Here is a 60,948-nt window from a genome sequence, read left to right as displayed (position 1 = left end):
TTTAGATTCCTTCTAAATAAAATCTTTGAAATCATTTTAACCGTTTACTGTATAATATACAACTTCAAATTGAAGCAAGTTTTAATTTAAAAATAAAAATTTTTTTAAATCACTTGAGTTTTGAGACATCTAAAACAACAACCACAAGTAGTCTAAAATACATTTATAGCACTTGAGCTCTTTCACTATATTTCTGTGACAAAAAGCACTAATTTCTGAGAATTTAAACCAGACAGTAAACGGTTAAAAAATATTAACATTTTATAAATTAAAATAACATAATATCTTTTATATATATATACATATATATATATACCTTTTTTTAAATAAAGCAATTACATTAAAAAATATGGAAAATAAATAAAATCCCTTAAGGCACAGCAAAACTTTGTCATGTAAATATTTGAGTGACTAGAATTAAGCATGTTGCATAATATAAAAAAAAAAGACAAATGGGAAGGACTGAAAATTCTATAGAATATCTAACATTTGAGAGTTTTAAGCAAGACTTTAGTATATATATATATATTTATAATAAAAGAAATAAAAAACATTTGATGGGCAGGTGAGCAAGAGAAAAAAAAGCAATAAACAAAATATGTAATGAATATTTCAAGTTAGCAATAGGATAAAAATATCATTAAGATAAATTTTTAAATTTAAGAAAAATAATTTATTACTGATGAAAACAACAATTTAGCACAAAGACTAATGAGAATTATGTAGATTGAGGAAACTTGTTAGTATTTTTTTTTTCTTTTAAGTCTGCTAAGGAGTACCAAGCCAGTTGTTTCAAGACTTAAAATAAACTAGTAACTCCTTTTAAACAATCACAGACATCAGCTTAGTGAAGGAGAGAATAAATATAAAATAGCTTTGAAAGGTTTCACCATGTTTTCAGTAGCATTAGCCTAAAGATATTTAAAAAAAAAAAAAAATGGATGATTGACACTGATCTACTTCTAAAATCTATACATCAAGTTACTTGGAGACAACAACCTTTTGGAATAGATTAAAATTCACATAAGGGTGGAAAAGCTGTGCAGTGCACAGATGGCAGGATTTAAATAAAAGAATCCTAACAAATACTTGGTTGATTAATCTGCACCAACATTTAACATTGTAGTCCATCTGCACAACCTCACATCAATTTTGGAAGAATGTAAAAACCTAATGTAGAGTTTAAAATCCATTTATATGTAGAGTACACAGAACAGATGAAAAAAAAAACAATTTGCCATTCTCTAAACAGTTTGAAATGTAAATCTATATCGGGAGTAGAGACAAGTTAGAAAAAGGAGGCAAAGAGACAGAGAGAGAGAGGGGGGAAGTGGGGAGAAGGACAGAATAATAATAATTAGGAAAGAAGAGGTGTGATGAACATTAAAAGTTTAAAAAGATTCACTATATATATACATATACATATACATATATATATATATATACATACACATACACACACACATATATATATATATATATATATATATATATATATATACACGAGGTGGTATCAGAAAGTCACAGACTAGTTCTGTAGTGCACCAATAGATGGCAGCACATGGTTGTGTGCACCTTGAGAGCTAGCAGCGACCTTCAGGAGGAAGTGTGCAGGGTGACATCGCTGTGTTTACTTCGCAAGTTGTGAAATGTTTTTGTGATCACGCGTAAGCTGTAGTCTGCAATTTTGTCGTGGACAGAAACCCATTGCCTCATTGCTGTAAGCTTGCCCAAGCATGCTCAATGTGTCTGTAGCAGACTTCCAAAGTTTCACGTTGGCTCATTCAATGGGTTGTACACTATGCTTTGAGTGGCATGGGCACTTCAAAAGTGGAAGAACGTCCCTGGAAGACGAGGAGCAATCTGGAAGACCTGCCACGAGCATCACCCCCAGAAATGTGGTACTGTGCATCGAGAATTTGTCCCCCAGGACCAGACTGTCAATTGAGAGTTCTACTGCAATGTTTTGAAGTATTTGAGGGAGGACATTCGGCGAAAGTGACCGGATCTCTGGAGCGCGAAGGGTTGGATTCTTCACTAAGCTCTCCTCACACATGAGTTTCTTGCCAAAAACAACACGGTATCGCTTCCACACTCGCCCTATTCACCAGATTTAGCACCTGCGGACTTCCATCTCTTCCCCCAAGACAAAAATGCAGCTCAAAGGTCACCGTCCTAACACCATTGTCGAGACCCAGAGTGAATCACTGAAAGTCTTCGACTTACTTACAGAAAATGACTTCCAGGCCAAATTCCAAAAGTGGCAGGAACGCTGGGACCAGTGTATTACTTGCAAAAGGTGACTATTTCAAAGGAGATGATATTAAAACTTAACTAAAAAAGTTATTTTATTAAACATACTAGTCCAGGAACGTTTTGATACCACCTTATATATATATATATATATATATATATATATATGTATGTATGTATATATATAACTTGGTCCCACCAGTAATTTTTAAACACCAAGTAATTTAAACTATAGATTTTTTTTCATCTTCATACACAAATATTTTCGTAAATGAAGAAAAATATATTCTTTGTGAAGCTTTATTGAAAAAAATTCAACATAATTGGTTAACATTTTATCAAGGATATATGTATGTATATATGTAAAAAGTGAGGAAAACCAGATGGAAACAAACACTAAACTACAGCTATTTAAATTTTTTTTAAACATATATTTTTAAATTCTGATTTTAGTAATAGCATAACATTTCTTTTGGCATAGTAGTTTTAGTAGCCAACAAATACTCAATTTCTATTAATATGAAAAATCAAAAAAGAAAAAAACCTTTGAGAACAAGAACCACTTGTGATTCTTAGTGAAAGAGCTTGATCTTGTCAAGCTAATATATATAAGTTGAAGGGAATAGATCAGAACTGATATTCAATACATATACACCAACAAAGTGTGTGGTAAGTAAGTAGCTTGCTCACCAACAACATGGTTCCTGGTTCAGTCTCACTGCATGACACCTTGGGTAAGTGTCTTCTACTATAGCCTCGGGCCGACCAAAGCCTTGTGAGTGGATTTGGTAGACGGAAACTGAAAGAAGCCTATCGTATTGTATGTGTGTGTATATGTTTATTTGTCTGTGTTTGTCCCCCCAACATTGCTTGACAACTGATGCTGGTGTGTTTACATCCCCGTAACTTAGTGGTTCAGCAAAAGAGACCGACAGAATAAGTCCTAGGGTCGATTTGCTCGACTAAAGGCGGTGATCCAGCATGGCCACAGTCAAATGACTGAAACAAGTAAAAGAGTATCTTTTATCAACAGCAATTAGTTTCCATAACATCAACTGTCTGTTTCAGTGTGCATATGCACATGTGTATAACTATGTTTGGGCTGAATTTATCCCAAGTTACTCTGTAGGTAGTCATAACAAATAACTCCATCTCAATGTTTCACAACTCAATTATATCATACACAATACATGCACACAAAACTTAGTGCTAGAAGAATATTCCTTTAGTTAGCTACAGAATATTCAGATATAATAACCAGACAATTCTCTTAAACTTGTTAAAAGCATGATGAAAAAGAGAGGAAGATTAGGTTAATAGTAATCTCTCCACAAGTACCATCAAATTTGCTTGCTTTAGTAGCAGCTCCTTAGGTGGAATATCCAAGTTGGCAAAAACAACACTAATAATTTGAGATAGACAATTACAAAGGGAGGGGTGGGAATAATTTAATTTTTAAACTTGAAAAATAAAGAAATATTCTTTTTAGATATATCCTTTCAGATCTGGCAGTAGAACAAAAAGGACTAGTATATATTATAGATCACTAGCTTTTTTTTAATATATATTTATAAAGGCTACACAGTCAAAAAATAAACATTTAAAATTTTCTCATGTATTTCAAATAAATTTATTTACATTTAATATCAAGAGGTAAAAAGATGTAACACAATTTCTAAATATATATAGCTAAACCAAATTTGCAAAAATCTATATGGATTCAAAATACAGAGTAACATTAAATACACCGATTAAAAATAAATTCAAAAATGTCTAAAATGGAGGGAAACAGATACAAGCAAAAATAAGGGAAGAAAAAGTAAAATACAAATAAGTCAATACTGGGAGGAAAATATATTTTCTTCGAAATGTACAAATTTAATGTGATCTTTCAAGTTAACTTTGGTACTGCCTTTAAGAGCAAAAAGCCACCACAGAACAATTTAAATAGTGACAGCATTAATTCAGAGGCAAAAATACATAACACTGATTTGACAGTTCTCAAAACAGCGCTTGAAAACAAAATACTAGTGCTGAAGATCAGCAGTACCAAGGTTAATTAGCATAACTGAAATCTGTAAATAAACATGGAAAAAAGTAACGAAATATAGATCTATGTAATATATAAAGTGTCTAGAACAAGAACATGATGGTTGTTTTTAGCAAGTGTAACTATATAACCTTCAGATGTTATATTGAGACCACAACAACGACTAACTTTGACATAAGGACACTCAAATTCTCCTATAAGAGACCCATCAGATTGGAATACAGCAACATGAAAGCGGTTACCATGACTGTCTCCAACCAAAACATCTCCAGCATCACTGATGTCAATTCCATTCGGGTAATTTGTGATACTTTCACATCCAATACGTCTCAGAAACTGCCCTTCCTCATTGAATACAACAACACAGTGTCCCTAAAAATAGAACATAAATTGCAATTTAGATTAAAATACCATCCCAGTACAACAATTTGTATGAAGACAAGGTTTAATAAAAATCTATACTATCATTCAAATTAGTCAACTTAGCTCTTAGAAATAAACCATTATAAAAATTACATTAATTAATGCTAAAATTTTAAGAAACTATAGTAACAACATATAATTACCTTGAAATCACAGACAAAATATTCTTTTCCACTAATAGCAATGTCAGATGGTTCACGCATATAATCACTGCAGTCAAACCATTTAATCAGGTCTCCAGTTTCAGCAATACAAAACACTGTTGGCGAGACACTGTCCACAGCAACAATGTGACCTAAATAAAATATCAAACATATCAATAGAATAGTAACATAGAAATCTAAATTTCAGAATCATTCTCATATGTGAATGATGGGAAGCAATAGCAAACACTTATTAATAAAGGAAATGTAACCTATCTTTCAAAATTAAAATATTTTCAACTACTTCCCTCTCATTTTTTTCCAACCAAAGCCAAGTTAATATAGGCATAAAGAAATGTGCTCATCTAAGGAGGAAGCACAACTTTGGGTCTTGTTTTTATTGAAATTTGACCGCATTTTTACTGCACCAATTTTTGAAGAGGTTTACAAAATTAGCTTCATTTTATTGACACTAAAATATAAAAATAAAGAAACTATACTGCTTAAAAGTAGCAGTTATGTGTTATTCTACAGTTAAATACATTTTATTGAAGCTTTTTTTCCCAACCAATTTTCTATTATTATATAAAAATGTAGGGAAGCACTGGTCCTTTACAGTGAACTTTACATTTAATTTGGTCAAAACTAAGGAATATAGTAGTGGCTGTAAAAATATTGAATTCAGACTAAGATTCTGTGTGTGTGTGTGTGTGAAAATTAATACACATGCATATACCATGACCCCTTATTTCTCTTCCTCTCTTGATGCTTCTCTAATTCTTTCCTTTTTCTTTTCCTTATAATCATATTTAATCACTCCTTACTTTACCTACTGGTCAAGTATCTCCTCTATAGTAAGACACCTATCTTTATTCTTCTACTCTAACCCCTCACCTGGCACACAGCCACTTCCCTCAGTTACACTCCCTCTCCCAGTTGGGCACATCACCACCATCTCTATCTCTCCAACTGGGGTAACCACGTATTTCCTCTACAGCAAGACACCTATTTCTGTCCGTCTATCATAGTTTAACCTCTCATCACTCGACACAAAACCATCTCACTCACTACTACTCTCCCTCTCAGTTGAGGGATCTTTGTCTTGCAAGTTATTTAGTGACCTAACTGGTGCTGGTGCCACATAAAAAGCACCCAGCACACTCTGTAAAGTGGTTGGTGTTAGAAAGGGCATCCAGCTGCAAAAACCAAGCCAAAGCAGACAATGAAGCTTGTGCAACTTGCCAGCTCCTGTCAAATTGTATGACTCGTGACAACATGGAAGACAGACATTATTAGATGATGTTCTCCAAATTTTTGGTATTTCTTTACAAATCCAACTATTTTCTGTATTTCTATAATGGTCAGTTTTTTTAATAATTTGTATGATTTTTCAAATACAGTAAATAAAATATAAAATGCATCATACATAAGAGATGGTGAAGTTTGAACAGGGTGTTTCAAATTCTAATAGTTTAAGTAATATGTAATAATGAAAGTAATGATATCTAGAAGAGTGAAATTTTTAAAGCTAATTCTCTTCTAAAGTTTTCAGAAGAAATCCAATCAGTTATCCTCATGACTCAAAACCCATTGAATATTTGCTTCTCTTTATTCCAATTCAAGAGTTCAGCATAATAACAGCAACTGCAGAAAATAATCATTACGTAAAAGGAAAGTAAGAGGACAATCAGGACAAAATTAGGGCATTTTTCCATAGATATAATAACGGACATTTAATAAGCACCTCGTTAAATGATGATATTTAAATAAAATTTATAAATAAATATATTATATAATTTTATTCATTACAAATAAAATTATATAAATTTTATCTGCAACCAAAGTAGTTCTGAGGTAAAGATTCCATATCTCACTAAAAAATTTAGTTAAAAAAAACAAGTTGCTTACAAAAGCGGTCTAAATTCAAGATTATTTTAGATTAAATTGAAAGACACACAGTGCTTCATTTAGTTAGAAATACAAAAATAAAATTTAAACAGTAAATACTAAATCCTTCTGACGAATTTTTACCAAAATTCTTATCTTAAACTTATATATAAAAAAGATTAGATTATCAACTGCTTAACCATCACCTACTCAGTGTCTTTCAATGATTTATAGTGTTCAACATAAAACAATTTCATCATCATAGCCCAAATAGTAGGTATAATCTCCTCCATTCTCAATTTAAATAAACATGTCAAATTAATTTCAATTAATAACAGCGCCTTTTTCTGATGTATGTAATTAACTGAATCAACTGAATATATTGCAGATACTTTTTAATAAGCAACCGTAATTTTATACTCAATAAACATAAAAGAAAAATGTATAGATATATACAAAATATAAAAACAAGAGAATAGCAAAAGTTTTACCTTGTTGAGTAATTGCTAAACCAGCAACAATGTCAATGTAACGGATGGCAATTTTCCTGATAAAGTGTCCATTTTTAGTGAAAATTTGCATACGGGATCTTTCATTTCCTCTGTCACAAACAACATATTTTCCAGTATTTCTCATGACAGCAACTTTCCTTGGGTACCAAAGCTGACCTTCATCTCTTCCTGGAAGCATTGAAGAAAAATAAATCATAGAATGGCATCTATATGTCAAGAAACTTAATCATATTGAACTGATAAAAAGTATTAAGCTATACCTGGTATTCCAAACTGGTATTTAAATTCTCCATTTTTTTCAAAAACTTGTATACGATGATTGTTAGTATCAGCAACAATAATGTCTTCTTCAAGACCCAAACAGAAACCATGAGGAGAATTAAACTGTCCTTTGCCAGGCCCCAACTGCCCAAATTTGCACCTACAGAAAAAAAAAAAGAAAATATAAGAAACCATGTCATTATCATCTCCAGCATAAAGTACTGGACTTATTAGAAATGTGAATAGCATAACACAAAAGCAACAGAATTCTAGAACTTCTTAAAATGTTTTGCTTCGAAAGTTGGAGAGTTTCTCCCACAATGCAGATCACTGGAGATGCTCTCATTAAATTCCCTCAGAGCTGCATAGGCAGCAACATGCTTGTTCTTGTGAAAGTTGTCACGAGTTTCACCTTTGGACATGCGTAATTTTAATTAATGCCTCTCTATGTACACATCAAGTGCAACTTAGCTGAATCATAATTCATTTCAGTATTCCAAGTGAAACTAAAACTGAGGTGTCAGACTACTTTCTCTCTCTGGCCCTTGTTACCGTTGATTTAAAAGCAAAGGTGTCTTCACTTTCATCTTTGGAAGCAACTGCAGTGCTGTGTGTCCATTGACTGTAATTTGAGTGTCATATGCAGCACTGCAATATTTGTCTTCAAGCCTGTCACAGAGTATGATGAACCTGTTTTGTACTACAACTGTAAACTCCTCACATAGTTGAGCAACACTGATATTATTCCCCACTCAATTTGTTTCATAGGAACTGGTGTTCTTGCAGCAACATATCTAGCATTTGCATAAAACAATTCCATGCTAAGATATAATGCCCTTGAAGTTGTTCTATTCACATGTATTTTTATGTTGTTAATCCATTTTTTTTCTAGCTAAGATATAATCCATTTGAGCACAGCTGTTATAGTGATGACTATGTCTAGAGTTTACCTGTATGGTTCTAAAAGCTGTATCACTAAAATGTATCCTGCAGAAATGGCTCATCATGTTTTGGTAATCTTGCAGATTTATGGTGCCAAATGCTATACACACAAGTTCTTCCTTCTTGGTCAGCATCCTCATATTGGAAATGCTGACAATAAAGTACAATTTACGCTAGAAGACAATGACTGCAGCATCTATATCTACATCAGGTTTGGGCAGTCTTTGAAGATTTAAAAATATTGTATCATAATCATCAGGAACCAATGCTGACTCAAAGGCTGATGATGTTAATTCAGGAACTGATTCTGGTGTCATCACATTGTGAATTCATCTTTTTCATTTGCTGATAGTTATATTGAGGATGCAACAACTTCAGCAACCCTGCTCTGTTGGAGCTGATCCTTTGGCCTTTAATGTCCATCATCTACAGGCAGCAGCTTCTATTGTCTTTATGTTTATCCTGTAGCTTTTAGACTCTAAGGTTCCTCCTGTAACAGCAATTACTAGCTAACCCTAGCTAGTTATAGAGTACTGCCTAATCAAGGACTATACTGAATTGAAATCATTTTGTAATACAGTTTATTCTGCAACTGTTGCAGAAACTTCTGATCCTCATCCAAAAAGTTCTGAGAATCATGTTTGTTAAAAAGTAACTGCATTTTTTTTCAATATCTAGGATTTCTCAACCTTAGACCCTGGCACGTGATGCTATTTAAAATCATACCCAGGATATTAACTTTCATCATCATTAAGCCAAAGCTGGAATACAGATAAAGGTCAAGAAAGAAATTAGTAATTAAAATTATTGAAGGTTCCTTAAACTGAATGTTGAGTAATTAAGATAATTTGTCTAAACTGCCATCATCATTTTAATGTTCTCTTTTCCATGTTGCAATGTAATATATAAAACAAAAATGTCAAGCTGATGTTAAATTACTAAAATCTTATATACACCTATTCTTTCAAATTTTTTCTTTTCTTTTTTTGTAAGTAAAAAAAAATTCAATATATGCACATTCTCCAAGGAATTAAAAAAAAAAAGACTTACCTTATTTGCATAGGGCTCATTTTGTTACTTCTGCGAATAGGAGGATATGGTGGAGATATATTTGTAGGAAAATTATTACTAGATGCACTAGAAGTATTTGATATTGATCCTAGAAAGAGAAAACATTTCAGGAAAATTTTCCTTTAAATTGTTGCTAAATATATTTTGAATGGAAATTTAAACAAAAATGGTTTCAAATCTTAGCACAAGGCCACCAATTTTGTGGAAGGGTACAAGTCAATTATATTGACCTAGTCTTCAGCTGGTACTTATTTTATCAACCACAAAAGGACAAAGAGCATAGTTGATCCTATCAGAATTTGAACTCAGAATGTCAAGTCAGAAGAAGCATATTTTCCAGCACAATGACAATTCTGTCAGCTCACTACCTTAGAATTGATAATATTAACACAAATAATACCAATGAATGTACAAATGCTGAGTGCTAGATGAACTTGTAATATTAAAGTATAATGGTCAAGGCAGTGAGCTGGCAGACTCATTAGCATGCTGGGCACAACACTTGGCAGCATTTAACCTGTCTCTATGTTCTGAACTCAAATGCTGTTGAGATCAACTTTGCGTTTCATCCTTCTATGGTCAATAAAAGAAGTACCAGTTAACCACAGGAGTCAATGTAATCAACTTACCCACTGCCATGAAATTGCTGGCCTTGTATCAAAATTTGAAACCAATATTAAAGTATAATGGTTGCATGTTGCAATGAGAAATAGTACGAGGAAGTGATTTCACATAAAAGGGCTTATAATTATCATATGATCTTAACTACACAGCAAGCATACTTCATTTTGTTTCTTAAATTTTTCAAGTGAAACCACTTCATATAAATACATTACAACTAAGCAAAATTTTTTCGGTCTTTTTTTAACCAACAAAAAAGTGTTATCTATGTAACAAAATAATAAATAAAAAAAACTGAAACTGAATGTCATGCATTCAAGATAAAAGCAATTATTCTATGCATGCTCATTATGTTTCGTGCTTTCTTTGGTCAGTTTTTGTAGTAGACCATACGATATTAGCCTCTCACTCAACCAACCTACCAAGTTCCATTTCTTGAAGATGGTCCTCTACAATCCTCTCACTTTTTACCTTAATGATACAATCATTTGATTCACATATTTACATAATACATTTTCACATATTACATAATATCAGAACTGGAGTGAAACTACCGTTTTTGGCCTAAAGAATGCAAACCAAATGTCTCAAATGATAAAAATTGTGCCAGACAAATTAGATAATAAAAAAAAACAAAATTCTAATTCTTCAAAATCAATTCTGATAAGGCTGTCAAACTCCTTGTTTTCTCACACTAACAATCTGATATTCACTTTATTCTAACATTTAACTCCTATTTTTATCTTCATTGCTCTGCTTTTATAAAGAAAACTACCTCAATTAGAAAACTTCAAATCATAAATAAACTGGTTCAATCTATTTGAACAATTCAGAAATAGCCAAGAGACACCAATGTTAAATTTAAACTCATGAAATAGTTTTAGGATTCTACTTAAACCTATCTTGTAAAATTTTGAATTTAGTGAAAGCTACACTGTACAATTGGGTTTTAATTTTCATATGATTTGTGACCTTTAGAAATAAAACAAAACAATAAAGAATTTAATTACAAAATATAGAAAAAAGTTAGCAACAGACCTGATGTAGAAGTTGAATTTATATTGGTGAGTGAATTCATTATCCCCATGTTACCAAGTCCACTTAAGCTTCCTAAATTTCCCAAGTTGTTGATCATATTTGTTGATGGTGTCTGATTTAAAAATCCCACTAGTGTATCTATATTTGATAAATTTGTGGTTGGAAGAGGAGAAGTTGTAGCAGTTGGACTAAGTATATTGGCAAGAGTGGAATCAGTTTGAGAAACTGGCGTTTCAGTCCTACTTCCAGAAGTAGTTAGTCCATTTACAGTTATGTTCAATCCAGAAACAATGTGTTCATTCAAAGAGAGTTGTCCTAGACATAAAGAAAAAAAAATTTTTTTAATCAATTTTAAGATTTAAAAAAATTCTTTAAAAATAACCTGTTACAAGATGAAAAGAAATTAGTTGTGTACAGCCAACCCTAAAAAGGCTGTGTACTCCAAAGTGATTACGAAGAGTTATTGTATAGATGAAAATATAGAAATATGAACTCCACAGTAATTATGAATAGCTTCATGTAGCCATCCGTAAAAAGATGTGTGTGCTCCAGAGTAATTATGACTAGTTTGTAATTAAACCAGCACTGGAGAATGCTCTAAAGCTATTACTTATGCCAATATATGACTAAGCACAAACAGGTATGAAGATGGACAGGTATGATACAAAACATTAGCAATTTAGTTTTGACATTTTTCCATGGGTGAGATATTTTTTGTACATTTAGAAATTTACAATATTAAAATTGATGGTACATAATTTCAAATAACACAAGAAGCTGGAAATAATAGGTCACACAAAGAGGTACAGGCAAAATAGCTGAATACTTTTGTGTTACATTATTAGATACATTTTTGTTAATTTTGAAGATATGTTCTATGACTCTATAGTAAAATTAGAGCAGTTAGGTGACATAAAGAGCACCTACAAGAGCCAGCCTATTTATCTTTCAATCTACTGAAGTCTAATGTAGTTATATATACTAGAGCATATTCACACATCAATACTTCAATGCAAAAATTAGTATTTTACCAAAGTAAAGCATTCACTTTTTAATCTTCACATTTCAGTAAATCAAACAAAAAATTTAATTATAAAAAACACCAATGCTTACCTCGTCCTAGTTTTGTCATATCATGGTAAAGTGGGGCACTTGGTGCACTATTAGTACTAGCAGCATCAACTGAAATGCCGCTATCGGACATAGCAGGACTGTGAGAGCTACGCGACAGGCTGTTTTCAGGAATGTTGTGTGCACCAGTGATTGCAACTCCCATTGGGGAAGAATCAGATGATGACATGTGCAATGAATTAAAATGAGATCCCCCAGTAATAGGTACTGGTGTAACTGCATGCATATTGGGAAATTCTGAAGTAGATACTTGAGGCAACTCCGGACTCAGTACACCAGTGGGTAGACTGAAGCCTTCATTTTCAAATGATGAATGAAGAGATGATATTGGATTTTCAATCTGTAAAGAAATTGAAACAAAATAACATCATTAATGTTGATTTGATATATAGAGAAAATATATGCTTACACATGGCTGTACAGTTAAGAAGTTGGCTTCATGACCACATGGTTTTGGGCTCAGTCCCCACTGCATGAAACATTAGGCAAGTCTCTTCTATTATAGCTCTGTGCTAATCAATGCCTTGTAAGTAAATCTGGTAGATGGAAACTGCACATATTATGCACAAGCATCATGTTGCTTGATAAAGATTAGTGTGTCTGCATCACTGTTCAACAAAGGAACTGGAGTAAGTACTAGGCTTCCTTAACACTCAAACTAACCAAATAGAGTCACCATAAAAAAGTTATCAGTTTCAACTAGTTTCTCCTAAAATCGGTGGTCAGTCAGGCAAAAAGAGTCAGTAGGGCTCACTCTGTAGAGGCAGACAGTTTATTCATTTGTTCACTTTTACATCCGTTTTTCTATGCTGGATGTGCTAGATGAATATATTACCTGAGTGTTGTTTTACTATCAGTTGGTTTCCCTATTGCTAACCCTTACCTGTTTCTCAAGTAAGGTAATATATTTCATGTTGTTGAAGGTGCCAAGCAAGCATATATATTTTGATCTCCAAGAAATGACACTAACATTGCCACAAGTAGCTTGTAATTTTCAGAAGTGCAAATGTAAAGACAGACAACTTATACATATATATTATTATTATTATTATTATTATTATTATTCACACAAACAATACAGGCTTTCAGTCTGTGTACCAAATCCTTTTAAGGCTTTGGTCAGTCAAGAGCTACAGTAAAAAGAAACACTTGCCCCAAGTATTTAATCCTACACAGTGGGACTAAACCTAAAAACCATACAGTTGAAAGCGAAGTTCTTATGGTCATGCCTATTTATTTTTATTTATGCATGTGATAGCATTAACTTTCAATTTCATAAATACACATATACATGTTATATATATATATTTCAAGTGGGAGTTGGAAAATCTGAAGATTTTAACAGAAAGCAAAATACCTCTATATCCCACAGAGTAGAGGAGTGATTTATTAATTTTGAAAGAGTTCAATATTAAAAAAGAAAATTGACAAGTTTTTGTGTCAATAGTAATCATCACAGGAGACTACAAAAAGGCTTATAATTGTATAGGATAGAGTCTACTGTGACACCATCAGACAATACCTGCATGGAATTAAAAGTACAACACTAATTAAATTAAATTTTTCTATCCAGTTTTTAAAAATGTAATCAGTATTTCCTCACCACTAAGTTTTCTGAAATGAATCAGCTCAACTTAAAAGTTAAATCAACTTTTTTCACATTTCTGATTCCACTGTGAGCTCTAATAGTTTTCAAAATTCTGAATTGCTGAAGGAAACCTTTAAATTATATTGGGTATATCTGAATGAGCTGCACAGAAATGTGTCAGATTTTCTTTTCTTACAATAGCAGACTGGCTATTCAACCCCACTCCAAGATACAAGGAATGAGAAAGCAGAAATAGACATAAAATCATACTCCTTATACTCCCAAATGACAATAAGTGTAGACCAAAGTTTTAAAGTAATCTTGGATTTTTGGTTACAAAAATACCTTTCTCGTCAGTAACCTACCCTCTGGAACTAAGTTGAGATGCACTTAATTACCTTCCCAACATCATATTTAGTAAACTGAATTTCAGTGTTTTCCAAGCAGAGAAAGAAACTGATAATTATTTAACCTAGAGATTCAAGACAACTTATTAGTTAGTGCCTTCCCACTTCATACTAAAAAGCCTATATCCCTCACTTAGTACACCCATTTCATTAAAAGTGTAAATAATGCAGATACAAATAAAATGTAAATATTTCCTTTCATATTGCTAAATAAATTGGTTTGCTATATATATATTGTTTTAAATTTGCAGCATACTTAATAAGGAAGATGGGTGTATACATCCTATGTATAATTACAGAGTGGAATATGGTATTGGGAACATGGCCTGGGAGCTAAGAGCCAAGAAGTTGGGGAACTATTTGGCTGGGGGTGGGGCCGGATATTAAATCAAAGTTTTACTTTTGTTATTACAATATTAAAAAATTAACCCATGTATTTATTAATATTATGAATGCTAGAGTTAGTTCTGCTCGTAAAAACTGTTTCATGCACATTTAAAACTGAATTATTACCTGCAATACTTATTTCTAACTTAAATACTGAAAACAAAATCATAATACACATTATAATAAGCCAATTTAAAAACAAATAATATAGGACCTTTGGGTCATTTGCATTCACCAGCTGAATGGAACCAAATGTTTTTCGGATGGCTTCAGTAAATACAACGTCATCTGTCTTGAACTCAATACTTCTATTCAAATCTGGCTTAGGATTGTTGTTAAAAAGATATAGCATCTGATTGACAATGACTTTATGTAACATGAGTATTTGATAGCTGTTCCCATTTTTCATAACACGTTCTGCAAATTTACTTCCATCTTCTATCTTCTCAATTTTCTTCCCAACATTATGACACATTTCTATTATAGACATTTCTTGAGCAGCATGGATTTCTTCTAAATCCTTTAATAATTCATCCTAAAAAATATTAGAAATATGAAATTAAATATAATCAAAGGATATATTTCACTTTCAAATTTAAAACTAGACAAGAGAAATGGTGTAAGTTTTCAAAATTAATATCACATAGGCCTTCAATCCATAACACAGGTCTACGACCAAAACATTATTTTACATTTATTAGGTGAAATTGATCAATTTTTATCTGCTGATTTCAAAAATTGCAAAGAAATTACCCTATCACAGAGTTTCTTCACAAAATCGATCATTGCATTTTACCATTATGTCAGAATTTGACTATTGTCTTTTATCATTACTATTAATTACCATAATAGACTATAACTGTATATCTAAAAGGTGTAATTTGGAAATATAAATATCTAGCAATGTTCAGGCCATTTCAGCTACACAAAAGTACCTGCATCACTGTAGCTACAGTCACTTACAAGCAGTGAGGAGAGAGACATGCTTTAAAAGGTCCTGTTGCTTAGGTTAAAGCGTTTTTTTTTTTTTTTTATCAGTTATTTCCTCATGCCTTTTTTTCAATTTATATATATACTACAAACATTGTTTCATTGTATATGTTACATTTCAATGCTTCTTTAATATTATGTAAGCATTTAGATGGTAAATCAACATATACTGTAAAAAATGTCCACTTCCTTACAGATCTCCATATCATTTGAAGCAAGGATGTCTTGTAGAAATGTGCAAGCAAGCCTGGGCAACTTTTGTTACATTCGTAGCAAGATAATGATTTAAAAAGCATCTGAGAAATATTACCAAATTTGTCAAAAAATCTTGCTATGCCAACTTTGGTATAAAGGACCAAGATAAGAAGTGGGCTCCTCATAAAGCTTGTTCAATTTATGTTGAAGAAGACAATGAACAAAATATACAAAGTTTTTTTCATTTTAGGATTCCAATGATTTATCCAGATCTCCCTTCTGCATTGCAACTTGTTGCCAATGGACCATACATTCCAGTCACATCACCACTAAGGAACCATGAAGACATACACTTGAGTTCTGAGTCAGAAGGCAGAAACAGCAATGATCATGAAGACTTCAATAGCAGTGAAGGTGAAGAACCTCAACTATTCAAGCAGTATGAATTAAATTGGGGGGGGGGGGGCTTGGAGCTTGCAATATAGTCAACAGAGCTTTTAGGCTCCAGATATATAGACACACACACACATAAGTAGTTTAACTGAACAGGAAAAAAAAATTAGCCTGGATGAGATACAGTTTAGTTTTGTACCATGAAGAAGTATTATTGATGCCAATTTCCTTAGCCAGGTTTAACTTTGCACTTACTCTTTTACTTGTTTCAGTCTTATGACTGTGGCCATGCTGGAGCACCGCCTTTAGTCAAGCAAATCGACCCCAGGACTTATTCTATCGGTCTCTTTTTGCCGAACCGCTAAGTGACGGGGACGTAAACACACCAGCATCAGTTGTCAAGCGATGGGGGGGGGGGGGGGGCAAACACAGACATAGAAACATACACACACACACATATATATATATATATATATATATATATATATATGCGACGGCTTCTTTAAGTTTCCGTCTACCAAATCCACTCACAAGGCTTTGGTCGGCCCGAGGCTATAGTAGAAGACACTTGCCCAAAGTGCCACCCAGTGAGAATCAACCCAGAACCATGTGGTTGGTAAGCAAGCTACTTTCCACACAGCCACTCCTGTGCCTATATATATATATATATATATATATATATATATATATATATATATATATATATATATATATATATATATATATATATATATGTATAAACATACACATATATAGCTATCCAAATTGACAGTACCTTAGTATACAAAGCTATTAAGAGTATGAAAACAGGGAAAGCCCCTGGCCCATCAAAATCACTGCAGAGATGCTTAAAATATCTGGCAGTGTCAGCTATAGCCTAGTCACCCGTATAGTTAACCAGGTGATACACGAAGGAGTCATACCCAATGACTGGTGTAGCAGCATCATAGTCAACTGCTACAAAGGTAAAGGTAACACTTTAGATACAAATAATTAGAGGTATCGAGTTGTTTGATCAGGTAATGAAGGTCATGGAGAGGGTCATAGCCCAACTAATTAGGGAGAGTCAGTTTAGATGAGATGCAGTTTGGGTTTGTGCCAGGGAAAAGCACCATTGATGCTATATTTCTGGTAAGACAGCTGCAGGAGAAATACCTAGCCAAAGATAAACCTCTGTACTTGGCTTTACTGACATGGAGAAAGCCTTTGACAGGGCCCCCCGATCCCTTATCTGGTGGTCAATGAGGAAACTAGGGATAGATGAATAGTTAGTGAGAGCTGTGCGAGCCATGTACAGAGACGCTGTCAGTAAGGTGAGGGTTGGCAATGAGTACAGTGAAGAATTCCAGGTGGAGGTAGGGGTCCACCAAGGTTCGGTCCTCAGCCCACTCCTATTTATCAAAGTCCTCCAGGCGATAACAGAGGAATTCAAGACAGGATACCTCTGGGAGCTCCTCTATGCTGATGATCTTGCTCTAATTGCTGAGTCACTATCAGAACTCAAGAAGTTTCTTCAGGTGTGGAAGCAAGGATTAGAATCAAAGGGCCTTAGAATCAACCTAGCTAAAACCAAAGCCCTAATAAGTAGGAAGGTAGACAAAACACAAATCCCTTCAGGTAGATGGCCCTGCTCAATCTGTAGAAAAGGCGTAGGTAGAAACTCAATAAGATGTACCCAGTGTAAGCTATGGACACCTAGGAAGGCTAACTAGGAAGTTAGTCTTTGTATGTGGCAGATGCTCAGGAGCAATAAACACTGAAAATGTGCAGAAAACAACTTCTGCCACATTCCAGGGAGAAAAACTAGAAGTAATTGATAGCTTCCGTTACCTAGGTGACCAAGACAGTAGTGGGGGACAGTGAGCTGAAAGTGTAGTGGCTAGAATAAGAATAGCCTGGGCAAAGTTCAGAGTGCTCTTACCTCAGCTGGTGACAAAGGGTCTCCCTCTCAGAGTAAAAGGCAGACTGTATGACGCATGTGTACGAACAGCCATGCTACATGGCAGTGAAACATGGACCATGACAGCTGAGAACATGCGTATGCTAGCAAGGAATGAAGCCAGTATGCTCCGATGGATGTGTAATGTCAGTGTGCATACTAGACAGAGTGTAAGTACCTTGAGAGAAAAGTTGGACCTAAGAAGCATCAGTTGTGGTGTGCAAGAGAGACGATTGCACTGGTATGGTCATGTGGCGAGAATGAATGAGGATAGCTGTGTGAAAAAGTGCCACACCCTAGCGGTTGAGGGAACCTGTGGAAGAGGTAGTCCCAGGAAGGCCTGGGATGAGGTGATGAAGCATGACCTTCGAACATTAGGCCTCACCGAGGCAATGACTTCTGACCGAGACCTTTGGAAATATGCTGTGCGTGAGAAGACCCGGCAAGACAAGTGAGACCATAACCCGTGGCCTTTACCAGGGGTGTAGCCAACCCACTTATGCGTACCTTTCCTTCTTTGGACACAAAACTCTGCTTGCGAAGACCCATTGAGGCAAGTGAAATCGAAATCGAATCAAACCAAATTCGACGACTGGCACCCATGCCAACCTTCCTTCATTGAACACTAAACTCGGCTTGCGAAGACCTGTTGGGACAAGTGAGATTGAAACTGAACCAAATTCGATGACTGGTACCCATGCCAGTGGAGCACTAACAGCACTATCAGAGCGGGATCACTGCCAGAGCAGCTATCTTGGCTTCCGTGCCGGTGGCACAGAAAACGTACCATTTGAGCGTGATCGTCACCAGCATCGCCTTATTGGCACATGAACAAAACATTCGAGTGAGGTTATTGCCAGTGCCGCTGGACTGACTCGTGTGCAGGTGGCACGTAAAAAACACCATTTGAGCGTGACCGTTGCCAGTCAAAGCATCCAACCCATGCTAGCATGGAAAGCGGACGTTCAACGATGATGATGATTATATATATATACATATATACTTTTATTCTTTTGTGCATTTCAGCCCAAATGGTGTGGCCATGCTGTGGCACCCATTGTAATTATTTTTTTAATAGCCATTCTTATGTGATTGGCCTTTGGTGAAAGTGGGAGTTTACTATTACTGCCCTCCCTTGAGTTGCTTGCTGTGATGTACTTTCATCTGGGACCTTGGACAGCTAAAGGTCAAATTGTTTCTTGAAAACATCTACCCTTATTCTATGTAGATCCCACAGATGTTCTGGCAAGATAGTAAATAGCCGTGGGCCTTTGAACAGTGCAGTGATATCCAGTTCATGAGCTGGCTAGCTCCCAATACCAAAGTTTGGTGCCAACCCCTCCAAGATCTTCCATATGCATATCACTGCATACCTCTCCCATCTTCGATCCAGTGAGTAGAGTTGTAGCCTTTTCATTCTCTTCCAAACAGCTCTGCTGCTCTATTGATGCAATCTTCCTAGTGTAGCACCACTGAACTGCCTCAACTCCTGCTATTAATTTGTTAATGTGTCTGCAGACCATACATTGTTAGTTCTATTAAGTTATGGTACAAGAGAATCACTGGTGTCACTTTAACATTATGAATGAGCGTTGTATCAGTTGTAAAGTAGAGGTTCAGAGCATTTTTACCTCTTGTTGAGTGGAGCATTATTTGCTGGGTGGCACATAAAAGACACCATTTTCGAGCATGGCCGTTGCCAGTACCACCTGACTGGCCTTCGTGCGGGTGACACGTAAAAGCACCCACTACACTCTGAGTGGTTGGCGTTAGGAAGGGCATCCAGCTGTAGAAACTCTGCCAAATTAGATTGGAGCCTGGTGTTGCCATCCGGTTTCACCAGTCCTCAGTCAAATCGTCCAACCCATGCTAGCATGGAAAGCAGACGTTAAACGATGATGATGATGATGATGATTAGGGAGGTTGAAGTCCCCTAGACATATATGATGGCTGTCATCTAGGTTGGTTAATATTTGAGTCCCCATAATCTGGAGTATCTGGTGGACAATATGTAGCACACATTACCTCTTCATCTGATTAATGTGTGCCACCAGAGTATCATCGACTGAGTTTGAGTGTCACAGCATTGGTGGGACATTACAAGGCCCGATATTCAGCAGGAATACCGATGTGACATTCAAGATGAGAGGTGACCACCCTGTTGTTTGCAACGGTCTTGAGTGCTGATACATGTTTCTCAGATTTAATGTCTTATAAAACAAGGTCTGCTACCTCTGTGCTATTTTCCAAAAAAGATAATGGTTCAGCAGCTGCTGTCTACACTGCATCTATATTCTTTTTCCTCTTAGGAGCATTGTGTGCACCATCCACATATCTTCATGGTGGAGACATCGTATTTTGTAACCTGGTCATGTCCTTGGGGACAGGTCTTCCAAGCCGTGACATTAGCAAAATGAATACCACCCACACTGGATTTGGGATGAGCAAATCTACAGCTTGTCACAAAATCTCCATGCCAATAAGTAACCTTTGCATAAACTTGCAGACTTTGTTTTTTTGTTTTTTTTTTAAAGAACCTTTATCTTCTCAAGTTCCATTTCTTTTTCCACCTTGGGCCCACAGCCATCCTCAGCTTGCTTGTGCCTGCATCTTCATGTTTGGCTTCTTTGTTTCTCTTGATGAACTTTTGGTTTGCTGCTGTTCTCTTAGGGCACAAAGTTGGCCAGAGTGGTGATGTTTGTTGTGTTCCTACTGCACAGCAAGCCATATATGTATATATCTATATATACACACACACACACACACACACGATGGACTTTCTTGTAGAAGACGACATGCGAGTGCTCAGCTTTTTTGCTAAACCTGCACAAATTTGTTTTATAGTGATCAAATGTTCATACCACACATTAGCTCTCTCTCTCTCTCTCTCAATCAAATCGACGTTGTCTGAACAAGTGCACTATTTACCGTGCATCAGTGTCAAAGTGACCATACACACACATGCATATAGCATTTTTTGTTTCAATGATTAGACTGTGGCTATGCAGGGGCTCTGCCTTGAAGAATTTTAATCAAATGAATCAACTCCAGTACTTATTCTTTGAAGCCTGTTACTTATTCCATTGGTCTTTTGCTGAACCACAAAGTTACAAAGACATAAACACAATACTGGTTGTCAAGTGGCAGTGGAGAACAAACACGAACATAAAGACACACACACACATACATACATGTACACATAATTATACATACATATATGTATACATGCAAACAAATTAAATAGAGAAATACAATTGACAATCTAACAAGAGCACACGGGACTTAGATTGTCTCAAATGCCCAGGAGGCTCTCTTGAGGTTGTAGATAGTTTCTGTTACCTAGGTGACCAAATTAGCAATGGTGGAGGATGCTCTGAAAGTATTGTTTCCAGAATAAGAATTGGGTGGTGGAAGTTCAGAGAGCTATTGCCTCTGTTGGCAACAAAAGGACTCTCTCTCAGAGTGAAAGGTAGACTATATGATGCTTGTGTACAAACAGTTATACTCCATGGTAGTGAGACAGGGCTCTGAATGCTGAGGACATGTAGACTGGAAAGAAACAAAGGTAGTATGCTCCGTTGGATGTGCAACATCAGTGCACATATTAGACAAAGTGCAAATGTATTGAAAGAAAAGTTGGGCATAAGAGGAATCAAATGTAGCAGGTAAGAGAGAAGACTATGTTGGTTTGGACATGTGATGCATATGAATGAAGTCAGCTGCATAAAGAAGTGCCAATCACTGAAAGTGGATGGTACCCATGGAAGAGGGAAACCCAGGAAGACATGGGATGAAGTGGTAAGGACTGATCTCAGAAAGTTGGACCTCACAAAGGAAATGACCATGGACCGAGATGTCTAGTGACATGAAGTTCTGGGCTCTAGAAGTGCTGTGCGCCCCACCCACACTTAAGAAAACTTCTCACACTATCTCAACGAACCAAACTACATCTCTTTTCTTCCTCACATTCCGCTTCATGTACTGTGAATACCTCCTACTCCCCAATCTTGTCCTCTTGGCCCAGTGCCACTGTATCATTGCTCTCTGCTTGCCCCTAACCTGTGTTCTACCCACATTCCGTCTCATTCTATTATTGCCATCCTAACCCCCGACCTGTGTGTTCCACCCACATATAACAAGAAAACTTTTCCTTCACCCTACCCCAACAAACCAATCAACATCTCTTCTTTCTCGCATTTCCTCCTTCATTCACGATGCCTAGCTTTCACTCCCCAATCATGTCTTCACAGCCCTGTTCCTCTGTATCATTGCTATCTGGTAGCCCCTCCAACTCTATATATACCCAGGTCTTTTGCGACTCATTCGCACTCCCTTTGCAATATCCTGTCACTTATATTATGGCATTTGAACTTCAAGGGTATGCCCTGGCACTTGCCACCATCTATATCTCTCTCTTCTTTTACTCAAACATCCCATTTATATTCTGATCCCAGTCTCTTGTGAGTATGCCTAGCATTCTGCCACCATCTCCATCCTGCAGCCTCCTACTCTCTCTCTCTCTCCTGCACTTCCGTCAGGTTGGGCAACTGTGTATTTTCTTTGTGGTAGCACACCTGTTTCTATCTTCATTCCTGATCTTTTTCTCTCCAGCAAGGTAACCTTGTACTTCCTCTACAGCAAGACACCTGTATCTGCCAAACTATAACCTTTTCATCATCACCTCCTGCCCTCTTAAGTGTTTTCGTTTTGCAAGTACTTGGTGACCCTGTCAGTGCAGGTGCCACTTAAAAGCACCCAGTCCACACTGTAAAGTGGTAGGTGTTAGGAAGGACATCCGGCTGTAAAAACCTTGCCAAAACTGACCTCACCTGTGCTTGTGCCACATAAAAAGCACTAAATCCACTCTGCTGAGTAGCTGGTGTTAGGAAGGGCATCCAGCCAAAACAGTTACAGAAGTCAGTGCAGGCTTTGGCCTGGTTGGCTCTTGCAGTACCATCCCACCCATGCTAGCGTGGAACACAGATGTTAAATGATGTAGATAAAACATTAAAAAATTATTAAAAAAACCCAAAAAGCCAACAATTTGTTTCAAATTATACATGCTTACTCCCTGTTTTTCACACAACTCATTCCAACATAGATGGTTCTCCGACACCCAGTTATGCACTGCTAAGCTAAGATTTTCTCTCGTTTTTCTATCTTTTCACTTATTCATTCGCATTAATGATTTAATATGTATTATTTACTAATATCTACTTTCATAAGCTAATTATTTAAATTGACTCTTCAATATATAACTTCCTAATTTCTCTGTCTCAGCCTTCGTTTCTCCTTAATTCTTCATGTAATCTCTCCTTCCCACCTGTTTTCTCAAGTTGGCTACATATTTTTTGTACCACCTCTCTAAATTAATCCTTGCTTGTCTGCGGTGCGCTTGTCCATTCCCACCCCCCACCATCACCAATACCTGATATCTCTCTTCTCCCACCACCATTACCGGATATCTCTCTCTTCTCCCACTGGAAACCCCCTCCCTCACTGGTGGTATCCTCTATTCATACCTGCAATTTCCTCCTCCTCTCTCTCCTGCCCACCTACTTAATCGACTATCTTTCGTTTTGACTCAAAATTTGTCAGCAAATTACTCGGTAATTTCCATGGACATATCGAAGTGGAAAGAGAAAGCTAATGGATTGTATGTGCATGCTTGTTGCTCTCTTCACTTACTGGAAGCCCCCTCCCTCACTGGTGGCATCCTTTATCATACCTGCAATTTCCTCTTCCTCTCTCCCCCAGGACAAATGCAACTAGTTTAGCTGCCCACCTACTTAATCTAACATTGGCATATTGATATTCATATTCTCTTTTATCTATCTTTATTTATTTATTTACTTATAACTGCAACACCAGTAATCCTTAAATTTACGATGTCCATAATGCTTATACTTAAAACGCCGCTAACACCTACGCCTACCCCCAGTAGGGGTAACAATCTTAACACGCCGGAATGTTTGAATGATGAGAAGTCTACAGGTGTAGCATGTCTGTCAAACGAACACATAAACCTTCTTCTTTTCAGGCACTGAATAACATCTCCCTTCTCCATGCCTCCTCCCACATTCCTTTCTCAGTTTTTAGAGTTGGTACTGTCAATGTAGGCACACTGAAAGGTAGGTCTAGTGAGATTGTAGAGATGCTTGAATAGAGACATGTTGATGTATGCTGCATACAAAAGGTAAGATGGAGAGGAGCTTCAGCCAGGGTCCTCACAGGCAAGGCACATAGGTATAAAATATTCTAGGAAGGTAACAGTGATGGAGTGTTGGCATACTCCTTGCGGAGAAATGGGTGGATAAGGTCACAGAGGTTGTCAGGGTATGCTATAGAGTGCTTAAGCTCAGGCTGGTCCTGCAGAATAGTATAGCTACAATTATCTCTGCCTATGCCCCACATGAGGGCATAGTAAACAATCAGAAGGACCACTTTTATGATACCCTTCTATGGGCTACCTCAAAGATGAGTGGCAATGACCTCATCTTTGCAGCTGGAGATTTTAATGGTCATGTTGGACAGCAATCCAGTATCTTCCATGGTGTTCACAGGGACCATGGAATCATTTCTCGAAATGAAAGAACTAGGCTACTGGAGTTCTGTGATGCATGTAACCTATTAATCTGCAACAGTAACTTCAAGAAGCCAGACAGCCACCTGATAACCTATCAATCAGGTGACTCTGCTAGCCAGATTGATTTCATCCTCATCAGAAAGTGAGATGCAAGTTCGCTCTTAAATACAAAGACCCTCCCTGGTGAAGAAAGTACCCCCAGCATAGACTAGTTATTAGTAACTTTAGACTCGAGGCCAGATGGATGCCAAGAAGCAGACCAATCCAGAAAAGAACGATTTGGAAGCTAAAGAATCCTTCACATGGTCAGAAATTTAGGGACATCCTCATTGAGAAATTTGATAAGAGGGAGGGGAAGCTACAGTAGAGCAACGTGGTGATGGAATAACACGGTAGATAGGGCCATTAAGAAACAGGCCTGGAAAATCTGGAAGAGTGGGGGTAGCAGGGAACTGTACCAGATAGCCAGAAGGGAGGCTGGGAGACAGATATACATAGCCAAGGGAAAAGCAGAAAAGAAGTTTACTAATGTTCAGTGATGTGAGGACCAAACAACTGAAGTATTTTGGATTGCAAGACTGTGTGAGAGAAAATTGTGATGTTACAGGAGAGAAATGTGTCTGCATGAATGATGGTGCACTTGCTTTTAATGATTCTGCAAAGAAAGAGGCTTGGAGAAGCCATTATGAAGGGCTGCTGAATGTGGAGAATGAATGGGAGGAGGAGAGCCTGCCAAATGTGGACCCAGTAGAGGAACCAGGTACCCGAATAGATAGCACCCTGGAAGATAAAGTAATTAAGGATATGAAGTCAGGAAAACCTCTGGCCCATCAGGAACCACTGCTGAGAGGCTTAAAATATCTGGTGGTGTGGGTTATGGTCTAGTCACCTGTATTATAAACCAGGTAGTTCACGAAGGAGTCATACCCAATGATTGGCATAGCAGCACCATAGTCAACTGCTACAAAGGTAAAGGTGATGCTTTAGATAGAAATAACCACAGGGTTATCAAACTGCGGGATCAGGTGATAAAGGTCACGGAGAGGGTCATAGCCCAACTAATTAGGGACAGAGTCCACTTAGATGAGATGCAGTTTGGTTTTGTGTCAGGGAGAAGTACCACTGATGCTATATTACTGGTAAGGCAACTGCAAGAGAAATACCTAGACAAAGATAAACTTTGAGTCTAAAGTTACTAATAACTAATCTATGCTGGGGGGGGTACGTTCTTCACCAGGGAGAGTCTTTGTATCTGAGAGCAACCTTGCATCCCGCTGACTGGTGAGGATGAAATCAATCTGGCTAGCAGTCACCTGATTGATAGGTTATCAAGTGGCTGTCTGGCTTCCTGAAGTTGGTGTTGCAGGTTAATACATTGCATGCATCACAGAACTTCAGTAGCCTATTTGGCTTTTGTTGATTTGGAGAAAGCCTTTGACAGGGTCCCCCGATCACTTATCTGGTGGGCGATGCGGAAACTGGGGATTTACAAGTGGCTAATAAGAGCTGTACAGGGATGCCATTAGTAAGGTAGAAGAATTCCAGGTAGAAGTAGGGGTTCACCAAGGAACAGCTCTCAGCCCCCTCTTATTCATCATAGTCTTCCAGGCAATAACAGAGGAATTCAAGACAGGTTGCCCCAGGAGTTCCTCTATGCTCATGACCTTGCTCTCATAGCAGAATCACTACCAGAACTAGAGAAGACATTTCAAGTGTGGAAGCAAGGTTCAGAATCGAAGGGCCTTAGATTCAATGTTGCAAAAACCAAAGTCCTAGAAAGTAGGAAGGCAAACACATCACACACCCCTTCAGGTAGATGGTCCTGCTCAATCTGTAGGAAACTCCATAAGATGTACCAAGTGTAAGCTATGGACACATAAGGTGCAGCAACATCAAAGGAAAACAGATTCCATCACATGCCAGGGGGAGGAACTAGAAGTAGTTGATAGCTTCCGCTACCTAGGTGACCAAGTCTGTAGTCGAGGTGGATGCTCGGAGAGCGTTGCCACTAGAATAAGAATAGCCTGGGCAAAGTTCAGAAAGCTCCTACCTCTACTGGTGAATAATGTATATAAGTTGAAACAAATTGTTGGCTTTTTTGAGTTAATCAATAATTTTTTGTTGTCTTATTTATAGTATATTATAATATAAATAAATTGTTAGATTGTCAATTGTATTTATACCCCTATTTCTGTGATATTCAACTGACATACCAGTGAATTGGGTGTTTTACACCCCACTGATGGAATTTTTTCCTTCGTTTGTTACATTGTATGTATACATACATGTATATATATATATATATATATATATATATATATATATATATATATACACACAAACACACACACATATGAAGTCTGCTTAAAAAGTATCAGAACTGGTGCCATAAAAAGAAAACTACAACATATCAATTCAGCCTGCAATCTCCTTCAAAGTAGCACCCTTCTGAAACCACAGTTTCCATTGTTGGAAGCATTCCTGGAACTCTTTGTTTGGCATAGCAAGCAGCTGCCATGGCACATTCTTTTGGATTTCCTCAACATCTTGAAATGTTTCTGGGAGTCATCCATTGCAAAGACAGAGTCTTGATTTCAGAGTCATTACTATACACCCATCATTCATCACTTGTGATCACCATTTTCGAAAGGATTATGTCTTTCTCAGCACACCTGAGGAGATCCTGCACATCTGAAACATGATCTTTTTTCAGACCACCACACGCTACACCAGTGGTTCCCAAACTTTTTAGAGACACGACCCACTATTTATGACACCAGTTTATGGCGACCCACTTAACTCTACTGGGTAAAAACATTAATGAAAGAAACAAATTTATTTCAGATTACATTTTCATTGAGGCGTTTTTTATAACTGTTTCAACGTCTCCATACCCTATGGGCAGGTATTAACTCTAATACAAAACCTCGAAGTAGTAACTGTTATTGGCTCGATCAGTGCTGTACTGCGCCTAGTTAAAGTTCTCTATAAATAGGTAAAAACAGACTTTTCCTTTTTACGATTACGTACGAATAAATAACTTGAGAAAATGACCACCTCTGATTTGTTAAGTTCGTGAAAAAAGCCTACTGCTTGATAAAACAACCAGTCTGGTATTGAAAACATGAGTCTCGAACTATCTCAATAGACAGCAGTTAATCAAAGCTAATGCGTAATTTTATAACTTTTTGCGACCCACTAGGATTCCGTTCGCGACTCATAGTTTGGGAACCACTGCTCTACACACTTTACTTCCAACCAGTCCTATAAACAATGGAAGTGCGTGAGAATGTTATAACAGTGTGCACATGCAAGAAAGTTTAAAGGTCGGTCTGCGCCAAGCAACTCTTCACCTTTACTATAACAGACCTGATACTTTTTGACCGTATCTATAGATAGATATACATACATACATATTTACAGATAACATGGAAGACGGATGTTAACGATGATGATTATATACATATATACTTGCATGTGTGTGTGTGTATATATATATATATATATATATATATATATATATATATATATATATACACACACACATACATAAATATAAATTGGCTGCAAGTGAAGCTACCTAATGCAATGGAGAAGTGACACCTCTCATGTGCTCTTTTGTATTCTCACTGTTGTTTCTCCCCAACAGCATGAATTACAAGATTCAGTAACTAGTGCCATTCCTCATGCTGCAGGATCTCCTCCTTCCAGTGTCTGAGGAAATGCTGAAGTTCATATATCTCCCTCAGTACATCCCTATATCGCAACTTCTGGCCACCCTGGCTCTGCCTGCCCTGATACAGTTCAGCATAAAAGCTACCTGCAAACATGTCCCACCCAACACAGCTACAATGAGGTAATGAGGCCCTTACAGTGTGAAGATCATGTCCATGGCCTGAAGCTATATTGACTGTTGAAATCGGCTCTGATGATTTTCAGTCAATTGAGAATGATTTTTGCTAGCACCTTGCCAGCTATGGCCAACAGATGATTCCCACATTCTGCTCAATCTCACTTCCGTTTTGTAAATATATGTACAAGTAGTCTACCTAACCAAAAACGTTTATAGTCAACTTATTACAAGCTAAGCTTTCTTCTACTGCTTACCAATTCTCTGAATCTCTTCAGTCATCCACATATTACTGATGTCTTCAGTTTTCCAAAAGTAATAAAACATGAAGTCAACCCCAAAAATCAATAGATTACGTGCTTGCCCACTTGAAATTTATAAAGCAATAAAAACTATTTTTTGAATATCAAATATGAAACTGAATAGACCAATCCCACTAAAAGATAAATATCAATCATCATATAATCTGCTTTAACTAGTTAACTTCTGCATTACACATCAGTTGAAAATTGCTTAAAGTAAAAATACTTACCCTTCTGTTTTCTAAAGCAGTTTTGTAACTTTGGAACGTTTCTTGAACAAGTCCTTTAACATTATCTCGTTGCATCTGCATATCAGTTAAAGCATTTTCAAGATTGTTACTAGTTTCTTCAAAAAGCTTTATTTTATTCTTACTCTCTGTTACCAGATTGTTAATCTCATCAGAAAACTTTGTGTCAACATTAGAAATTTTTTCAGTAAAATGCTCTGGTTGCTGGTGATCTTCAGCAATGCAGTCATTGCAAACCACTTCCTGCAATATAATATTTTTCACATTGAAACATACAAGAAATTAACCATAACCAACCCAATTCACTTTTGTAACAACCAAAAGAAACATATCCATCGCAAGCAGTTAAAGACATAGTGAGTATAAGACCTACAGACATTGTAGGGATCAAAGTAAATAGAAACTGACACTTGCTAAACTATTAAACCCATACCCAGCATAGATAACAGATTAAAGAACAGAATTTGGATTTAGGTAGATTGAGATCCCTAAAGTTAATATCAAACTGTACCATCATTCAGTCCAGTTATCTGATGCATCTCAAATACAGAATATTCAACTTGCATTTTATTGGTGTGAAGAGTGGAAAGGTAAAGTAGAAAGTTAACAGCCAACTTAATAATTAAATACTTGTAAATCATATTTAGCTAGACCCACTGCACTGTATTTGAAGCTGATAACTTCCTTGTTTGTAAAGCTGATTTCTTACTATTTATTTCAGCATGAAGTTTTAGTTCAATTGGCATAAATTATTAGAGTGCTAGACAAAATGATTTGCAGCACTTTTACAGACTATTTAGATTCCTGGTTCAAATTCTGTCATGGTCAACTTTACTTCCTTGGGGCTCAAAAACCATACCTGTTTGAATACACTGCCATTTGTAATGCTTTATTAATGCCAACAAATCACACAATCACTTCAAAATCAGACTCATTACAGAGCAAAGCAAACAAGTTTTTATCCAATTAAATTGGCTTGTTGAAGGCACAGCAAAGACCATAGCAAGATCTCTACTATGAACATTACTAAATAGACTTCATAAAAAAAGTGACACTTGAAAAATACATATCTAATTCCTTTTATGACTTTACAATCTATTGTTCCTATTTTTATGAGAAAAGCATGTTCAAAAGGAAATTGTCAAATTATCATTGCAACTAACCTTACAATAAGACAATAGATCTTTTTAGAACCATCCCACATTTATACACAATTCAAAAAGAAACTGATAAAACGAAATAGTAAAATATTAAAATACTGAATATACAGTTAAGTTAGCAATCGAGTCACTTGTTAATTCTTAACCACATAACCGAGTCTGTGTTTACATGCATATATCTTTTTAGACTCCACATGTCAGAACAACTAGGTTCAGCATTAAGATTTGTTAAAAATCTTACTAACATTGTACTGTAGCAGAATAATGTTATGTTTAATTTTGTTTCAAATGTTCTCTCCTAAGTCTGCATCTTCAGCACTATCCATGTGAACTTTACATCATCTCAAGAATTATATGCTTCAGAAAAATATCATTAGAAATATGTATTATGTATTTCATGGTTCTTTACGAACATCCAACAATCTTAAGTTTCCAAAATAACATTGAGATTTTCACTGGTAAATACAGAAATTAGCAAGGTTGTTGTTTACTTGCCAGATCTGGAATAGGGATAATGCCCATGGCCTGCAGAAGCCCTCTGCAACCAATGAGAGTGATGTCAATGGTTCATCTTGAACCATAAGTCAACACTCATGTGAAAGACATGAGCAGTGGAAGAATTCCAGAGAATCAATGTCCTGGGAAGGAAGAGCTGGGCAGAGATTTGTGCAGAGCCTGAGAAGATGTTAACAATAAGGATGATAAGAGGGAGACAAATGTGCTGGGAATGCTTGAGAGAAAGTGAAATGAGCTCAATCAGCTTGAAGGTACAGAAATTATTACTGTAACGGGGAAAAAGCAGAGAGAGAAGACAGCATGCTTGTGGTCAAAGGCTAGTTGAGTAGCCTTTTGTGGATGCAGTCTAGGAAAAAAAGGCCATTAAATCAGTGCAAGTAGTTTTAAGAAGAAATAAACTGTAGCATGAACAATTTCACAAAAAGTTGAAGTATAAATCTTTCAAGAACTGTTTTACTAAATTAAAAATTGTCAATAAAGCTAAAACAAGGCCTCATTGAGAGAAGGAGAATATGATGTGAAATGGCTTCAACAAAAAATTAAAACAATGTTTACATTCAAAAAGTTTCATCTCTGCCCATAAAACATAAATTCATTGTTCTTACCTGACATGAAAGACAAAAATATTTTACATTTTCACTTGGATGAATCCGACAAAACATTGGCTTCAGAAATTTAGGTCCATCTCCATTTTGCATATCTTCAAATGATATAACCTTAAAAAAGAAAAGAATTAAATAAACTGCCCAATTTCTTCTCAGATTCCAACGAAAAATTTGCTCATATTATATTAATATTTAAGGTCACAAATTTACTGAAAATGGTGATAATGGATAGCAGATCCATAGGATGAATACGTTCAAGTACGTCTTGCAGTTGTGGCACCCATGCTAGATGGTTCATGTCTGCTAACAATATATGTCTGTGCTCTTAGCATTGTGCATTTGTATGATAGGCTCTCACAGTATTTAGCATTCTAATAATGCATCAACATTGGAGTAGGATATAAAGATTGCCATTTAGTATTAATACTTCTGTCATATTTATTTTTTACATTTTATGTTCAAATCTTCCTAAGTCTGCATTGCTTTTCATACTTGTGGTAATTGACTGGTGTTTATTTCATCAAAACCACAAGTATGAAAGGCAATGCTAACTTCGGAAGATTTGAACATAAAATATAAAAAATAAATATGACAGAAGCAGTATTAATACTAAATAGCAATCTTTATATCCTACTCCAATGTTGATGCATTATTAGAATGCTAAATACTGTGAGAGCCTATCATACAAATGCATAATGCTAAGAGCACAGATATATATTGTTAGCAGACATGAACCATCTGGCGTGGGTGCCACAACTGCAAGACGTACTTGAACATATTCATCCAATGGATCTATCCAGCATCACCATTTTCAGGTTAGTAATGATAATTTCTAGATAAAATTCTGCCATCTATATTGTTTCATTATCTAATAACAGGATAAAAAGATTGTGACTCTGGTTAATGCATGAGAGGACATCAACATATGTTTTATGTATATGTCTAAATTTGTTATGCCCATCAACTGAAGAGAAATGAGCATGACTATAAAATGATTAATATGTTGAAGGAATATCAATCATTTCTTTAACTTTGACCAAGCTTATGAATTTGCACAGAATATTTAAGGTATGTTATTTATATGCTTCTATATTATATGAATACAGTATATACGCTGCAGCTGTTAGGTGCAGGTATGGTAATCGATGCAAATAGGCTATGTGGTTAAGCAAGTTCATATCCGAAGCACATGGTTCTGGGTTCAGTCCCACTGCATTGTACTTTGCATAAATCTTCTAATAAACCTGGGCCTTGTGAGAAGATTTGATGGACAGAAACTGAAAGAAACCTCTCATGTGATGGTTCTAAAATGAGTGTTAACATCATAAAAGCAGTGTCTTTTGTTTCCAATCTTCCATGAATACATCTGGCCATGGAGAAGCATTACCATTTTTGGAAACAGGCAAGGGTTAGCAATGGAAAGTAGATAACATTTACCATATTATAATGTACAATACAGTATCACCACCTGTCTTATAGGGTGCATTATTAATGTACATAATGTAAAACAGCCTGTGCACTACCTATAGCATAATATCACTAATATCACTACCAACAAATTCTAAGTACTCAAGTTATAAAACAAGGGTTATCAACAGAAAACAACTGTTTACATCAAAGACTTCTTCAGTAGAATAAAGGTTTTCTTTTGATTTACATTTTTTTCCTGTTTGGTGTGCGTGTGTGTGTATCTATATATATAAAAATGAGAACGTCTGTGTGTGTGTGTGTGTTTCCCTAAAACTCGAGAACTACACAACCAATTTCATTCAAATTTTACACATGTCTTACTTAGGGTTCCGGTTGTGTTTTAGTCAAAAAAATTTTTTTAACTTCTTGCATAGTTCGAGCCCACAGCAACATCATATCTCCTCCACTATTTAAGTATTACGTGTCAAAAGTGAAACAAAAACACTCATGTCAAATACTTTCACTTTAAAAATGAAACTATTCCACTAACTGAAACAATCACATTTCGATACTGTAATGACATACTTTCACTTTAATGGTGTATATATATATATATATATATATATATATATATATATATACACACAGAGAGATGTATATGTATACATATACATGTATATGTACACGTATATGTATAGATATAGATCTATATGCATACATGTATATGTATACATATGTGTAGATGTATATATATAGGTGTACATCTAATATGTACACATATATAAATGCATAGATATCTATACATATATACACCCATACACACACACACATATATATATGCACACAAACACACACATTAGTCATTTGTTTTCTTATCCAAAACTACGTCAAAAGTATTGAATGGATCTTAAAGAAATTTGGAAATTATATTCTATGCATAATGGCCATAACCCCCATGAAAATTCATATATTTTTGATGTTGATGAAATTTTAACCATACAGATTACACACAAATAAAGTAATATTTCTAAAAATTTTTCTTAGAAGTTACAAAGACCCCTTCATGGGGACTTCACACCCACAATTTAGTCATTTTTCCTAAGCAAAGACGAATACAGTTGTACCATTGGTAGCTATAGGGTCACCCAAACATAACAGATGAGCATTATTTGTAATTCAACGGTACAACAGTGTAAGACTATCCTTTCAGATATACTTACATTGTGATTTCTGCAATGTGGTGCATAAATTGTCAAGTAAATGAGACTCATCTTTGCCTCCACTGATTCACTTGCAAAGTGATGAGTAAAATTATTTCGTTGCAGACCTCCTTTGAGTCTTTTTATTACCACTGCGACACATATAGTCCCCAGTTGGTAACATTGATTTCAAGGCCCTCCTAGATGAGTGACTAGTTGTTCTAAGACATTTATTGATTATAAATATTTTCTGCCCAGTTACCTATCGGTAGAGTGGTCATTTGCAAACTCCAGAGGCGACACTTTCATTTCCCTTTACTCCAAACGTAACACATTGTTGTTTCTATTGAGTCATGCCCTTCCAATTGCTATAGATCCATAATGCATCTTAAAGCTGTACCTGTCACCTGTATGGTGAGGAATCCTACATTGGGGAGTAGTAACGACTAGGCTACGGTAGCTGACTGATTATCGTGATCATTCGTCTTTTGCTTTCCTGTAGCTTTACTCTCTTTTACAAACCCAGTGAACATACATATATTTCCTATTTTAAAGAAATTCAAAAATACATATTACACACAAGTTAAAAAGATTCCCAACAATTAAACTTCTCTGGTTGACATTAATACACCCATCACCAATAGGGGCCTTAACTCCCACAATTTTCAGCTCCATGAGCTCCATTTTTCAGGAGCAAAATTCTTTTAAGGTCCATGTAGTGTCTTAGGCCAAAAAAATTTTTAACTTCCTGCATAATTCGAGCCCACAGCAATATCTTATCTCCTCCACTATTTCAGTATTATGTGTCAAAAATGAAACAATAACATCACTACTGTAATGTCAGATACTTTCACTCTAACACTGAAACTATTCCACTATTTCAGTATTACCTGTCAAAAGTGAAACAATAACATGTCGCTACTGTAATTTCAAATATTTTCACTTTAATATTTTCAATTTCATACTGAAACTATTAAAGTGAGACTATACTCTCACATATATACAGGCATACTATAAGACCCAAGTAAAAACATTCCCAACAATTCAACTTCTCTGGTTGACATTAACACCCCCACCCCCAATAGGGGCCTTCATTCCCACATTTTAGAGCTCCATGAGCTCCATTTTGCAGGAGCAAAATCTTTTTTACAGTTTCTAGAAGACTGAAATTTTGGAATATGCGCATAAAGATCAATAGTATGGGATACATGTCTCTTGATTAGAATTTTTTTAGGGTGTGTAAAGAGGGAAAGAACCCTCATGTGCAATGTTGATGAAATTCGAATCATATGTATTCCAGTTCCTTACAGAAAATATAAAAGAAAAATCTCATTTTTCAATTGCATGTAACACGGGCAACGCCGGGTATCTCTGCTAGTATATATATATATATATATATATATATATATAACAGGAATGAGAAATTGCTTTGATGAACCTGTATCTCAGGAACTGAATAAGTCACATTGACAAATCGCCCCAAGGTATTACTGAATTAAAACTGTTCAGTAATCAAAAATGTGTATTTGACGAAATGTTAAAATTTCTTACACACACGTAAATAATATTTTGATCACTGTAATTTTAAAAATTAATGAATAATATGCGAAATAAGGGATAATGCTGCCGGAGATAGTTTAAATATACTTCAGCTATATCATTAATCCTTGTGGAAATGAAAAATAATTTTTGAAGAGATTAAAGGATACCTTATGATCTTCAAAACATCTCATATATTGGTGAGCCGACACACAATGGGGACAGAGGAAATTGGCACAATCAGAACATCTTGCAATGGCCTTCTCTTTGGCTTTACAGCTGGTACATACAATAGGGTCATCATCGGCCAGGTCAACTTCCAGCATATCGGACATGACATCATCTGACGGTAAGCTTTCAACACCTTTGGCAGAGAGCCTTGTCCCTTGAGAACACACACTGCATTCGATCACATCAGGAATGGTACCTGTTCTGTTGTGGATTTCGTCCACTGTACTCTGCAGACATTCTTGGCAAAAGACATGTAAGCAATCAAGTACTTTGGGCTGTTTAAGCTTTTTCTCACAGTTTCTACACAAATTTTCTTCATTTGGTACCGGGGATGAGTTAATGGGAGACGAAGCAGCAGAGAGCACTTCATTAGCCATGACTTTTTACTTTTGAACTATTTAAGTTGGCACAACCTGAAATTTTAAAAAGAATACAAAACAAATGAAACTTTCTAAAAAATATTTTCAAACGATTTTATACTCTAACAATAAAATATAAAATAAAGGCGAAATTATACACGAGATCAAATGGAGAAAATTTCAAGTAAAAAGCAATATTTATCATATACAGACACAATTCATGAAACATGAAAATATATAAAGACATGCAGGGATTTTTGACGATATTTTAAGCAGATAAATATACAAAGTGGGGAGGGAGTAGCAGAAAAATGGAATTATGAGAGAAAGTGAGAAATCGGGCGTCTGTGGCGTTCTGTTTAAAAAGTAATAACACGTTTTACTGGTCGATTTATAGATAGGCTAGGGAACACTCGAATGTGTGTAAGAGTGTATATTGTATATTCGCAGAAGTGTGTGTACATGCATACATGCATGTGTACATTTATATATATAAATTTGTATGTAATGTAGTGAATGCTTGTGTAATATATACGCACACACATAGAGCGCGCACGCACACACTATTTAAAATACGATACCTGGAAACTCAAATTTAGTATACAAAACCCAATCTGCTCTTCATATATACCAATTGATAATATATTTAAAAAATAAATAATACTAACTATATAATGAATGAGAGATTAAATTACCTGTTTTGTGTGTTCATTTGCAACCATAAATGTTCTAAGTAGCCTAATAGTGAAAATGAAGTTACGGCAAGTATATATACACACACACCTGACAGACTAGTTAAATAAATGGTTAAGTTACAAAGGCTGGTTGTCAAAAACGTATACACGACGACAGCAACATCTAACTGACATGATTGTTTTTTAAGGATATCAACCCCCTCTACCACCACCTTTATCTTCCAAAAAACTTTAGAAAATGATTCTAAAGTTATCGTTTCGAATTTTTAATGTTATGTGAAGTTTTTGTGGGGGCAATAGAAAAATTTATATTTTCTTTCAAATAACAGAATTTTTAATTATATGCAATAATATCCCAGTTTCTTGTTTTTAATTGTTATAGATATTATAAAGTGTTTATAAAATAAGGAAAAGACTGTTCTAATCTAAAAGTAGATACGGTTAGTTAATCGTATCTTGTCTGAAAAGAAATACTTTCCTGATTGCATAATACAAAGTCGATGTTAGTAGAATAAAATCGATAAGATTTGTACTTGACAGAGAAATAAAACTGTATATACACGTACGTGTTTGTGTGTGTGTGTCGGTGAACGAGAAAAAGTCAGTTTTGTCATTTCATTTAAATACCATAAAGTAATTTTGAACAAGTTACTTATTACTTGAGGATCAGACACAATTTGTATACGATACTGTATGTACGTGAAAATCCCCACATTCTACTAAAAATCTTAAAACAATGCAACAAAAACTATATCAAATCTGACCTTTCTCTAGATTCAAGTAACCACATATGTATAACGTTATTTTTTTGTAAGCTATCTAAAACAACGTACAATTAATTGCATCATGTTCGATAATAGTGAAATAGACAACGGAAATCTGTGTCATTATCGAACGTGTCTTTCAATCAACCAGTCAGTATCACAAGTCCCGTAACTTTCATTACACATAAGGTGTCGTCGATTTTGCAAATTACTATTACCTACATACAAACTGGAATGCTAAAACACTCATGTGGTTCCTAGTGTCCTAACCATCGATCCTGCCTTTGAGTTTTTAGAATATTCTTAAAAAGTTCATTTATGTGCATAAACACGTTTGTGTGTATACATACACAATCATCTATTACATTTGCGCACCACATATATACGCGACTCGTTACACGTCGCTCATCCGAGTCGTCACCTAACATTTAAGGTGCAATAACTCGAGTATTACAACATATACAGGCACAGATATGCTAATGTTCTATGTTGTGCCGCCTAAATTATGCCAACTGTTCGAATATTTAGTTTCTAGTTAGTGTGCTCACTTTTGGTTGGAGCCTTTTCAAATGGCTGATTCTAAATACTAGACGAAAATGCGTCTAACAATATTGAATGCTTTTTATACTGTATACAAGTTTGGTGAACACTTGAGAAAAGAGGGTTATAATAAGCCAGATAATAATAAAGAGATTTAGGATTATCTCCCTCTTCCCTTCTAAACTTTGAAGCAAGATCTTTCATCATCTCCCTATGTTTTCTCAAGTGTTTTTCTTTCAAATACTCAAGCATTTCTAAAATAATTCACTACCAAGTACTAACAGTAAAATTTGTAACAATTTTCATTTTTCGATTCTAAAGAATTTTTTTTTTCAAGTGTATTTTATCTTCTAAGCAACATATCCTTGTGTCCATTTATTGAAACAAGCCATGAACAAAGTCAAATATACTTGCAAATGAACATAAGGCTAACTCAGATTCTGGATGCAGAGATGAAAAAAATCTCATATTTTGGAAGAGCCAATTCTGACATCTAATGCAAATGTGAAACCTGGACACGACGAAAGACCAGTGACAAAAATTTGAAAATGCCAGAAATGAATACTACTCATGAAATTGACTGACTGATACCAGCAAATCTAGTATATGGTTAAGCCCAAACAAATTATAAAACGTTGAAATGATCGTTGTAATTTTTGCTTGATATATTACATGATATATTTACTAATAATTTATTGTATTGATTACAAATCAATACTGGCAAAATTTAACCCTGAGATTAAAATTTGGATCTGTGATGATAAACAATCACTATAAATTTAGATCGATCAAATTTTCATACCTGCATTTATGCGTGTAAATATATATATATATATGAATGAATATGTATATATATGTGTGTGTGTATATACATATGTGAATATGTATATGTGAAAATGTGTATGTACATATATATACATGTATGCATCAATACATATATGTATGCGCATATGTGTGTGTGTGTCCCTTATGAATTTTTTTTTACACACTGGCTTCTTGATAAAATTCTTGTAAAAGAATTTTATCCCTTTTTGAATTTATTTATGTATGTATGTATGCATATCTATTGGAATTTTTACCTTTATAAGTAGGCTGTAATATCCTTGGAACTTATGTGATTTTTGTTACCCTGGTAACTATTTTTTCTATTTGTACATTGAAAAAATATGCATGCATGGATGTTATGTATTCTATTCTTTTTGTCATTTTGACTGCGGCCATGCTGGAGCACTGCCTTTAGTCGAACAAATCGACCCCAGGACTATTCTTTGTAAGCCTAGTACTTATTCTATCGGTCCCTTGCCGAACAGCTAAGTTACGGGGGACGTAAACATACCAACACCGGTTGTCAAACGATGGTGGGAGAACAGACACAAACACACACACACATATATATATATATATATATATATATATACGACGGGCTTCTTTCAGTTTCCGTCTACCAAATCCACTCACAGGCTGGCCCGAGGCTATAGTAGAAGGCACTTGCCCAAGGTGCCACTAAACAAGCTACTTACCACGTATGTAAATGTATGATCTATGTGTGTGTGTCTATATATACATACACACACATATCTTAAATGCGTATCTCCCTTTTAATCGATCTTGCATTAATGCAAGAAATCAATAATATTGTACAGGAATTAACACGTGTAGTTCCTTGATCGGGCATCTGATGAAATGAAACTTACATAACACTAAATGTATTATGTACTAACAGTTTTTAATTAAAATAACTGAATAAACGAAAAGTAAACATTTTAAATTTAAAAAAAACGAAAATATTAAAAAGAAAAACTTTGTGGAGTATGTAAATTAATGATTTGTTATTAAAAAAAAACAACGTAAGCAAAATATTCCATTATTTAAAAATAAAAAGGTGGAGGTAAAGAATACGTACACCACCGGTTTTCGGCGTAACAAAAACCCTCACCACCGAGTGTACGTATTCTTTACCTCCGCCAATAAAAACCTACACTGTACACGTGTGAATAAACATGGTTAAGTTAATAATTTTACAAGCCCTGTATTATATATATATATATATATATTATATATATATATACATATACACACACTTCAGTCGTCTGTTTCAATAAAGACCTTTTTTTTATTAATGAAGGAGTCACAGATGACCGAAGTAAACCATGCTCTCCTGGTAGGAGGGTCGACAATTTATACTGTCACCGGAGATATATTTTGCTGACCCTTCTCTCATTTAGCTGTGAAATGTTTGTACCACCCTGTAGATTATAACTTATAGCTGCGTAATTGATTGGTAGCTACAGCGAGGAAAAGCTTAATACGTCTTTGCGTTTTTAACATGCATAAAAGAAACAATCCTGTGTAGCTGATATCAACAATATTAACTATCGATGCAAGAGTCTTGCATCTTCCTTTGACTATAAAGAGAGAGAAAACAAGTTCAGAATAGCATCACCTGTTCAATATCCTAACATCTATTACAATTCTATTCACATTTATCTTTTACTTGTTTAAGTCATTCGACTGCGGCCATGCTGGGACACGGCCTTGAAGATATTTAGTCGAATGAATCGACCCCAGCACTTTTTTATTTTAAGCACGGCATCTATTCTATCGGTGGGTTTTGCCGAGCCGCTAGGTTACGGGACGTAAACACGCCAACACCGATTGTCAAGCGGTGGTGGGATACAAATACATAGAGAGACAATACACGCATATATACAACGAACTTCTTTCAGTTTCCGCCTACCAAATCCACTCACAAGCCTTCGGTCGGCCCGAGGTTATAGAAGACATTTACTTGCCCAAGATACCGCACATGCTTTATTTACTAGACTTTAAAGTAGATGGTCAACTAAATATGGAAAAAAAATTTATAGAAGAAATGAAAGGGAGGAAAATCACTTCCAGCAGAAAACTCTTGTAAATAACAATATAACATCAACAGCCAACAATTCTTTAGCAATGTAAAAGTTCCCTTTTCCACAGATATCAATACCACGAGCAATTATTTCCAATATGACAAAAAAATTACATCAGAATAAAACAATGATGCTGGAATCAACGTTTGTCTCATTGATATATATATATATATATATATATATATATATATATATATATATATATAATGCATGCACACCAATAATCTAGATTCAATAAAATACTTCCATTGCAATAATGAACTATGCTAGAGATATGTATGCACATATACAAGACATTTGCAAAATAACCATACACGAGCAAAACTGCTACTACACTAACTACTATAAGACGACTCAGCCACTTCCTGGTTGACCGATTCTAACACGCCCGTATGTATGATTAAAATAGACTGCCAACAAGCAACCCACTTCAGTTTGCTAGTCTCGGAAAAATAAAATAAAAACTATTCAAGTTCCAAAAACGTTAAATAAACACCAAATTCGTAATTGAATAGTACGAAATTCGATAGGCTGGAGGCAGCCATGTAATGTCATGAAAACTCTAAGACTTTCATATAAGTAGCTGACCATGCATGATTCAGATTAGAAGTGATCCTAATTTGAGGAAATTAAATGTAATTATAGAACAAGGTCAATTTATGAAAGGGGATGATGTATATACGAATTAATTGACAATGACATATGACTGGTATATAATTCGTTGGTCCCTGTGTATAAACAGGACGATAAGTAATCTTGCAAAGAAATTGTTAAATATATAATGGTTTAAATATAATTTTAGCATTAAAGCTAATGCTTTTAAAGTCTCGTTAATACAACATATATATTCATTATCATATACCAAACTGAAAAAGTGCTTTTAAGCATTAAAAAAATAGGAAGCAGAAATAAAAACAACTGGATGAGATTTGCTTATTTCCTTACAGGCCAAGTTAAACACGCAATTTATATTGTGTAAGCATGCATGCATGTATATTTCAGCGTGTGTGCACTATGAATAAAATATAAATATAACCCGAGAAACATTGATAAATAATAAAGTGAACCATAGCGTGCGGTCGAAAGCAACAGTTTATTTTTAAGCTGTTGGTTAAGAGGAGATATATAGCAGCAGCTAGGAAGGAATTGGTGCAAAATAAAACGAAAATGGAACGGGAAGGAAACTACTGAAAATCACATTCTACATTTAAGTTTTGAATTAATGCTGATAAAACTTGTGTGTGTGCACGTGCGTGCGTGTATGCGTGAGTATATGTATATATTCATATATATGCTCACGTCAGGATGCAGGAGTGCATGTGCTAATATTTATTTCGTGTACGCACACGGAAATAACAAATTCGGTATAAGGGGAAATTTTGAACTTACTACATAATAGGATAGTTGATTCATTATAATGAAATCAACGAATTACAAGCTGGCCGAGCAGTGATTCTGGTCAACGTCATTACACTTCATTTTAGATGCAAAGATGGAATATAGTTAACTAATAATGATGCTAAAGTAAGACATTTTAAAAACAGAATCATGGATTTTAAGGCCCAGATCAGGGAAAAATTGGGGTTAATCACAAATTAATTTTAGGAGTAATATCAGCAGCAGTGAACGGCTGTTTGTATGTTAAATACAAGGAAACTGGAAACTGAAGAAGCCAGATGGACTGATATTAGGATAATATACTACCCGAGTAAACTTGGAGAATGGCTGCTCGCTGCACTACTGATCCCAGGATTCACAGTAGACGAAAAATATATCTGCATAATATTTATTGAAAAAGACTGCACACACACACATTATATATATATAGGATTGAATGCGTGCTTATGTACACGCATTACGAATATAGAAAATATGCTCCGTGCGCGACATAGTAATTTCTCCTAATATATATGTGCTGCAACTAATAGTCAGCAAGAATGTAAATATTACACCATATATATAAATAAAAATGAACATATTCAGACATAATATAATCCAATATAGAAATACATGAGCTGTAAGGTATAGGATTATGCAAACATAGTGGGAACAGAAAAGTAAAAGTGCTAGTAAAATTTCTTACCTGGAATGCATACGACTGGATATATTTTATTATATATATATATATATATATATATATATATATATATATATTCAAAATATATATATACTTGTGTGTGTGTGTGTGTGTGTGTATGTATGGGCAATATATGGTTTTGTATATAGATATATTAGTATATATAGAAATATTTTTAAAAACGGAAATTATTTAGCTGTAAATAGAAGCAAACATATAATTTGTAAATGTGTGATTTATATATTTAGAAAATATATATTTATATATATATATATATATATATATATACATATATTTATATATATATATACATATATATATATTTATATATATATATATATATATATATATATATATTAATGGTTAGGTTAGATCTGTAAGTAAATACATCTTAGATAGTACGCATGATCATCAATGTTAGGCAGCTGTGTGTATGTATGAATGTCGGTGTTGTGTGCTAGTATGTGCGCGTATGTAATGCACTATCGCTGAATGGCGCGTGTCTAAGAGATGAAACAGCAATTGAGATTATTAACTACTACTACTACTATCTGCTACCTTCCTCCCCTTCTACACCTAACACCTTAGTCTATTTGATTTGTTTGGTTTTGCTATTTGTGCTGATGTTATTTCTTTTGCTTTCTTTTTGTTTTGTTTGTAGTTCTTTACATTTTTCACTTTACTTTTTGTTATTCCCCCTCTTTCTTCTACTCTATTATTATTATTATTATTATTATTATTATTATTATCACTACACTTCACTTGAACTGAAAGGAGCGGCGTTCGCTGTACGTTACGGATACACAGCGAGAGAAGCTTCCTTAGAAATTGCAATAGTTTCTTTTTCTGAATACTGTAAATAATTGACACTACGAGATGTAAAAGAAATGTTTGTCAAAACGATATAACAAAAATATATTGTATGAAAATGGCATAAAATACAGCCGCTTCCCGCCATCTTTGTAACTATCGCCTTTTTACCGCGCATGTCATAAAAAAAAAACCGGCGCCAAATCTGAAATTCAACATAAGACGCAGTTTCGCAGATTGATTCCTGTTCGACACTTAAAACTATAGAACCGATATAAATTTAAATATAATAAAGCTTTGCTGTGAATTAAATAAGAATGTGAGCACATTCTTTCTATGCTAGTGATAGAATTGTTACATATACTGTTTCTGTCAGAGATTGAAAACTAACTTAATATAAATACTGTAATCATACGCAGTGGATTTTCAAAATCGTTAGAACGTCGGTCAAGATACCAGTATAGTCTTTAGTTTTAGCCCTTTACATTCTAAATTCTAATCCTGCTGAGGTGAACTCTACCTGGCATACACAAGTGTGCTCCACAGACCTACATACGATTTATTTTCTCGTACTTTTAAGGAAAATGAATATTTTACAATGAAGTTTGTTTTACAAATGTCTTTCAGGGTGGAGGTAAAGAATACGTATACCACCGGATTTCGGCGTGACAAAAACCCTAAATCCTAACCCTAACCACCGGGTGTACGTATTCTTTACCTTTGCCGTCTTTCAGATGGTGTAGATTTTGATTATATCGAAATTGCAGAAAATATTTTCGGAGTGAGGAGAAGTGTTTCGGATAATTCACTTGAATCGACTTTGTTTCCCTATAACTTTCAGAAAAATAGGTATTTTTAAATGAAATTCCATATAAACACTTTTCAGATTTTGTCGATAACAATTATATAGAAATTTAATGAAAAGTTGGTAGGCGCGCATACAAATACACTGACTGATGTCACACTTTTTTCCAGTTTCATTTTGTATTGGCTTTAAGGTAGCTCCTGAAGAGGGCTAAAATCAATGAGAGAAATAATAAAGCATTTATTGATATCCTACGATCTTAGATTTATATCACATTTGGAGAATTTTGTATCACTGTAAAGCAGCAGGATAAACAATATTCTTAGTTTTACCATTTGGTGTGAGTATGAAGGGATTGGTGCCATTTCCAACTCTGGAACAACCAACATAGAGCTGACCGTGGGAAAAGCACTGCTGCATGAGGTGAAGTCCAAAAAATTTGAGTGATTGTTCTTGACTCTTGTTTATTGACATTGCAAAACTAATTCTTACTAGAAATTGAAATCTTTTGAATTTAAAGGGCATGTCAGCTGGAATCAGTGGAATTCTTGAAATAAGCTCATTTTCTCCCTTTCCTTGTCCAGTGAGGATTGTTGCTTCCAAAAGACGTGGATGCATTTACCTGACTATCAGTCTTGTTCAATTGCATAGCTTTCGGAGATCCAGATTTCTCAAAAATGATTGGAACTCCTTTCTTCAATGTCAGTTTGTAAGAAGGCATTCCGGAAGGATGCAAAGTGTTAAGAAACTCAGTAGTTATTATTATAGCATATATATATATATATATATATATATATATATATATATATATATGATTCCAAAGAGGTATAATATGTCTATGTAGAGCAAAAGTAGGCTGAGACACAGGGGTCCCTGATGAAGACAGAATTTCACTTTTATTAATTAGATATATGTGTGCATGTTTTTTTTTTGTTTTGTTATCTTTCTTCATTAAATTTCAATATAATCTTAATGTACACAATCTGCAAAATATTTGCTGAAAATTTCATTAAAAATACCCATTTTCTGAAAGTAATAAAGAAACAAAGTCGGGGGGGGGGCACTTGTATAGGTATGTGACTGCCTTTCATCCAGGAATCAATGAAGTAGCCTGTCAAATACTTTTATTGATTTATGAAGCATCCTTGATGTCAATGGAATTATAACCTAGGATTAAATCTCAAAATATGATTTTAATGAAAAGCATCGACTGAGCATGTATGTATCCAGTAGTTTGAGCTCCAGAATAGAAACTTTTTGAACCTGAAAATAAACGGACTGATTCCTTGATTCCCTGATCGTGTACGAAGGAATGAGACAAATTGTTTTCAATTTTGAAAACTTTCTATTTCAGTGCCTAAACAGCAGGATATCCAAAAAATGTACATCTTATCTCAGAGAGTTTAGACATTTCTTTAGCTCCAGAAAAGAATATCATCTCTTTGATTCTAGAAAAGAACATTTAACAATTTCAGTTATTTTTCTTTCATTAGCATTTTTTGTTGAAAAAGGTTGAGTAGGATTGAATCAGGCATATTACCATAATTTAACCCCACCCAACATTTTTCAACACACACACACAAAACAAGTGAGAATAAAGTTTTTGGTCTTATATTTATTCCACAGTTTACAATAATGTATTGGTGATAAATCATATAGCATGCATGAAGACATGGAAGGGAACAATGATACTGTCATATCAATTATGCAATACATATATAATATTAAATGACCCTCAGTCATTTAACCAAAATACTCGTGTATATATAAATACAATTACAAGGTGAATGAGTTTACATATAAAAGCATATCTCGATGACTTACCGGGTGATCATTGATTCAAGAAGGAAGAGTTAATGTAAGTGTCAATGAAGAAGTAATAGGTTGAAAGTTTAATTGTATTTCTCTGACACTAGAGGTAACAAATAAATTATGATTTAATTAAGACCAGTTATTTCAAACAAGATTTCAGCTGTCAAGAGTGGGGCTTTGATAAAACTAAGAAAGAGTGTCAGATCAAATATAATGAGAAATAACCAATGTCATATATAGACAGATACATAAATATGAAATGTACATTTCATAGCGGTGTGCCAGCATGACTGGAGTCACAAGGCTGAAACAAATAAAAGAGTATTATATGAAATGTACATGTGCACATACACACCTGTCTGTGTGTATGCATGTCTGTCTCTCTCTCTCATTCTCTCTCGCTTTTCTCACACACACACACACACACGCACGCACACACACACACACACACATATATATATATATGTGTGTGTATGTATATCATCATCATCATCATCGTTTAACGTCCGCTTTCCATGCTAGCATGGCTTGAATGATTTGACTGGGGACTGGTGAAACCGGATGGCAACACCAGCCTCCAATCTGATTTGGCAGAGTTTCTACAGCTGGATGCCCTTCCTAACGCCAACCACTCAGAGAGTGTAGTGGGTGCTTTTACGTGTCACCCGCACGAAGGCCAGTCAGGCGGTACTGGCAACGGCCACGCTCAAAATGGTGTATTTTATGTGCCACCCGCACAAGAGCCGGTCCAGGGGCACTGGCAAAGATCTCGCTCGAAAATCCTACGAAGGCCGGTCAGGGGGTACTGGCAACGGCCACGCTCAAAATGGTGTATTTTATGTGCCACCCGCACAAGAGCCGGTCCAGGGGCACTGGCAAAGATCTCGCTCGAAAATCCTACGAAGGCCGGTCAGGGGGTACTGGCAACGGCCACGCTCAAAATGGTGTATTTTATGTGCCACCTGCACAAGAGCCAGTCCAGGGGCACTGGCAACGATCTCGCTCGAAAATCCTTACACATGTCAAGGGCACAACTGCCAGGAAGGCGACGCTGGGCACAGGTGCTATCCCGATTTCGCTATTCGCTTACCCCAATAAGTCTTCGCAAGCTGAGGTTCGTGTCCAATGAAGGAGACGACGTTGGCACAGGTGCCAGTCGTCGAATTTAGTTCGATTTCACTTGCCTCAACAGGTCTTCGCAAGCGGAGTTTAGTGTCCAATGTAGGAAAGGTTCGCATGAGTGGGTGGGCTGGCTACACCCCTGGCAGAGGCCTAGGATTTAGGTCTCACTTGGCTTGCCGGGTCTTCTCACGCACAGCACATTTCCAAAGGTCTCGGTCAGTAGTCATCGCCTCGGTGGGGCCTAATGTTCGAAGGTCTTGCCTCACCACCTCAGCCCAGGTCTTCCTGAGCCTACCTCTTCCGCGGGTTCCCTCAACTGTTACGGTGTGGCACTTTTTCACACAGCTATCCTCGTCCATTCTCACCACATGTCCATACCAGCGTAATCGCCTCTCTTACACACCACAACTGATGCTTCTTATGTTCAGCTTTTCTCTCAAGGTACTTACACTCTGTCGGGTATGCACACTGACATTACACATCCATCGGAGCATACTGGCTTCATTCCTTGCGAGCTTACGCATGTCCTCAGCAGTCACAGCCCATGTTTCACTGCCATGTAGCACGGCTGTTTGTACACATGCGTCATACAGTCTGCCTTTTACTCTGAGAGAGAGAGACTTTGTCACCAGCAGAGGTAAGAGCTCTCTGAACTTTGCCCAGGGTATTCTTATTCTAGCAGCTACACTTTCAGTGCACCCTCCCCCACTACTAACCTGGTCGCCCAGATAGCGGAAGCTATCAACTACCTCTAGTTTTTCTCCCCGGAATGAGACAGAAGTTATTTCCTGTTTATTTACAGTGTTTATTGCACCTGAACATCTGCCACATACAAAGACTAACTTTGTAGTTAATCTGCCTTTGATATTGATGCACCTCTTATGTGTCCATAGCTTGCACTGGGTACATCTTATAGAGTTACTACCTACTCCTTTTCTACATACTGAGCAGGGCCATCTACCTGAAGGGGTTTGTGTTTTATCTGCCTTCCTACTTATTAGGATTTTGGTTTTAGCTAGGTTGACTCTAAGGCCCTTCGATTCTAGTCCTTGCTTCCACACCTGAAACTTCTCCTCTAGTTCTGATAGTGACTCCACAATTAGTGCTAGGTCATCAGCATAGAGGAGCTCCCAGGGGTATCCTGTCTTGAATTCCTCTGTGATCGCCTGGAGGACTATGATAAATAGGAGTGGGCTGAGGACCGAACCTTAGTGGACCCCTACCTCTACCCGGAATTCATTACTGTTCTCATTTCCAACCCTCACCTTACTGACAGCATCTCTGTACATGGCTCGCACAGCTCTCACTAACCATTCTTCTATCCCAAGTTTCCTCATTGGCCATCAGATAAGGGATCGGGGGACCCTGTCAAAGGCTTTCTCCATGTCAACGAAAGCTAGGTACAGAGGTTTATCCTTGGCTAGGTATTTCTCCTGCAGCTGTCTTACCAGAAATATGGCATCAGTGGTACTTTTACCTGGCACGAACCCAAACTGCATCTCATCTAAATTGATTCGCTCCCTAATTAGTTGGGCTATGACTATCTCCGTAACTTTCATAACCTGATCTAACAGCTTGATGCCTCTGTAATTATTTATATCTAAAGCGTCACCTTTACCTTTGTAGCAGTTGACTATGGTGCTGCTACACCAGTCATTGGGTATGACTCCTTCGTGTATCACCTGGTTCGTAATACGGGTGACTAGGCTATAGCTGACACTGCCAGATATTTTGAGCATCTCTGCAGTGATTCGTGATGGGCTGGGGGATTTCCCTGTCCTCATACTCTTAATTGCTTTATCTACCATGGTTCTTTCAACTCGGATAGCTGGTCCCTCTGTTGGGTCGACATACGGCAGACTCTCTTTCTCCCATTCATTCTCTTTATTAAGAAATCTATCGTAGTGGCATCTCCAGACCTCTTTCTTTGCAGCCTCATTTAGTGCAAGCGTACCATCATCCATGCGAACACATTTCTCGGATCTTTTTTAAAACGGGGGCCACATTTTTCATTAATGTTTTACGTAGTGTTTTTGGTACCGAAAGACTTTCAAACTTCGTATACTTATCTATTTTGTGTTATAGAACAGAAAAATATTTTTGTATTCGAATTTATTTCATGTAAAAAAATTGTCTTATTTCGATAATTTCAACCAATCACTGACGTCCACTCAGCCGATATACATTAAGTGCCGACTACATAAACAAACGATTCTTCGTTTTATTTGCTTTTTTCATTTTAAAATTGCTTTAACCCTAACCCTAACCCTAACTCTAACCCTAGGGTTAGGGTTAGGGTTAGAGTTAGGGTTAGGGTTAGAGTTAGGGTTAGGGTTAGGGTTAATTGTTTCAGAATCGTTTGTTTATGTAGTCGGCACTTAATGTATATCGGCTGAATGGACGTCAGTGATTGGTTGAAATTACAGAAATACGACAACTTTAACATGGAATAATTTATGGATTTCTTTTTTTTTTAAGAAGACTAAGAGAAAAAGATGTTTTATATGACACATTCTACCAGTGTTCCAAGTTTCAAAGTGTTTCGTTAATGAAAAATGTGGCCCCCGTTTTAAAAAAGATCCCATTTCTCTCCTACGACATCACTATTCTCTCTCCTACACTGTCTTGTAACACGAAATACCTCGAGTCTTTGATCCTCACGGCGCAGAACATTGGCAATTTTTTTCTTATCTGCTTCCCCTCTGGCTAAATAAACCTGTCGCCTAGCTTCCCTTCCGGCAGATTGGTACAATTCCCTACTACCACCATTCTTCCAGTCCTTCTAAGCCTGTTTCTTTTGTCTAATAGCCCCGTCTACCTCTTTGTTCCACCACCACGTCACTCTGGGTCGAGAGGGGACTTTACCTCAGCCACAGATCTGGTCGGTGACTCTCAGCAGGTTGTCCCGCAGAAATCTCCAATTGTCTTCCACGTTGTATGATGCTATATCCCCTTCTATTTCGTCAAATGCTTCGAGTAACATGTCTCTGAGTCTCTGTCCATTTGCAGGGTCTTTAAGCTTCCACACCCTTCTCCTCCAAGCCGGTCTACTTCTGGGCACCCATTTTGCCTTGATCCCGAAGTCGCTAACTACTAATCTGTGTTGAGGTGTACATTCTTCGCCAGGGAAGGTTTTGGCATTTATAAGCCGCCCTCTTTCCCTGTTTCTGGCGAGGATGTAGTCGATTTGGCTAGAGTGTCTGCCGGATCGGTAGGTGACTAGGTGACAGGCAGGTTTCCTGAAGATATATATATATATATATATATATATATATATATATATATATATATATATATATATATATAAAGGAGACAGAGGTTTCAGAGATAGTGCAGGAGAAGTGGAGGGCAGGATGGAAAGATTTGATAAAAGAGAAGAAGGAGTCTAGATGTTCACGGGAGGGTGAGGTCGCACCGATACAATCGTCAATATAACGGCCGTATAGTTGGGGAGTGGGATCTCAACGTAGCCGACGAACAGGTTCACATAGTTGGGGCTCATTCTTGTTCCCATGGCCACTCCCGAAAACTGCTGGTAAAAATCACCAGCGAACGAGAAGCAGTTGAGAGGAAAGCCACTAGGGAGGCAAGGACACAGTCAAGATATCTGGAGTTGAGTTCGGTGGGGCAGTTGCAGGCGGAGACGATGGGGCGGCTAGGGTTGTTAAGTTTGTGGATTTTGGGGAGGAAGTAAATAGTGGGGGTGCGGACAATGAGGTTGGAAGCAGTGGGGGGAAACGGGAGGAGGAGATGACGTCATGGATAGTGGAGGACACAGTCTGTTGGTAGCTGGGCGTGGGGTCAGACGATAGTAGGAGGTGTCTTGAAGTTGGCGGAGAGCTTCCACATTGTAGAGGTCCACGTGCCACACCACCACAGCTCCACCCTTGTCGGCCAGTTTTATGATGATGTCTGTGCGGCGTCGGAGACATCGAAGGGCCAAGAGTTCAGCTGGGGAGATGTTCAGATGACGGGGACGCCTGGAAAAGTTAAACCAGTCCACAGCGCACTGGCAGGCGCCTGCAAAAAGAACGACTGTTTGGAACTGGCATCCACAGGGTGATCGGCGGCCCGCGTCGGTGAAGCAGTCCTCCTCATTAGATGCAGGTGGAGTGTCGCGGAAAAGTGTACACAACCTAACACGGCGCGCAAAGCTGTGGATATCGGCACGAGTCCGAAATTCATTGCTGGATGGCGTGAGGGGGATAAAGCGAAGACCCCTACTGAGGAGGGAGCGCTCTGCCTCAGGGATGGGAAGATCTGGAGGAATGGTAACAACAGACTGAAGTGGAGAAGGGGTGGATGGGATAGAAGCTGTGGACTAAGAGGTCTTGTAGGTTGTGGGCTCATTTGAAGGAGGGGAGGGTCTGTTAGGGAAGATGTGCGAAGTGGAGGGGTCAGACTGGAGTCGACGAACACCTGGAGTTGACCGTAAGGTGGATGAGATAGAAGTAGGAGGGGTGGGGATGGTGGAAGGCTGGGAGATAGGGATGGGTTACTGGGCGGTTGGGCGAGGGTGGGGGAGCATATCAGGGAGGGAGATGGGTAGTGGAGGAGTTGGGGTAGTAGCATCGGGTGTGATGAAAGGGAGGAGTGAGTGGAGTTTGCGTTGTTTGGTGTGAGCGAGAAATTGATGAAAGTGATGATTTAAATGAAAGCATACCAAAGAAATGCAGCAAAATAAATAGAGAAAATTGTAGAGGCAGGAATATCTCCCTGTTTGACACCACTGTCCACCGAAAATTCATGAGATAACTCACCATTAAAGACTACCCGAGCTTTCATGTTTCTGTGTATTTGCTTAATGATTCTCACAAAATGTGTTGGGTAACCAAGTTTACACAAAACAATCCACAGTGCCTCCCTGTTTACAGTGTCAAATGCCTTAGTTAAATCTATGAAGACCTGGTATAGTGGCATTAGTTCCTCTAAGTATTTCCCCTGAACCTGCCTTGCAGAAAATATCATGTCCACTGTTCCTTGCTCAGGACAAAAACCACACTGTTCTTCAGAAATCACATGTCACACATTCTCAACAAGACAATCTAACATGATCCTTGAAAGTATCTTCCCAGTAAGTGCCAGGAGAGTTATCCCTCTAGAATTACCACATACTGCTTTCGAGCCCTTACAGAGATTAGAATGCCATTTGTCTATTCCTGTGGCACAGAAGATTCATTCCAAACTCAAGTTATCAGGCTATGAATTTCAGTTATCAGTTATGAATTATGATCCCCACCTGCTTTCAGAATTTCAACTGGAATATCATCCAATCCAAGAGCTTTACCTGATCTCAGTTTATATAATGCCAGATTTACTTCTTCAATCGATGGTGTATCATCCATGTGTTGCACTCTCTCTCTGTGCGGAATGTTGTCTTATGATATCCATGTTCACTACAGAAGGATTGTGGAAAAGATCTGCAACGTGTTCTCGCTATCTATTCATTATTCTAGGCGGATCTTTAATAACTTCATTTCCATCTTTTGACTTCAAGGGAACATATGATGAAGATTGTGGTCTAAAAACTTGTCACAATAAACTATAAAAATTCTTAATGTCTCTCCTGTCATAAGCCACCTGCACTGCCTCCCATAAATTTCTCCACCAAGTGTCTTTAAACCTCCTGAGTTCCTTTTGCAAGTCTGCTTCCTGAGACTTGTACAATTTTTCTAATTGCACTTTCTTCTTTACGTTTGGGTCAAGAAGCTTTCCATGAGTGGATCTCTTTGTTGCTGAAAGCTCATTTAACTAGCCTTAACCATATTGTGATTAGTATCACAATCAGCACCTTGCAATACCCTGAGACTGCACAAATCCTGTAAGTCAGCTTTCCAAGTTAATACAAAGTCAATCATGTTACTTTGCTTTGATCTTGGGTGAATCCAGGTAAGTTTATGCTTCAACTTCTGATTAAAGAAAGTATTCCCAACAACCAACCCTAGCTCAGAGCACATTTGTAGCAGATGCAACCCATTGCTGTTCACCTTTCCTATTCCGTTACATCTAAGTACATTCCAAGCACCATAGTCTCTACCAACACGTGCATTAAAGTCACTCAGGACACCAACTTCTCATTCAAAGGGACTGATAGGAGACTTCTTCTAAGCTTCTCATAAATGCATGGATATTTTCCTCACTAGCTGAAAGTGTAGGAGCACAAATAGAGAAAACAGTTACAAAATGTCCCCAAGAAAGAAGGATCAGGAGTTTCATTATGTGTCTGTTTATGCTTTGTAGTTGTTCTAGGTTTCTAGCAAATCATTTCTGATTGCAAACCCAACACCACCTTCCCTTTTTTTTCCCTTTGGCTTCCCAACTCAGAATAATGTGAAACCTGCTGCTCTTTTGACAAGATGATCATCTGACCATCTTGTTTCAGAAAGAGCTGCAATATCAACATTAAGACATCTTAGTTCCTTAGTTGCAAGAGGTGTTCTTCTTTCAGGTCTACCTGCTAGATCTAAAAGGCTTCTCACATTCCAACTGGTTACTTTAAGAGAAACCCTATTCCTTGCATACTTGTTATCATTGTTTATATCAATTCTTTTGTTCTTTCCTGCTAAATTGAACCACTGTTAACCACAGTAAACTAACCAGAAGAGAAAAGACAGACAATTTTTAGTGCACCTTTTCTAGAACCTTCCCAGTATATCCAGGTGAGCAGTGTTCTCCTTAAAAGGGCTGCTCAGACACAGGATTCTACACTGAAAACAGTTCCTATCCATGAAAACATGTTAGTGATGTTAAGATAAGAACCCTGCTGCCTTATTTACAAATTTGCAACTGTATGCTTCCAACCAGTCAAGTCTGTATACATCACCACACCTCTATTGCTATAGGACTTTTGGAAAGTGATGACAGTGTTTTGTCAGGGACATCTGTACTTCACTGGATTTCAGTGACAAATGCTTGTACAATACTTTTGCCACTCTCTGGGTCAAAACAGTAGATTCCAGTGACAAGCGAAGCAAGATGACTATTACTAAGTTGACTGCAGTACCTTCTCCTAGGCTTTTCTTAAAAAGGAGACTGCAAGCCAGCAGTGGTAAGTCAATTTGAATTCAGAGTTTTATTCTCCTATACTGGTTGTCCTAATCACACAGTTTCATTTCAAAACAGGAGCTCAATCATCCCCCATCAAACAGTCATGGCTTTGATAGTGCAGCCAATTAAGGGGTCCGTCATTACCATGACTTGATTTTATATGAGAGAACCCTTCTAGAAGAATTGCCTTTGCCATGGCTAACAAGTCTCATCTACCCCGATACATAAACACACATACAAATAATATATATGTGTGTGTGTGTGTGTGTGTGTACACATAAAAAAAAAAGAAAAAGATATAAAATTTAAAATTTTACAATTTAAAATCTTTTAATTTAGAAATTAAGAAAAATATATAAATAAATTTAATACTAAGAATATAACTAAAAATATATGTATATATAGGTGTAGGAGTGGCTGTGTGGTAAGTAGCTTGCTTACAAACCACATGGTTCCGGGTTCAGTCCCACTGCATGGCACCTTGGGCAAGTGTCTTCTACTATAGCCTCAGGCCAACCAAAGCCTTGTGAGTGGATTTGGTGGATGGAAACTGAAAGAAGCCCATCGTATATATGTATATATATATATATATATATATATATATATATATATAAATTTAAGGAATGGAGTGAACGCATGTTAGAGATGTTAGACGTCTCTAACGGTTTTTTCAAATGAATTACGTTATAATCTTATCCAACTATAGTTCTCATACTCGGTCATAATGTCTTACGTTTAAGATGATCCCCATACATTTCCCTGAGGAGAAGTTTACATTTTTAACATCGCCGATTCCTATGGATCGCATAAATTGTAATTCTTCGAAACATATGTCAGAATAAAGTATGCAGTTATAACATGCGTTCACTCCATTCCTTAAATTTATATATACTCAAATACCCAAAATATCAAGGAGTTTCTGCCTCAAAAACAGGAATTACACCACAGTTATTTTGTGATCTTTGCTACCCTGGTTTCTATTAACCCATTTATTCTATCCGAATTATTATTAATTAGGATAAAATAAATACATATAATTTAAATATATATATATATATATATATATATATATATATATATATATATATATTTATGTGTCTGTGTTTGTCCCCCCACCATCGCTTGACAACTGATACTAGTGTGTTTACGTCCCCGTAACTTAGCAGTTCAGCAAAAAGTGACCGATAGAATAAGTACTAGGCTTACAAAGAATAAGTCCTGGGATCGATTTGTTCGACAAAAAGGCGGTGCTCCAGCATGGCCGCAGTCAAATGACTGAAACAAGTAAAAGAGTAAAGAGTATATATAAAAATAAAGATATAAAAATATATACTGTATATTTCCATGTTTAAGACAACCATTGAATCCTAAAATTTACCCTAAAAATTTGGGGTCATCTTATATCACCATTCTAAAAATCAAACTTTGAATTTTAAGTGATTTTATAAGTAAGCTAACCTCAACCTCGGTGCAATAACCACAGACATACATGAACAGATTAACAAAATAAAAAAAATTTATAATATAGGTAATAAAAACATTTTTACTTTATATATTATTGGCATATCTTCATAATAAATAGCCTATTCAAGAGATAATTCTATATCATTGAAATCAACTTTTATCTATGCGAGCTCAGCTGAGAAAATGTAAACATCTAGTTGTGGTTGCGTTCACAATAAACTTTATCCTTAACTAACTTTTCAAAAATGTTAATGGTGATGTGTACTAGTAATAACATTTAGAATAACATATTTATATTTTTCATAAAATATCTATTATCATTTGGTGGTAAATAACACAATTTGGATTACACACAACATTTATTTTTCAATAAAATTATTTTACAGTAGTTGCAATTAATACATAATCACTATAATTTTTTAAAATTCCTATCTAGATAAATAGCCACATGTATTCATATAAAACCCATCAAATTCCTCACTATCATCACTATTTCTAAAAGTTTCTCATACATACCGCAAGACTCATCACATATGGCATCATTGTAAGGATTCCAGTCTGGTTCTGGTGAACAGAATATTATCTTTGATATCATTGATAGCATTAGAGATACCGCATTTTTTAAATGATTTTATCACATTTTTTACTTTAACATTGTGTCATGCCTTCATAACAAAATCACAGAGAGCATCAAGTGAAGCAGCACGATTAGCTCCACCTTTTGTAAAAGATTTTTCTCCATTCATTCCATTGCTCTTTCACATTATCTTTAAATGGGTTGTTTAAACTGACATCAAGTGGCTGCAGTATAGAAGTCAAACCACCAGGAATAACAGCAATATCAGTATTGGTTTTGGATAACTGAGTTTTAGTAGTTGCCTTTACGTGGCTACAAAACACATCCCAAACTAATAAACTACGTTTGTTTCCTATGCTGCCTAGCTGCCTGTTCCAAATATTCTTAATCCATAATTTCACACCACTCTTGTCCAATCACACTTTCTTGTGAAAATAAACAAAAACACCAAGAGGAAAATCTATTTTCAGCTTTGTTTTACATTAAAAAATAAGCATGGGTTTTAATTTTGTACCATCAGCCATGTAGGATAATACCACCATAAACCTTGTTTTCTCAAATCCTGTGCTTTTAACGTGCACTGTTTTTACTCCTTTCAAATCTATTCTTTTGTTACCCACCATGTCAAAGTTTAATGGAGTTTCATCCATATTTCCAATATCAGACAATGGAAACTGATGCCTTTTTCTCAGCTGGATGATGAACTGGTAAAAACTGGTTACTTTGTGATTGAGATTTCTTGAGAGTTTTTGGGCGATTTTTGTTTTCTCCCTTATTACCAAATTTTTCTGTTCATAAAACGATTGCACCAGCCTACTATTGCTTTAAAATCTTTACTTTCTTCTTTATATGATTTAACCCATTTTAGGGCATAAGATTTGATTTTATTTCATGTTACAATGTAGCCATCTTGTCTCTACTGAAGTACCCACTCTGCTACATGATTTTCCAACTTTGGCCAACAAGTGCTTCCTCTTCTCATTGCACATTTTTGTTTGGGCATTTGTCTTAATTTTTCTTCATTTGTTCTCCACTCTCATACCATCTTCTCAATAACATCAGATGTTCTAGCTGCAGCACAATTGTTTGAACTCTTAGCTCCTGCTATAACTTTCAATTTGAAACTAGCCTCATATTCTCTTCTTTTTGCTGATAGTTGCATATTGGTATGGGTATAAAATAATTATAGGCAAATTATGAAGTATAGGTAAATGGTTATTAATACTCCAGGCTGACAGTGACTGTTTAGAACATTTCATTCATATGAACCACCATTATCGTATTGTTGCTTGTGGTTATGATATCAACAAAGTTTTGATAAAGAAGAAAATTCAGGCTCTTTTTTAGGCGACATGTGAATGAAAAAACATGATGATGATACACACACACACATGGCCATAGACTACATGAGCTCTTTCGCTCATTTATCTTATATACACATATATATATACATATATAATATATATGTGTATATATATATATATGTATATTTATACACGGACTGGTTCTTGTGCGGTTGGCACATGAGATGCACCATTTTGAGCGTGGCCGTTGCCAGTACCGCCTGACTGGCTCCTGTAGGATTTTCGAGCGAGATCGTTGCCAGTGCCCCTGGACTGGCTTGTGTGGGTGGCACATAAAAGACACCATTTCGAGCGTGGCCGTTTTCGTGCGGGTGAGACACGTAAAAGCACCCACTACACTCTCTGAGTGGTTGGCGTTAGGAAGGGCATCCAGCTGTAGAAACTCTGCCAAATCAGACTGGAGCCTGGTGTTGCCATCCGGTTTCACCAGTCCTCAGTCAAATCGTCCAACCCATGCTAGCATGGAAAGCGGACGTTAAACGATGATGATGATGATGATGACACATACACACACATACATATCTACTACATATGTGGAAAATTATATATATATATATATATAAATAATGAAACTGAAGATACAATATTCCTGCATATCTCACATCTATTTTCATTCCTCCACTTCACTCTCTATTTCATATCTTATCTAGAATAACTATTGCTTAACCACTTTCTCACACCATCTCCGATGAAGGGATATAATAAATATCCTGGAAACAGCTGTAAAACCTATTTATAAATGTTCTGAAATCTTTCACAGCCTTGGATTTTTATCTCATTCTGTTAATTTATATATATATATATATATATATATATATAAACACATGTGTTTTTATATGCACATATATCATCATCATCATCATCATTGTTTAATGTCCGTTTTCCATGCTGGCATGGATTGGATGGTTTGACTGAAGACTAGCAAGCCAGATGGCTGCACCAGGTTCCAATCTGATCCGGCAGAGTTTCTACAGGTGGATGCCCTTCCTAACGCCAACCACTCCAAGAGTGTAGTGAGTGCTTTTATGTGCCACCGGCACAGGAGCCAGTCAGCAGCCCTGGCAACGATCACGCTCAAATGGTGCTCTTGGCACTCTACTGTATATATATATATATATATACATATGGTATTTTTATATTTCATATATTATATACGTAAAGCATAATATGTTATGTATGTATATTGTTATAATTGTCTTTTTAAAAAATAAATAAATAGACATAATATAATGTGTAAAAGTTGATGAATACCACTTCTTGATCCCATCCATTTTCTTATTGCAGTATAAATTAAGGGTAAAACAACTTTTTACCCTCACCCATTTATTACACTCGGTAATGTAATTGCCATGCAATGAAAAAACACTTGTGTATTAATAATTGGGTATTCTACCAGCAGTATATTGGACAGATGTTGGATTCACAACATCTAACTCTCTTGGAATTATATATATATAGTACATGGATATGTGTATGTGTGTGTGTCTCAGGAATCTGCACAAAGTAAATGTAGTTTTTAAATCAAAGCTGGACCTCTTCCTATCGAGAGTCCCAGATGAACCTACCTCGCGGCAGGAGGTGCAAATGAGGGTTGCTAAATCAAACTCCATTCTTCACCAAGTGCCACATATTGAAAGAGGCTCCCTGTAATAACAGTGTAGCAACACGGTGGTGCATCAGCATGGCCGCAGCTCTAAGCTGAAACTTAAAAAAAAAAAAAAAAAAAAAAATATATATATATATATATATTTAAAGGGCACAATACATGTCTTTAAGTGCTACTAATAGTTTCATATGCTGAGAAATGCTCAAACATATTCTTCAGGCACAGACCACATATCATGCTGAACTAAAAAAATTGAATAATAGAAGAAACATGAAAAAAAAAAACTGAGAAGGCAGCATATAGAAAATGCAGAAAGTAAAGAATGGAAAATGAAAAATGGAAAACAAAAAAAAACAACCTAAAATGTAAAAAGTAAAAGAGCTATCTTCCTTAGATCTTAAATTATAAGGCTGGAAAGATATCAACAAATCAATCAGGAATAGGTAAAATTTTCCAATTTTTCAAAATATATTTATACATATGCTTGTAATCACTGAAAATTTCTGACCTAGAGTTCAGTAGAGAGTTATGGATCTTACGTCTGAACAGCAACTGCGCTCTTTCCATTAAACACAGCCTACAAAGTATGGATTTCTCAGTTACTTTCCATTTAATAACATGGTACTTCATTGTCTTTTAAATTCCGTACATAGCTAACTAACTTAGTAGTTTTACTTTTGTCCTTATGTTGGAAGGAGGCTATATGATTGGCATAACAATTTTTAAATTCACCCTCACATAATCCAATATAGGTTTTCTTATCTGTTGCATTATTATCTAGGGATACAGTAACTTCTGCCTCATATATGATAGATTTAATTGTACATCATTGGTCAAGTGGACAGGATACTGGATCGCAACAGATTTAATAAGCAACTTATTTCTACCTTTAATCAATTAGGCCTTAAAATTACAGTAGCTACTAATCTGTCTATAGTTGATTATTTAGATGTTTCCTTAGATATAAACTCCTCCTCATATAAACCTTTCCATAAGCCTAATGAGAAACTTGCATATATACATAAACAGTTCTGTAATATTTAAAAACCTGATAGCTGATACTTGTAACAGAGTGTCTTTTCTCTCGTCTTCAAAAGAAATTTTTGAGAAAGCTGCTTCC

The 60,948-nt window shown here is 36.2% G+C and overlaps 1 protein-coding gene across 2 annotated transcripts; it reads right to left on the bottom strand.

The window, feature by feature from the left end:
• Positions 1-2,537: 2,537 nt before the first annotated feature.
• LOC106873738 (protein meiotic P26) lies at positions 2,538-43,346 on the bottom strand. 2 transcript variants are annotated; one of them, XM_014921230.3, is made up of 12 exons: positions 43,228-43,346; positions 35,817-36,290; positions 31,499-31,609; positions 29,200-29,460; positions 14,929-15,249; positions 12,315-12,672; positions 11,202-11,516; positions 9,522-9,630; positions 7,529-7,689; positions 7,248-7,436; positions 4,870-5,021; positions 2,538-4,675 (listed from the first exon to the last, which is right to left on the bottom strand). In XM_014921230.3, exons 2-12 carry the CDS (start codon positions 36,252-36,254, stop codon positions 4,367-4,369), a joined length of 2,724 nt encoding a protein of 907 aa, XP_014776716.1. In that variant the 5' UTR covers positions 36,255-36,290; positions 43,228-43,346; the 3' UTR covers positions 2,538-4,366. The 2 variants fall into 2 exon arrangements, with proteins under 2 accessions (XP_014776716.1, XP_014776715.1); XM_014921229.3 differs by lacking the exon at positions 43,228-43,346 and adding an exon at positions 36,932-38,370.
• Positions 43,347-60,948: the final 17,602 nt, after the last annotated feature.

Source organism: Octopus bimaculoides, chromosome Z, assembly GCF_046866305.1.
Source record: "Octopus bimaculoides isolate indiv1 chromosome Z, ASM4686630v1, whole genome shotgun sequence".
NCBI lineage: Eukaryota > Metazoa > Mollusca > Cephalopoda > Octopoda > Octopodidae > Octopus > Octopus bimaculoides.
Note: the sequence above shows the minus strand (reverse complement) of the source record. Positions and strands in the feature narration are given on the sequence as shown.

Coding starts and splice junctions, on each gene's coding strand:
- LOC106873738 (XM_014921230.3), bottom strand. CDS start 36,254: ATGGCTAATGAAGTGCTCTCTGCTGCTTCGTCTCCCATTAACTCATCC. Junction 12,673..14,928: donor TGAATGCAAATGACCCAAAG/GTCCTATATTAT, acceptor ATTTCTTTACAG/ATTGAAAATCCAATATCATC. Junction 9,631..11,201: donor AAATTCAACTTCTACATCAG/GTCTGTTGCTAA, acceptor TTCTCTTTCTAG/GATCAATATCAAATACTTCT.